This window comes from Coregonus clupeaformis, chromosome 8, assembly GCF_020615455.1.
Source record: "Coregonus clupeaformis isolate EN_2021a chromosome 8, ASM2061545v1, whole genome shotgun sequence".
Lineage (NCBI taxonomy): Eukaryota > Metazoa > Chordata > Actinopteri > Salmoniformes > Salmonidae > Coregonus > Coregonus clupeaformis.
The window spans coordinates 9,386,162-9,458,250 of NC_059199.1; the positions used below are offsets into that span (position 1 = coordinate 9,386,162).

The following is a 72,089-nucleotide window of genomic DNA, read 5'->3' on the forward strand; positions in this document are numbered from 1 at the left end:
GGACTGTGTGAGTCAGGCCTTCATGGTCGAATTGCTGCAAGGAAACCACTACTAAAGGACACCAATAAGAAGAAGAGACCTGCTTGGGCCATGAAACACGAGCAATGGACATAAGTTTGAAGTGTCGTGTGTGTCTCTTAGGAAGAGGTCACCCCTCAAAGGGGTTATATCTGGAGTCTCGTGGGAAGTAGATGTTGAAGAAATTAAAAATATTCCTGGAGTGATTGATGCACGTCGGATTAATCATGTGGTGAATGAAGAAAAAGTCTGTGTTCTTTAGTTTTTTTATATGGAGTCTCTCCCCACTCAAGTGCAGTTTGGGTATATTAACTACAGAGTCAGAGCATCTATCCCAAGACCAATGCAGTGTGATCACTGGAAAGCTTTTGGTCATGTTTCAAGTGTTTGCAGAAGGGAGAAGCAGAGATGTCCAAGTTGTGGAAAAGATCATATTATGTGTTATAAAAGTGATGAAAATGTGACATGTTGCAATTGTGGTGGGAACCATGAAGCCACATCTTTCGAATGCCCCACAAGGGTGAAAGAGAATGAGGTGGCCAAAGTCAGGGCTGTCCAGAGCATTTCTTATGCAGCAGCTGTTAAAAGGGTTGAGGGTTTAAATGGTGCTCCTGAAGAGTCCATGGTGGTGGATAGGCCTTCACTGCAGGCTGCAGGGGTTGCCTTTCACCAGCAGGATCCTGACATTTTAAAAGTTAAGAAGGTGGACTTTGTGGCCTTTATAGCTATGGTGATAAATGGCACTGCCAAGGTGGAGAGAAGGTCCAGGAAGATAGAAATCATTGTGGAAGCGGCGGAGCGGTTCCTGGGGCTGAAAGATTTATCTGCGAAGGAGTTACATGGAATATTGTCACAAGCCGTACCACCCCCTCAGGCCATAGAGCCTGAGAAGGGAGATATGGAGAATTGAAGGAAGAAGTGGGAGTTTTTGTTTTGTCAATGTAATATTTTTATTTGGGTGGATTAAGTTAGTTTCCCAATCAGGTATGGATTTTATTTTAACCTTGTTTTGGTTTCAACCCGTCCAGTTGGTGGCGGCATTACACCCTTTTGGGTTGTAGTCCGCCATTAAACACACAGAAGAAGAAGAATCTTTGGTCAAGCGTCCGGGAGCCGCCGGAAGAGAGGAAAGTTCAGTAAACAACGAGATATCTACATAGAAAACAAACGAAAATAACGGAAGGTATGTCACAAAAATCTATTTCACAGGACAGAAGAGATGAAAAGTTGTTCATATCTTTGATTTAAAACGGACAATACCGTTGTCTGGAAGTAGAAATTGTCGGTTTGGTCTCTGTAGAATACGGCGCTAATGCCAACACGATACAGGAAATCCAAAATGGCGGACTGATGTTTGCGGAAAGTTGAAGACGCAAGGCCAAGTAGCTAGCTAGCTAACTAAGCTATCACAGACTAGCCAACAACCAATGTTGTGGTTTCTGGATGATACATTACATATATTTGGATGAGGGCCGGATGTATCGCGTACACATGATTGTTTGGCTAGCAATACTAGTTGGCTAACTGTTTGGCAGCCTGTAGAAAACGTGGCTACTACTAGCACTAGTTACTACGTTTCTGTTAAGTTTTCATGTTGGCAGAGTTTTCAGATATTTATGAATTTGGATGGATATCGACTCGGAATTTTTGTGGACTTAAAAGGCATTTTGCAAGTTGTATAGCTAGTTGGTCAGTCCCCTAGCTTAGGCCAAACGAGGAGCCCAGCAGGCTGGCTAGGTAACGTCTCTGACCTGGCACTGTATCTTCGTCTGTCGGCTAGGACGACCAAGTCCACCCGCTGTTTTCCCCAAGAAACAAATGGCGTTCTCAAAGGAGACACTACTTTTAGTTCCAGGTTTTTTATTTATTTCTTTTTATCGATTTTTGTGGAGAGAATAAAATCTCCAGCCAACGTTTTAGCTTCCAGGTGAACATGACATTTTAGCAGGTAAGCGATGGCTGTAGCCTGCTTGTTTTAACAAACGCAGCCATTACATTAGCTAAGGATTTCTCTATATATTTTCCACCATTTAATGCGATGCTGTTATAGAAATCGTCAGTTGTATCGCTTCATGTAGCCCTTGATCATGACTGTTCATGTGGTCCTCTGTAGCTCAGTTGGTAGAGCATGGCGCTTGTAACGCCAGGGTAGTGGGTTCGATCCCCGGGACCACCCATACACAAAAAATGTATGCACGCATGACTGTAAGTCGCTTTGGATAAAAGCGTCTGCTAAATGGCATATTATTATTATTGTTCCATTACATTACACATGTTCTCTCTGCTCTGGCATGGCAAGCAGAACAGATGCACCAAGTCAAGGACCAAAAGGCTCCTGAACAGCTTCTACCACCAAGCCATAAGACAGCTAAACAGTTAATCAAATGTCTACCTGGACTATTTACATTGACCCCCTTATTTTCTGATTATTATTTTTTTACTGACTCTCTTGCACAGGCTCGATGAACACTCACTGGACTCCAACCACACGCTACACTGACACTCCAAAACACACGCATATTGAAGCCACACATACCAGCATACATTCACATTCCTTTACTCATCACATACGCTGCTGCTACTCTCTGTTTATTATCTATGCATAGTCACTTTACCCCTACCTAAGGTGAACTTTACCCATACCTGTTGTATTCGGCGCATGTGACAAATAACATTTGATTTGATGTCATTGGAGGAAGGCTACTTCTGTATGGGGGAGTTTTTTTTTCTTTTCTTCTTAAGAGCCCCGACACTGTCTGACCATTAGGCCTTGACCAGACTGACATCAATGCTGCATAATACATTCTGCAGTCAAACTTTTTTTCATTATGCAATCCAACATTCAACATTGACCTTTTTTACTACTGTTTCTTTAAGTCTACGCATGCATACGATGGGTAAATCCAACGTATGCACCACACAGAACGCACCGCAACTGCCTCTGCAACGCAATGCTGCTAATTGGTAGAGCATGGCGCTCGTAACGCCAGGGTAGTGGGTTCGATCCCCGGGACCACCCATACGTTAAAAAAAATGTATGCACACATGACTGTAAGTCGCTTTGGATAAAAGCGTCTGCTAAATGGCATATTATTATTTATTATAAGTTCCATTGGAAATGAATGTACTTGAATGTACTTCTGGTGTACCGTGACACCTTGTGCCACACCGGTTGCTTAAAACCGTATGCGTACCGGGCAGAAGTTCATTTCATTGGGAGGCAAACCGCACCGCTTCGGCTCATCTGCTGGAATAGGTGGCAGTGTGTGTTGCATGCGTGTATATATATATATTTTTTTTTTTCAACTTGTGAGTTGGTTTTGCTGTGCGTACCAATAGTAAACAACCGAAGATGTTGCTAATGTGTAGCGGGATTCATTTTGTTGTGGATTGTGCAGTAATCACCTGTAACACGCATCGCTTGCGGTACGGTTTGGGAACTATATAAGGACCTTTTCATATCAGCAAGATTAATTTTCTTCTAAAAATAAAAGGTTAAATTGATACACACCTTTTTTTATAGGGTTAGGGTTAAGGTACCCACATGGCCATATGTCCATGTTACGGCGCATGTTTACGGAAAACAGATAAATAAATAAATTAGTCATTTAGCAGACGCTCTTATCCAGAGCGACTTACAGGAGCAATTAGGGTTAAGTGCCTTGCTCAAGGGCACATCAACAGATTTTTCACCTAGTCGGCTCTGGGATTAGAACCAGCGACCTTTCGGTTACTGGCACAATGCTCTTAACCACTAAGCTACCTGCCGCCCCAGATGGCAGACAGAGTGGACTACCTGTGCAAACTAGCTATCTGCGTCTCCGAACACCTGTGTAAACGTGTTGTCACTGAAAAATACTGTCGTCTACAACTGTGATAAAGCCGGTTAAAACAGTGTACAGCAAGTGTGTATTTTTGCATTAGTGAAATTTATTTTTGATGTGATATGAAAAGGAGAGTGATTTATGTTTCTAGAACCGTACTGCAATTGAGAATCAATTCACTTTTAGATGGTGTATTTGGCTCTTTTTGGCTTCCAGAGCCAATTCACCTCTAAACAGAACATGCACGGTCCTTGGACTATAAGGAGTAACGTTAGTCCAGTATTGGGACGGTAGGTAGCTTAGTGGTTAAGAGCGTTGTGCCAGTAACCGAAGGTCGCTGGTTCTAATCCCCGAGCGAACTAGGTGAAAAATCTGTCGATGTGCCCTTGAGCAAGGCACTTAACCCTTAACCTGTCTGCTAAATGACGTAAATGTAATGTATTGTGCTACGCTTAATATTAATAATACAATGTTTGTTGCTGAAAGATGTTGCTTTTTAAAATCATGCCTCGTTCCACTCACGATCACTGCAACATTGTAGAATAATGTATTGACATATAGTATTGTGTAACTGCCTAAATGTATTTATATAAACCTTTTACATTGCTATGCCAGTATTGGACTTGTTTTTGTTTTGTCAAATGCAGTAGTTTGGGGCATGCCATGTGGTCAGGTCTTTTATCATCAATGCATCTCTCTGCGTAAAAAAATTAAATAAAAATACTTCCTGAAAACTCTACAGCCTACCTATCAATATAGAATACCCTGATACGAAGCTTGATGAACATTATGATTTATATTCTAAGCCAACCACAGTAGTTGACTGCTTAAAATGCAAGCTCGGGTATGTTTTTTTGGGCGGCAGGTAGCTTAGTGGTTAAGAGCGTTGTGCCAGTAACCGAAAGGTCGCTGGTTCTAATCCCCGAGCCGACTAGGTGAAAAATCTGCCGATGTGCCCTTGAGCAAGGCACTTAACCCTAATTGCTCCTGTAAGTCGCTCTGGATAAGAGTGTCTGCTAAATGACTCAAATGTAAATGTTTCTCCTTGCACCTACTTGGCTCCTGGCCAGTGGCCACTATTCTATCCACTATCTTTCTCTGCGGGTGATGGGTTCTCTCAAACAGTTTATTTTTATTAAGCAGGTTTGAAGTTCAGCTTTCATGTCTCAAAGCTTTGCACCGTGACTTTAACTAAAATTATGTAGCTGGAAATAACATTTTAAGGTTATAATCTTGTCAATATTGTCAGTAGGGTATTAGTGTGGTTTGGAGTCGTGGATTGGTTTAGCTACTCCCAAGTGACTATACGACGTTCGAATCATTGTCTTGGGAAGTCCCATGAGATGTTATAAATAACCGACACCGTTGATTGATTATGCATCCACATAACCTTTCAAATGTGATTCCATCTTCATTCAATAATCAATAGCATACACCTAACCCTCTTAAAACTGATCCTTAACTGTTAATTTAAGTAAACTAGTATGTGATACAAGCCCTGTTTCATTTCTGAATCAACCGTTTGTCTTAGGATATCCTTTCCTTTTGGTGGATGCCACTATTATAGTCTATTATAGTATATTATAGTATATTAAGTATGACTCAATATCAGTTAATGTCTACCTTTGTTAAAAAGCTGCTCGCCATCTTGCAAATGTCACTAAAGCTGTGCATTAAGTTTGTAAGATTGTATGTTTTTACGATGACCACCTCTCCCCCTCCTGTCTGTCCCCTGTTTGCTTGCATATATATATTTTTTTCAGTGAAGACGAAGGAACAATCTTCTGCTCTGCTATGTCTAGACCTAACCAACAGAAGCCAGATGCTGTTCTAGAACAGTTTGACCTGGATCGGAACTGATTTGAAAGTGTTTGTGTGAAACAGACTGGAAAGACTGGAAACTGACCAAACCGATCAATCCCAGAAATCCAGTCTGCTTTCCAGTTTGATTACTACTGTCTATAGCCCTGTCCCAGGGCGAGCCAGAGAGAAGACCAACCAGTAACCCTCCTCTTTGTGTCTTTCTCCTCTCCAACTCTTTCAGCTTTGCGTTGCTATTGGAGCGTTGTGCCGCTCCCCTTTCGAGCCCGCTGAGTCTGATTAGAGGGCTGGGAGTTGGGATCCCGCCCCCGCAGCTCCTCTTAGGCCACACCTCCCTGCTTCTGGCCCAGTTCAAAGCACAGCTCGCTATCAATCAGCTCGTTGCTGCGAGAAACGTTGCCACCGCCACCAACCCCCCACTACCCTCCCCTCACCCCCATCCTCCTCTTGCTCTCCTCATCAACCTCCTCAAAGCGGCAGCCACCATCAATAACATGTACCGTCCCCTATATAACCCCTTAGGGGGTCAGTACTCTTCACAAGCCCAGAGAACGGCAGCCCAGATGGGGCCTTATGGACTCACACAAGCCCAGTCCGGAATGGACCCTCTGGTGGCCTCCCGCCTGGGTCTGGGCCCTGGGTCTGGTGGTTCCTCTGGTTCTTCCAGCCAGTGGGGCATGATGTCCTCAATGGTGTCCCAGCAGATGGGGTACAACCTGGGGCAGAGATCGGCCGGGATGACCCCGGAGATGGAGACCTCCATAGACCACCACATCCGCTGGGCCAGAGAGGATGTGAGGCTGCTCAGCCAGATGGTGCAGCAGAAACAGAACCAGCAGATCCAACTGGATGCCCGGATTCCTCGCCTGAGTCGTGACCCCAGGGACGAGCTCTTGTCTAGGGGAGGGATGGGTAGCTACACCCCTAGCCGGTCCTCCAACGGCCAGCAGAGCTCCATGGACTCCTGGCCTGGCTACTTGACCCAGTCTGCTTCCTCTAAACTCTTCTCCTCCCCCCTCCCTCAGTCCTCCCCTTCCCCCTCCCAGATGTACCAAAGCCAAACTTCTGGGTTTGGGGGTGCGGGAGAGCTGGGACCCACCTCAAGGGGTTCTGAGGCGTTCATGAGCGTCTCTGCCTCGTCTGCCGCCCCTTGTCCAGCCCGGTACACGTCAGAGTCCGCCAGCAGCATCCTGGCGAGTTTCGGCTTGTCCAACGAGGACCTGAAGCTCCTGAGCCACTACCCAGATGATCAGCTGACCCCAGACAACCTGCCCTTCATCCTCAGAGACATCCGCATCCGTAAGGCCAATAGAACCATGGATGTGGACCATCGGCCCCAGGCTAGCGGCAGACCCAGCCCAGGGTTGGACCACTTAGGTGGAGGACAGAGCAAAGTGATCGATTATGGACATATTGGTGCTACTAAATACGTTGGTTATGATAATGGTGATATCCGATCCGATAGTTACGGCGGGCGAGATCCGCTCACGAAAGAGGCGCTGAAATATGGCGTAGTCAGAGACTCGCCAAGCGGGAACACCGGGACGCCGTACAGCAGTGTTGGAGGTTCCGTGACCTCAGTCCTTTCCAAGCAACGTACCCAACAGCAGCAGACTCACGGCCCTGCCGTCCAGAGTCCCATCTCTCTCCCCGAGAAAGACACAGATGCTCGTGTCGGCCTTCCTCCGCCTTCCAGACTACCCCAAAAGACCCTCAAAACCCACGACTCATTTAAAGCAACACCCAAACCTATGAACATCCCTGTCCACGGCGGAGACCAAGGACTCGACCGACTCCTCGCATCACAGAATCGAGGCACTGCTCGGGGCCAGGCTCAGCCCCGGTCCGACCTGGTGGTTCTCAGTGGTGGAGTTGGAGGAGTAGTAGGAGTTGGTGTCGGGGTTCCAGGACTCAGGGTTGGAGGTGACCTAGTCGGGGTTCCTCCTCCCACCCCACCCCCCATGTGGCCTCCCTTATTCCCCATCATGAATCCATCGGTTCCCCCTCCCGGTCACGTTCCGGTGACTGGTCCGCCGCCCCGGATGGGTCCACCGCCGTCTATGTTCCAGCAGATGAATGTCCCGCCGCCGATGATGATGATGATGATGCCGAAGAGGTTGCCGACCCCGACCATGATGAGTGATTACTCCGCAGCTTCTCCCAGAATCTTTCCTCATACCTGTTCTCTCTGTAACGTAGAATGTGCCCAGCTAAAGGTGAGTTTTCGCCATACCATAACCTGTCTTGACCAGACCTGGGTTCAAATACTATTTGAAGTCGTTCAAATACTTTGAGCATTTTCTCTAGCCCAGGGCTGTTCAATTCTGGTCCCCGAAGGCAAAAACACTACAGTTTTTTGCTTCTACCTGGTATCCCAGGTCTTAAATCAGTCCCAGATAATGAACTGGGTGTTTTGGCCCTCCAAGAACAGCCCTGCTCCAGCCTGCCTTGATTGCAGTTTCAGGAGTTCAATCAAGTACATATAAAGTATTTGCAATGTCAAATAGTATGTGAACCCAGGTCTGAACCTCCCCATACTGACAATTAGTTGTATCTTTTCAACCTCATGTATCTCAAGACTTCTCTTGTCGAAATGTGTTCCATTTGTTCATTCAAAAACACACGTCTAGCTATGCGATTATAACGTGTTGCCCCACAATGCACGGTGAGTTGAGATGTACTAAAATGGATGAAAAAAATAAGGAAATAAAGTGGGAAAATGCTTTTTAGAGTAAGATATTTGCAAATGACTTGAGTGTGCTCGAAATATGACGATATCGAATCCTGGATGCATTCAACATTATTCTATTGTCATTATTGAATACTAATATCATGTCATGAGATTTTTTTGTAGATGTATTTTTTTTTCTCTCCAAACCTCATTGAAATATTGTCATTTTTATTTGTTTTGTAAAGACCTTGTGTTGACCCTCCTTTTATAAGACATTCAGTTATAATTGCAGTTTTATTTGTGACTTTCGATGACCATGATTTGCCTGAGGCAGACTGTTTTGACGACGAGACAACCAACAAGAAGAGGAGAAGCTGCCGGTGGGCCTCCATTTCCGACTCTGTATAAACAACTACCCTTGTTCTTTCAGTAGACCCTTTTACCATGGTCAAATTAATGGATGTTTTAGCCGACTACGCCACTAGAATACATTCTTATTTTAAAAACTCAAACCCCTGGATAATACATATCCCCTAATGTCATTACACTGTGTAAACCAATGACCATAACTTACCACACACTCCACTACTAACTAACTTTTCATACAATTTATTTAGTCACTTTGGGAAGTTACTTGTTTTTGGGAAGAAGATGGCTGCCGTGAGAGTGACGAGAGAATCCGTTCCAGAGAATCTACAGAGAAGACCCCAGAAGATTCCAGATGCTGCTTTTCCCATCATTTTTTTGCCATACCTACCTAGTGTTTTTCTTGGTAGAACAGGCAGAGAGAGCGTAACTAGCCTATTTTTACCATTACATTTTTTTTTCTGACATTGAACTAACTCCTGCTATGAAAGCAGAGAAATGGACTTTGTGTTAAAAACACACTTTGCACTAGTTGCAAGGTGCAAAAAATTAGGGAAACCAAACGAATATTGAAAGGACTTGATGTAGAGGGGTTTGGGGAAAGTGGTGGTGATTTTGAAGACCCAGACTGACTGTCGTCTATGTCTTTTGCTGTTTTGATCAACAGAACTGGATCGAGCATCAAAACACCGGCCTCCACATCGAGAACTGCCGTCAGCTCAGGAAATCGTGAGTTATTTATCCTCTTTAACATCATTTCTGCCTGGCTCTTTCTCAATTTGTATTTTCCTCAATTCCTTGTGTCCTCTCATCTCCTCCTCAAAGCCCATTGGAGGAGAAAGTCATGGTGGAGGGACTTGATATCGTCTCCTCCAATACAGTTGAGAGGGAGGAGATGGGATGCGAGGAAAGACGAATTGAAATCTAGGTCCCAGTGATCACCATCACATTGTAGCTTGTGCTAATCACCGTTTCCTCCTTCCAGGTATCCCGACTGGAACGTGGAAACTGTCTCTGTATCAGGGTGAGTCCCCTACCTGTCACTAACTGTCTCTGTATCAGGGTGAGTCCCCTACCTGTCACTAACTGTCTCTGTATCAGGGTGAGTCCCCTACCTGTACTACCTGTACTGTGTTCGAAAGTAGAAGATGAGAGAACTTTATCCCTCTGATGAAGGTCATCGCCTGACTCAATGCTTAGCAGGTTAAGTCTTTAAAATGAGATCTAATTTATAGTTCAGAATCATCCAGAATAACTTAATCCTTTCTCTCCCTCTCCTCCCCCCTTCTCTCCCCCTCTCTCCCCCCTTCTCTTCCCCCCTTCTCTCCCCCCCTTCTCTCCCTTTTCTTTCTCCCTCTTCCCCTCGCTCACCCCCTTTCCTCCCCCTTTCTTTCTCCCCCTCACTTTCTCCCCCTCACTCTCCCTCTCTCCCCCTCTCTCCTTCTCTCCCTCTCTCCCGCCATGCTCCCAGTAGTAATGACATCAGCCAGTCGTCCTCCAAACGCCGTAAAACACGCTCCACCTCCCGTTCTCCATCCTGGTCTCGCTCTCCTTCTCCTCACCTCTCCTCTTACCACACCACTTCCTCCTCCGCTACTCGCCGCCCTCGATCCAGGGAACGATCCCGCTCCCGGGAACGTAGACACAACGCCACCACACGCCGTTCCCGGTCTCCTGGTTCACGCCGGGAGCGTGACCCTCCGGCGTCTTCTTCACACTGGGATCGAGAACGTCGGCGTTCCCGCTCGCCCCGGACAACCTCTTCATCCCGGAGGTAAGATAACAACAGAACAAGTCAAGACTGTTGTAGTGCTTTTTACATGTATTTTACATTAAAAAAGGATCTAAAATAAATGTGTTGTGTTCAGATGAATGAGGCTACTCTATGGATTTTAAATGTCTATATTTTATATCTGAATATTTGAATGTCTAATAAAATTCATTCAAGTAATCTAATGAATGAATTCATCCAGGTTGCGTTGTAGGAGCTATGAGCGGGAGACCAGGAGGAGCAGCCCTTCAGGAGGAGGTGGGAGGAGCAGACAGCAGAAGTCTAACAGTGCTGAGAGACTGGCCAAGAAACTACTGGAGTCATCTGGTGAGAGCGACACACACACACACACACACACACATACACACACACTGGTAAGACCGAGAGAGAGGGAAACAATTATCGTGCTCACACTGCGCTTAGCCCGGGGCTAAGCGAGTGTTCACACTTGCACATTCTAAAGTGGGCTAGCACCGACCTTCGCCCAGGGCTAGCTGGCCCTGCTCTGGAGCAAGGTAAGCACACGACTTTTCGGGGGTTAGCCAATCAGAGTTCCATTGTCACCTAATTGAATATTCTACTCCAGAAAAGTGAACCCAGGGCCAGTCTTAGCCTGAAGGGGCTGATAATGCAGTGTGAAAAGGTCCAATGAATCTCAATGGTATTTCCTTGATTCCTCTCACCTTCCAAAGCTCATTGGAGGAAAAGGTCAGAGGGGAGGAACCTCAGCTGGACTTTCTTTGACCACACCCTGACCCATGCCCATGTCTCCCCCTCTCCTTCTAACTGGCCTCTCTTTGACCACACCCTGACCCATGCCCATGTCTCCCCCTCTCCTTCCAACTGGCCTCTCTTTGACCACACCCTGACCCATGCCCATGTCTCCCCCTCTCCTTCCAACTGGCCTCTCTTTGACCACACCCTGACCCATGCCCATGTCTCCCCCTCTCCTTCCAACTGGCCTCTCTTTGACCACACCCTGACCCATGCCCATGTCTCCCCCTCTCCTTCTAACTGGCCTCTCTTTGACCACACCCTGACCCATGCCCATGTCTCCCTCTCCTTCCAACTGGCCTCTCTTTGACCACACCCTGACCCATGTCTCCCCCTCTCCTTCCAACTGGCCTCTCTTTGACCACACCCTGACCCATGCCCATGTCTCCCCCTCTCCTTCCAACTGGCCTCTCTTTGACCACACCCTGACCCATGCCCATGTCTCCCCCTCTCCTTCCAACTGGCCTCTTTGACCATGCCCATTTCTCCCCCTCTCCTTCCAACTGGCCTCTCTTTGACCACACCCTGACCCATGTCTCCCCCTCTCCTTCCAACTGGCCTCTCTTTGACCACACCCTGACCCATGCCCATGTCTCCCCCTCTCCTTCCAACTGGCCTCTCTTTGACCACACCCTGACCCATGTCTCCCCCCTCTCCTTCTAACTGGCCTCTCTTTGACCACACCCTGACCCATGTCCCCCTCTCCTTCTAACTGGCCTCTCTTTGACCACACCCTGACCCATGTCTCCCCTCTCCTTCTAACTGGCCTCTCTTTGACCACACCCTGACCCATGTCTCCCCTCTCCTTCTAACTGGCCTCTCTTTGACCACACCCTGACCCATGTCTCCCCCTCTCCTTCCAACTGGCCTCTCTTTGACCACACCCTGACCCATGCCCATGTCTCCCCCTCTCCTTCTAACTGGCCTCTCTTTGACCACACCTTGACCCATGCCCATGTCTCCCCCTCTCCTTCCAACTGGCCTCTCTTTGACCACACCCTGACCCATGCCCATGTCTCCCCCTCTCCTTCCAACTGGCCTCTCTTTGACCACACCCTGACCCATGCCCATGTCTCCCCCTCTCCTTCTAACTGGACTCTCTTTGACCACACCCTGACCCATGCCCATGTCTCCCCCTCTCCTTCCAACTGGACTCTCTTTGACCACACCCTGACCCATGCCCATGTCTCCCCTCTCCTTCCAACTGGCCTCTCTTTGACCACACCCTGACCCATGCCCATGTCTCCCCCTCTCCTTCTAACTGGCCTCTTTGACCACACCTTGACCCATGTCTCCCCCTCTCCTTCCAACTGGCCTCTCTTTGACCACACCTTGACCCATGTCTCCCCCTCTCCTTCCAACTGGCCTCTCTTTGACCACACCCTGACCCATGCCCATGTCTCCCCCTCTCCTTCCAACTGGCCTCTCTTTGACCACACCCTGACCCATGCCCATGTCTCCCCTCTCCTTCCAACTGGCCTCTCTTTGACCACACCCTGACCCATGTCTCCCCTCTCTCCTTCTAACTGGCCTCTCTTTGACCACACCCTGACCCATGTCTCCCCCCTCCTTCCAACTGGCCTCTCTTTGACCACACCCTGACCCATGCCCATGTCTCCCCCTCTCCTTCCAACTGGCCTCTCTTTGACCACACCCTGACCCATGCCCATGTCTCCCCCTCTCCTTCCAACTGGCCTCTCTTTGACCACACCTTGACCCATGTCTCCCCCTCTCCTTCCAACTGGCCTCTCTTTGACCACACCCTGACCCATGCCCATGTCTCCCCCTCTCCTTCCAACTGGCCTCTCTTTGACCACACCCTGACCCATGCCCATGTCTCCCCCTCTCCTTCTAACTGGCATCTCTTTGACCACACCCTGACCCATGCCCATGTCTCCCCCTCTCCTTCCAACTGGCCTCTCTTTGACCACACCCTGACCCATGCCCATGTCTCCCCCTCTCCTTCCAACTGGCCTCTCTTTGACCACACCCTGACCCATGCCCATGTCTCCCCCTCTCCTTCCAACTGGCCTCTCTTTGACCACACCCTGACCCATGCCCATGTCTCCCCCTCTCCTTCCAACTGGCCTCTTTGACCACACCCATGCCCATGTCTCCCCCTCTCCTTCCAACTGGCCTCTCTTTGACCACACCCTGACCCATGTCTCCCCCTCTCCTTCCAACTGGCCTCTCTTTGACCACACCCTGACCCATGTCTCCCCCTCTCCTTCCAACTGGCCTCTCTTTGACCACACCCTGACCCATGTCTCCCCCTCTCCTTCCAACTGGCCTCTCTTTGACCACACCCTGACCCATGCCCATGTCTCCCCCTCTCCTTCCAACTGGCCTCTCTTTGACCACACCCTGACCCATGTCTCCCCCTCTCCTTCCAACTGGCCTCTCTTTGACCACACCCTGACCCATGCCCATGTCTCCCCTCTCCTTCCAACTGGCCTCTCTTTGACCACACCCTGACCCATGCCCATGTCTCCCCCTCTCCTTCCAACTGGCCTCTCTTTGACCACACCCTGACCCATGTCTCCCTCTCTCCTTCTAACTGGCCTCTCTTTGACCACACCCTGACCCATGCCCATGTCTCCCCCTCTCCTTCCAACTGGACTCTCTTTGACCACACCTTGACCCACCCATGCCTTCATGTCTCCCCTCTCCTTCTAACTGGCCTCTCTTTGACCACACCCTGACCCATGCCCATGTCTCCCCCTCTCCTTCTAACTGGCCTCTCTTTGACCACACCCTGACCCATGTCTCCCCCTCTCCTTCCAACTGGACTCTCTTTGACCACACCCTGACCCATGCCCATGTCTCCCTCTCTTCTAGCTGGCCTCTCTTTGACACACCCTGACCCATGCCCAGTCTCCCCCTCTCCTTCCAACTGGCCTCTCTGACCACACCCTGACCCATGCCCATGTCTCCGTCTCTTCCAACTGGCCTCTCTTTGACCACACTGACCCATGCCCATGTCTCCCCCTCTCTCTAACTGGCATCTCTTTGACCACCCTGCCCATGCCTGGTCTCTCCTTCCGACTGGACTCTCGACTCACACTAACCCATCCCTTGGTATTTCCAGCTGGTCTCTCCCTGACTGAGAACACCAGTCACACTAACCCATCCCTTCGTATTTCCAGCTGGTCTCTCCCTGACTGAGAACACCAGTCACACTAACCCATCCCTTCGTATTTCCAGCTGGTCTCTCCCTGACTGAGAACACCAGTCTAGAAGTTATGATGCAGTCCCTCGCCCCTGCGCTCCTGGCAGAGCTCGCCAAGAAGAAGGGAGCCACGTCCTCCAAGGGAGGTGTCAGCAGGAGGGGCCGCCCCTCCTCTCGGAAGACTGAAACGGGAACGTCTAAGGGAAGCAAGGCAGGCACAGGATCTGGAAGGTCATCAACCAGGAAGTCCTCCTCGCCGTCCAAATCCTCCAGCTCCGCTTCTTCCAAGGTATGTGTTTGTGTGATTTATAATTATTTTTTCTTCTGATTTTAAATAACTCTAGGACCCTCCACATAGTGAAGACATAAGAGATGTCATGATGTTGTCTTTGTGGTGGATGTTCTGAAGGGCTTACATTCACTCCCCTATTATTGAATGTTTAATATTAGCATCGCTGGGGGCGGCAGCTCTGTGCCTAAACATGACAATCTACTAACATAACTTAAGCACACCCGTCGTAGTAAAGGTCTAACTATGGTACGGACTACTCTGCGGCACAGCTGCGTCCCCGACGTAGCGTTTTCACCCCCTCTCCCGCCGCACACCTCCTCCCTTGTGCTTCTCTGCCTGTGTGTGTCACCGTTGCTGTGACTTCCGTTGACAGACAGCTTCTCCCGCTCTCGTTTGTGGCAGAATTGATTGGGAATAGTCGATTTAAAATGCTATCAACACAATATAAACCTTTTGTCAACTCCCCAAAGGCAGCCTGAAAAATAGCTGAATTTGTCGCTCAAATTTGTTACCAATAAAAGTCACTGGAGAGGTCTGAGTACTCTAAACGGCAACACTGGATGATGTGCATGTGACCTTGGCTGAGTTGGCGCAAATTCACATTCGATCAGAAAACCGGGCCGGACCATCTTGGTAGGGGGGCGGCGGCCGTTGCCCATTGGTCAGCCAAATGCTCAATATAGATTATGACAACAGAGAAATGGCGCAAAAGTCATTAAAAAAAATCAGGCCCATGGGCCCCTGGCTGTGTCCTTAAAAAAGTGTGTGTATACAGTGCATTTGGAAAGTATTCAGACCCCTTGAGTTTTCCCACATTTTGTCACGTTACAGCCTTATTCTAAAATGTACTTATGTTTTTTTTCTCATTAATCTACACACAATACCCCATAATGACAAAGAAAAAAAAGGTTTTTAGAAATGTTTGCCAATTTCTTTTTTTTAAACCCGGAAATATCACAGTATTCAGTCCCTTTACTCAGTACTTTGTTGAAGCGCCGTTGGCAGCGATTACAGCCTCAAGTCTTCTTGGGTATGACGCTACAAGCTTGGCATACCTGTATGTGCGGAGCTTCTCCCATTCTTCTCTGCAGATCCTCTCACACGCTGTCAGATTGGATGGGGAGCGTCGCTGCCCAGCTATTTTCAGGTCTCTCCAGAGATGTTTGATCGGGTTCAAGTCCGGGCTCTGGCTGGGCCACGCAAGGACATTGAGACTTGTCCCGAAGTCACTCCTGCGTTGTCTTGGCTGTGTGCTTAGGGTCGTTGTCCTGTTGCAAGGTGAACCTTCTCCCCAGTCTGAGATCCTGAGCGCTCTGGAGCAGGTTTTCATCAAGGATCTCTCTGTACTTTGCTCTATTCATCTTTCCCTCGATCCTGACTCCCAGTCCCTGCCTGAAAAACATCTCAACAGCATTGACGCTGCCACCTCCATGCTTCACCGTAGTGATGGTGCCAGGTTTCCTCTGGACGTAACACTTCAAGTTCGAGTTCAATCTCGGTTTCATCAGACCAGAAATTCTTGTTTCTAGGAAGAGTCTTGGTGGTTCCAAACTTCTTCCTTTTAAGAATGATGGAGGCCACTGTGTTCTTGGGGACCTTCAATGCTGCAGACATTTTTTGGTACCCTTCCCCAGATCTGTGCCTCGACACAGTCCTGTCTCGGAGCTCTACGGACAATTCCTTCAACCTCATGGCTTGGTTTTTGCTCTGACGTGCACTGTCAACTGCATAGACAGGTGTGTGCCTTTCCAAATCATATCCAATCAATTGAATTTACCACAGGTGGACGCCAATCAAGTTGTAGAAACATCTCAAGGATGATCAATGGAAACAGGATGTACCTGAGATCAATATTGAGTTCCACAGACATGTGACTAACAAATGGAATGATGTGTACCTGAACAAAGGGGGGGAGGTCAAAATCAAAGTAACAGTCAGTATCTGGCCACCAGCTGCATTAAGTACTGCAGTGCATCTCCTCCTCATGGACTGCACCAGATTTGCCAGTTCTTGCTGTGAGATGTTACCCCACTCTTCCACCAAGGCACCTGCAAGTTCCCGGACATTTCTGGGGGGAATGGCCCTAGCCCTCACCCTCCGATCCAACAGGTCCCAGACGCGCTCAATGGGATTGAGATCCGGGCTCTTTGCTGGCCATGGCTGAACACTGACATTCCTGTCTTGCAGGAAATCACGCACAGAACGAGCAGTATGGCTGGTGGCATTGTCATGCTGGAGGGTCATGTCAGGATGAGCCTGCAGGAAGGGTGCCACATGAGGGAGGAGGATGTCTTCCCTGTAACGCACAGCGTTGAGATTGCCTGCAATGACAACAAGCTCAGTCCGATGATGCTGTGACACACCGCCCCAGACCATGACGGACCCTCCACCTCCAAATCGATCCCGCTCCAGAGTACAGGCCTCGGTGTAACGCTCATTCCTTCGACGATAAACGCGAATCCGACCATCACCCCTGGTGAGACAAAACCGCGACTTGTCAGTGAATAGCACTTTTTGCCAGTCCTGTCTGGTCCAGTGACAGTGGGTTTGTGTCCATAGGCGATGTTGTTGCCGGTGATGTCTGGTGAGGACCAGTCTTACAACAGGCCTACAAGCCTTCAGTCCAGCCTCTCAGCCTATTGCGGACAGTCTGAGCACTGATGGAGGGATTGTGCGTTCCTGGTGTAACTCGGGCAGTTGTTGTTGCCATCCTGTACCTGTCCCGCAGGTGTGATATTCGGATGTACATGGAAGCCTTTAGCCTAGTGTATTTACTTTTTTACATTTTACATTTTAGTCATTTAGCAGACGCTCTTATCCGGAGCGACTTACAGGAGCAATTAGGGTTAAGTGCCTTGCTCAAGGGCACGTCGGCTCGGGGATTAGAACCGGCGACCTTTCGGTTACTGGCACAACGCTCTTAACCACTAAGCTACCTGCCGCCCACACCTACTTCACACAGTTGACAAAATTTAAAAGCACATGCATAATTGACATTGCTGACCTGCCCGAATGCGGTTAAGCCTAAAATAACGTGTGTCTCTTTGAGCAGTCACAAATTTTGCATAGGCATGTCTGTCACAGACGAAGTCTGTTAGCATTTCCCCTCATGCCTCTGAATGATGTAGACTCGAGGCTGTAATCACTGCCAAAGGTGCTTCAACAAAGTACTGAGTAAAGGGTCTGAATACTTACGTAAATGTGATATTTCAGTTTTATTTTAAATAAAATGTCTAACCTGTTATTGCTTTGTCATTATGGGGTGTTGTGTGTAGATTGATTAGGGGAACCCCCCTCCCTATGACTTGAAATGTTGAATAAGGCTGTAATGTAACAAAAATCTGGAAAAAGTGAAGGGGTCTGAATACTTTGCGACTGCTCTGTATTGGACCATGAATGTAGCCTATGCATGGTTCATAGTATCACCTATGCTGTTAGCAATGAGCATTATCACCTGTAGCCCCACTGGTGCAGCATAGTGGTTATAGATAAATGGGATGAAGCAGAGGGTTGGCGATCTGCATGTACCCTGTTGGGCCAATCATTAGTAGAGTCCTGCATCGGGTCGTACACCCACGTTAATCCTACTACGTACACCCACGGTTCCCCACAGGTGGAATTATTTTTATATATTTTTTTTTTCTTCTCTCGAACCCTTTTCAAGATAATAGACTATTGAAAAAAACCTTATGTTCCCTCTCCAACACGTTGCCAAGTTGACTTTCCCAGGATAGCTGATGCAGAGACCAGAGAAATAAAAAAGATTACGATAAGGGAATAGACGACAACATCACCGTGGAAACCGGTGCTGCGCGGGTCAGATCCCCAGTTTGGAAGGACAACGCGGTAGATGGATACACAGCCTGCACAAAGGGCAGGTAGGCCTGATTGTTTTCGATAATTCAGTGAATTATCAGTGAGTTATTACTTTAATTCAGGCTTCCGTTCATACGCAGGCCATACACAGTGTAAACCAGTGCAGCTGGTAATAGTTAGAGTAGTCTACTAAATAAATGTAGCCTCTTTTTGCGGCCTGTATTCCGTCATGGGAATTTCCTCCCTATGGCACTCGTGACTTGAATGCCGCCTCGGAATATTTCTCTCCCATAAAAACGTTACAACAACAACCCGACGAGGTAAATAGATCAACTATTCTACTATGGAGTTGTCCGATTGTTACTCGTTTTGTTTGCAGAGGAAGTCATGTGGAATGTTCCAGCTTCTTCAAAGTGCACCTCTGCAGATATTTGTGAAAAATAAAAATATAAAAAATATGTAAAATGTTATTTTGCCGTGGTGGCACAGCTAACTGATTGCAGCAGAAACACTGATGGACATTTGGAGCCTTGACAGACCGAGACTACTCAAGGACAATATAAAAACACTAACAACAAACAACTTCCTCATCGTCTCCCCTCTTTCTCTTTTGGCTTCAACCATTTGGAGATCATATAAAAGCTAACAATTCAAAATGTCTATTTTCCCAGACTAATAAGGGAGCCCCAGGGACATCGGCTCACTAACGAGACTATAGAATATCCCCCCAACACACAGCTCACTAACGAGACTATAGAATATCCCCCACACACAGCTCACTAACGAGACTATAGAATATCCCCCCACACACAGCTCACTAACGAGACTATAGAATATCCCCCCACACACAGCTCACTAACGAGACTATAGAATATCCCCCCACACACAGCTCACTAACGAGACTATAGAATATCCCCCCCACACACAGCTCACTAACGAGACTATAGAATACCCCCCACACACAGCTCACTAACGAGACTATAGAATATCCCCCCAACACACAGCTCACTAACGAGACTATAGAATATCCCCCCCACACACAGCTCACTAACGAGACTATAGAATAGCCCCCCGACACACAGATCACTAACGAGACTATAGAATATCCCCCACACACAGCTCACTAACGAGACTATAGAATATCCCCCCACACACAGCTCACTAACGAGACTATAGAATATCCCCCCACACACAGCTCACTAACGAGACTATAGAATATCCCCCCACACACAGCTCACTAACGAGACTATAGAATATCCCCCCCGACACACAGCTCACTATTATTATTATTATTATTATTATTATTATTATTTAACGAGACTATAGAATATCCCCCCGACACACAGCTCACTAACGAGACTATAGAATATCCCCCCGACACACAGCTCACTATTATTATTATTATTATTATTATTTAACGAGACTATAGAATATCCCCCCCACACACAGCTCACTAACGAGACTATAGAATATCCCCCCGACACACAGCTCACTAACGAGACTATAGAATATCCCCCGACACACAGCTCACTAACGAGACTATAGAATATCCCCCGACACACAGCTCACTAACGAGACTATAGAATATCCCCCGACACACAGCTCACTAACGAGACTATAGAATATCCCCCCCACACAGCTCACTAACGAGACTATAGAATATCCCCCCGACACACAGCTCACTAACGAGACTATAGAATATCCCCCCACACACAGCTCACTAACGAGACTATAGAATATCCCCCCACACACAGCTCACTAACGAGACTATAGAATATCCCCCCGACACAGCTCACTAACGAGACTATAGAATATCCCCCGACACACAGCTCACTAACGAGACTATAGAATATCCCCCCACACAGCTCACTAACGAGACTATAGAATATCCCCCCACACACAGCTCACTAACGAGACTATAGAATATCCCCCACACACAGCTCACTAACGAGACTATAGAATATCCCCCCACACACAGCTCACTAACGAGACTATAGAATATCCCCCCGACACACAGCTCACTAACGAGACTATAGAATATCCCCCCACACACAGCTCACTAACGAGACTATAGAATATCCCCCCGACACACAGCTCACTAACGAGACTATAGAATATCCCCCCCCACACAGCTCACTAACGAGACTATAGAATATCCCACCGACACACAGCTCACTAACGAGACTATAGAATATCCCCCCCACACACAGCTCACTAACGAGACTATAGAATAGCCCCCCACACACAGCTCACTAACGGGACTATAGAATATCCCCCGACACACAGCTCACTAACGAGACTATAGAATATCCCCCCACACAGCTCACTAACGAGACTATAGAATATCCCCCCGACACACAGCTCACTAACGAGACTATAGAATATCCCCCCACACACAGCTCACTAACGAGACTATAGAATACCCCCCCACACACAGCTCACTAACGAGACTATAGAATATCCCCCCCACACAGCTCACTAACGAGACTATAGAATATCCCCCTACACACAGCTCACTAACGAGACTATAGAATACCCCCCCACACAGCTCACTAACGAGACTATAGAATATCCCCCCCACACAGCTCACTAACGAGACTATAGAATATCCCCCTACACACAGCTCACTAACGAGACTATAGAATATCCCCCGACACACAGCTCACTAACGAGACTATAGAATATCCCCCCCACACAGCTCACTAACGAGACTATAGAATATCCCCCCACACACAGCTCACTAACGAGACTATAGAATATCCCCCCACACACATTTCACTAACGAGACTATAGAATATCCCCCGACACACAGCTCACTAACGAGACTATAGAATATCCCCCCCACACAGCTCACTAACGAGACTATAGAATATCCCCCCGACACACAGCTCACTAACGAGACTATAGAATATCCCCCCACACACAGCTCACTAACGAGACTATAGAATATCCCCCCACACACAGCTCACTAACGAGACTATAGAATATCCCCCCGACACACAGCTCACTAACGAGACTATAGAATATCCCCCAAACACAGCTCACTAATGAGACTATAGAATATCCCCCCCCACACAGCTCACTAACGAGACTATAGAATATCCCCCCGACACACAGCTCACTAACGAGACTATAGAATATCCCCCCGACACACAGCTCACTAACGAGACTATAGAATATCCCCCCACACACAGCTCACTAACGAGACTATAGAATATCCCCCCCACACACAGCTCACTAACGAGACTATAGAATATCCCCCCCCACACACAGCTCACTAACGAGACTATAGAATATCCCCCCACACACAGCTCACTAACGAGACTATAGAATATCCCCCCCACACAGCTCACTAACGAGACTATAGAATATCCCCCTACACACAGCTCACTAACGAGACTATAGAATATCCCCCCCACACAGCTCACTAACGAGACTATAGAATATCCCCCCCACACAGCTCACTAACGAGACTATAGAATATCCCCCTACACACAGCTCACTAACGAGACTATAGAATATCCCCCGACACACAGCTCACTAACGAGACTATAGAATATCCCCCCCACACACAGCTCACTAACGAGACTATAGAATATCCCCCCCACACACAGCTCACTAACGAGACTATAGAATATCCCCCCACACACATTTCACTAACGAGACTATAGAATATCCCCCCGACACACAGCTCACTAACGAGACTATAGAATATCCCCCCCACACAGCTCACTAACGAGACTATAGAATATCCCCCCGACACACAGCTCACTAACGAGACTATAGAATATCCCCCCACACACAGCTCACTAACGAGACTATAGAATATCCCCCCCACACACAGCTCACTAACGAGACTATAGAATATCCCCCCGACACACAGCTCACTAACGAGACTATAGAATATCCCCCCAAACACAGCTCACTAATGAGACTATAGAATATCCCCCCCACACAGCTCACTAACGAGACTATAGAATATCCCCCCGACACACAGCTCACTAACGAGACTATAGAATATCCCCCGACACACAGCTCACTAACGAGACTATAGAATATCCCCCCACACACAGCTCACTAACGAGACTATAGAATATCCCCCACACACAGCTCACTAACGAGACTATAGAATATCACCCCACACACAGCTCACTAACGAAACTATAGAATATCCCCCCGACACACAGCTCACTAACGAGACTATAGAATATCCCCCCGACACACAGCTCACTAACGAGACTATAGAATATCCCCCCACACACAGCTCACTAACGAGACTATAGAATATCCCCCCGACACACAGCTCACTAACGAGACTATAGAATATCCCCCCCACACACAGCTCACTAACGAGACTATAGAATATCCCCCACACACAGCTCACTAACGACTATAGAATATCCCCCCGACACACAGCTCACTAACGAGACTATAGAATATCCCCCCACACACAGCTCACTAACGAGACTATAGAATATCCCCCCGACACACAGCTCACTAACGAGACTATAGAATATCCCCCCACACACAGCTCACTAACGAGACTATAGAATATCCCCCCCACACACAGCTCACTAACGAGACTATAGAATATCCCCCCGACACACAGCTCACTAACGAGACTATAGAATATCCCCCCACACACAGCTCGCTAACAATAACTGTCTCCTCTTGCTCTTTTCTCGCTCTCTCTAGACTAAGAGGAAGGGAGCACCAGGGACCTCCGCACTGTTAAGACTGAAGAATATTCCCCAACACACAGCTCATGATGAGGTGGTCAAGGCCGTAGAACCCTTCGGAAAGATCAACAACGTCATCCAGCTCAAGCCCATACAGCAGGTATTCCATATAACCAGCCGTTAGATGTTATGTTCCTTACCCAAAACCTGAGTCCCCCCCGAAACCCCCATCTTTCTTATAGTTCAATGTCCTGATTTTTTCATTTTACTCAAGGCCATACACCAGGTATTTACAAACACCAGTCTTTCCCCTTGTTGATGATCCCCAGTAGCTGTGCCCCGTCATCTCTAAATGCATAGACATTTAAGTCATTTAGCAGACGCTGTTATCCAGAGCGACTTACAAATTGGTGCATTCAACTTACACACAACTAATCATCCACAAATACATCTCTAAATGCATAGACGCCACAAATACATCTCTAAATGCATAGACGCCACAAATACATCTCTAAATGCATAGACGCCACAAATACATCTCTAAATGCATAGACGCCACAAATACATCTCTAAATGCCTAGACGCCACAAATACATCTCTAAATACATAGACGCCACAAATACATCTCTAAATGCCTAGACGCCACAAATACATCTAAATGCCTAGACGCCACAAATACATCTCTAAATACATAGACGCCACAAATACATCTCTAAATACATAGACGCCACAAATACATCTCTAAATGCCTAGATGCCACAAATACATCTCTAAATGCCTAGACGCCACAAATACATCTCTAAATACATAGACGCCACAAATACATCTCTAAATACATAGACGCCACAAATACATCTATTTTCCTTTCTCCCCCCCACTCCTTCTCTTCATCGCACTTCATTCTTTTTTGTCTTAATAAATGTAACTCTCTCTCCGTTTGTCCTCCCTCCATCCCCCTCTCTCCAGGCGTCAGTGTTGTTTGAGAGGGAGGAGGATGCTAAGAAGCTGGCTAGCTGTACGAGCCTGACCATCAAAGGCCAGCCCATCACCATACTGATGGAGAAAGATGCTCTGCTGGAGGACTCAAAGGAACTGAACCAAACCAAGAAGTCTACTGCTGAAAAGTAAGAACATCAGCAACTCATTTCTTTATTTAATTAACTCTATATTACAGCATGATATAATTAGTTAAAAGTTGCACTGTGCAGAAATCACTCCACCATTTTCCTGGTTGCTAAAATTCATAGTTGGCCTAATTTTCAGTTTGTGACAGAAATAAGCCAGTGTAGGTGTAGAGAATCATTGTACCATCTAAACCGCTGTGAGATATATTTTCATTAAACAAAAATGTTGTTTCAGCTGTTTTCAAGCTGGTGTACAAAACCAAAAGTAAAAGACGCAAAAACAAAACTTAAGAACGGGAAGCACAGAAATAGAACACACAGAAATAGAACACACAGAAATAGAACACACAGAAATAGAACACACAGAAATAGAACACACAGAAATAGAACACATCTACCGCTTCTTAAACTTTGAAATTACATATTGCCACTAACTATATACAGTAGGATATAATTAGTTAGCTCAAGTATATACAGTAGGATATAATTAGTTAGCTCTAGTATTTACAGTAGCATATAATTAGTTAGCTCTAGTATATACAGTAGCATATAATTAGTTAGCTCTAGTATATACAGTAGGATATAATTAGTTAGCTCTAGTATTTACAGTAGCATATAATTAGTTAGCTCTAGTATATACAGTAGGATATAATTAGTTAGCTCTAGTATTTACAGTAGCATATAATTAGTTAGCTCTAGTATATACAGTAGGATATAATTAGTTAGCTCTAGTATTTACAGTAGCATATAATTAGTTAGCTCTAGTATATACAGTAGGATATAATTAGTTAGCTCTAGTATATACAGTAGGATATAATTAGTTAGCTCTAGTATTTACAGTAGAATATAATTAGTTAGCTCAAGTATATACAGTAGGATAATATTAGTTAGCTCTAGTATTTACAGTAGGATATAATTAGTTAGCTCTAGTATTTACAGTAGAATATAATTAGTTAGCTCAAGTATATACAGTAGAATATAATTAGTTAGCTCTAGTATTTACAGTAGGATATAATTAGTTAGCTCTAGTATTTACAGTAGAATATAATTAGTTAGCTCAAGTATATACAGTAGGATATAATTAGTTAGCTCTAGTATTTACAGTAGGATATAATTAGTTAGCTCTAGTATTTACAGTAGGATATAATTAGTTAGCTCAAGTATATACAGTAGGATATAATTAGTTAGCGCAATTATTTACAGTAGGATATAATTAGTTAGCTCTAGTATATACAGTAGGATATAATTAGTTAGCTCTAGTATTTACAGTAGAATATAATTAGTTAGCTCAAGTATATACAGTAGGATATAATTAGTTAGCTCTAGTATTTACAGTAGAATATAATTAGTTAGCTCAAGTATATACAGTAGGATATAATTAGTTAGCTCAAGTATTTACAGTAGAATATAATTAGTTAGCTCAAGTATATACAGTAGGATATAATTAGTTAGCTCAAGTATTTACAGTAGGATATAATTAGTTAGCTCTAGTATTTACAGTAGGATATAATTAGTTAGCTCAAGTATATACAGTAGGATATAATTAGTTAGCGCAATTATTTACAGTAGGATATAATTAGTTAGCTCTAGTATTTACAGTAGCATATAATTAGTTAGCTCAAGTATATACAGTAGGATATAATTAGTTAGCTCTAGTATATACAGTAGGATATAATTAGTTAGCTCTAGTATTTACAGTAGGATATAATTAGTTAGCTCTAGTATTTACAGTAGCATATAATTAGTTAGCTCTAGTATATACAGTAGGATATAATTAGTTGACATATAATATAATATGCCATTTAGCAGACGCTAAACATATACAGTATGATATAATTAGTTAACTCATACAGTGTATAATTAGTTAACTAGTATATTTTTGTGTCAAGAACTGCAACGCTGCTGGGTTTTTCACGCGTGTATCAAGAATGGTCCACCACCCAAAGGACATCCAACCACCTTGACACAACTGTGGGAAGCATCGGAGTCAACATGGGCCAGCATCCCATGTTTAGGAAGGTGTTCCTAATGTTTGGTATACTCAGTGTATATACAGTATGATATAACTAGTTAAAGTGCAATTTCACCCTGGGGGAATCTGGGCTTGTTTTCATCATGTCTCGAGGCATTTCTAGGACAGTGAGATGTGTTTCACATGTAATTGCCCAGGAGGAAGTCAGGTCTGGGATTCGCACGCTGAAGGATACACCCTATGACGGCTTCCGGTGTATTGATGGGGGGAGAGAAAGCTCTAAAAATAAATGTAGTCCTGCTTTTGTGGCATTTCGCAAAGGCTTTGTGATACTGATCACACTAAACATTTTTGTGGGTGTAGATATGGTTGTCCTTGTTCGATTTAGCCATTGTGCGTCTTCCAGCGATGTTCCTATCTGCGGATTCATTGCTAAATATACAAGCAGACAAAACATTTTCCAGTGTCTGAAAGACTACAGCTTGTGTTGGCCGGTGCTTTGTGCTCTGGCCACCGTCCCTCCGCCAAGGCGGGCTTTTTTTTAATGAAAAGGAGGTGGACTCTAACAACATAATCCTTTGGGGAAAAACTGAAAGAACTGACCAGACCACAATGGCTTCAAGTGATTCCACTCATCAACACAAATTCGACCATGGAGCATTTAAAAAAAAAAAATGTTCTATTAGCTACACGGTGACATTCAACCATACATGTTTCAACCGGGAATATAGCGAAGAGGATTCGAAAAACAAAGAGTTGGATTTAGCTAACGTTAGAAGATCAGCTACAGCCGATGCACCAAGAGGGCAGATGACAAATACGGTGCCTAGCTAAGTAAGTTATTTTTCCTGCAAGCCACCTAGCTAGCTAGCTAACTTTAGTTTATCTACTGAAAACCATATTGTGTATTGCTGGCTAACGTACTACTGTGTTACGGTGGGGGGAAATGTAATTGTTTGTTTGCTAACGTAGGTAGCGAAGTTAGCTAAACAACTACCGGTAGCCATATCTATGACTAAAAATAGAAAAGGTTTTACAATCAGATCTTTTGTATCGTAGATATGGCTACTAAACACCAAGCTACAACATTACAACAAGCCAACTAAAGCTAGGTTAACCAGCAAACATTAGCACGACTGGAATTGGGTAGCTAGTTAGCCTGGCGCCTGCTAAATGTGTTATGCGCCAAGCCTCGCGTTTGTAACATCGGCAACTTAATAATTTTACTAGCTAGCTATGTAACGTAATTGACGAGTTGACATTGAAATGCATCCACGGTAATAATCATTACCAATCGCACAAAATGATAGGATTCCAAACAGTATTGTATATCCAGTAAGCTAGCTAAGTTTACTAGCAAACAGTGAGGAGAAACAATAATACCATTTATTGTTGTGAATATCTTTAAACTGAAGCTGGCTTTACTATAAAAAAAATATTTGCCTAAGCATGCCAGCCATGTCTGTCTGCCTATCTAGGTACATTTGTACGGTCTGGTCACTGCAAAAGATGAGTTATGCCACATTTTATTTTTATTAGGCCAGATATTGGTGATAAATGTAATCTCTGTGCCTGCACATGCATGGTCAAGTAGTCTACCCTAATATTGATGTTATGCTGGCACATTAAACTGTCATTCAAACTACAACAGTAATGTTTTTTATTTATTTGTGTCTTACAGACAATACCATGGTGCCTGGCCTTCCTCTTGGAGTGGATTCTAGATGCAGAAACAGAATTCCTTTGCCTGCGCGTCATTGTAGCAGAACTGTATCCCATGAACTGTATATCTTCTCGCGGGATTAGACATTATGCTGGATTTCAAGCAGATGAGGAGCTGAATGGCAGTTTGATCATGACAACACTACCATAGCTTTACAAGTATTCCCTGAACTTTACTCACACTGATCAATACTGTATGTTTCTTTGTGAATGGCAATTTCATCATGACCACCAGTTTTTTTTCTTAGTTACAGATTGTTACATTTGTTAATGTGATTTAACCAAATAATGTTGGTATCCCATTGCTGGAAGTTACAGGATAGGTACTGTTTGGTGTAGCACGGAGAATTTTCGACCAACCTTAGTCCTCGATTCGGGGAAACAGGAGTCTCATAAGGGGATCAGTTTGAATTTAGAAAATGCTCCATTATTAAAAATATAAAAAAATTGCGCCATGAAGTAATCCAACAATGTTTACACTGCCATCTTGTCTATATCAAGATAGGTCTCTGTCATCATGACGTGGACACCCACCTGTCTCCATCAACGAGAGAAGAATTGAAATAGACAAGATGTCGGCAAATCTCATCTGGTGTAACAACCTGTAGCTACAGTTCTCTGCACCGGAGATGCACTCAGACACACTGAACTGTACATAAATGTTGTGTTACTTTCACCATAACGTTCTTGGTTGAATACCCAGTTCTCTTGAGTTAGCGTTAAATATTGTACAAACATTATTTTAATATCTAGCATATGTTTGATGCTACAGCTTATGTAAATATATTCTGAGTCCATAAAGGCAAGACATTTTGAAGATGGAAAATATCCATATTTATTTTATCTATGGTCGTTCTACATCAGGGCTCTCCAACCTTGTTCCTGAAGAGCTACCATCAGGATTTCACTACAACCTTTTTATTTTTTTATTTTTTTTATTTCACCTTTATTTAACCAGGTAAGCCAGTTGAGAACAGGTTCTCATTTACAACTGCGACCTGGCCAAGATAAAGCAAAGTAGTGCAATAAAAACAACACAGAGTTACATATGGGGTAAAAAAAACATAAAGTCAGAAATACAACAGAAAATATATATACAGTGTGTGCAAATGTAGCAAGTTATGGAGGTAAGGCAATAAATAGGCTATAGTGCAGAATAATTACAATAGTATTAACACTGGAATGCTAGATGTGCAAGAGATGATGTGCAAATAGAGATACTGGGGTGCAAAAGAGCAAAATAAATAACAATATAGGGATGAGGTAGTTGGGTGGGCTAATTTCAGATGGGCTGTGTACAGGTGCAGTGATCGGTAAGGTGCTCTGACAACTGATGCTTAAAGTTATTGAGGGAGATAAGAGTCTCCAGCTTCAGAGATTTTTGCAATTCGCTCCAGTCATTGGCAGCAGAGAACTGGAAGGAATGGCGGCCAAAGGAGGTGTTGGCTTTGGGAATGACCAGTGAGATATACCTGCTGGAGCGCAGACTACGGGTGGGTGCTGCTATGGTGACCAATGAGCTAAGATAAGGCGGGGATTTGCCTAGCAGTGATTTATAGATGGCCTGGAGCCAGTGGGTTTGGCGACGAATATGTAGTGAGGACCAGCCAACAAGAGCGTACAGGTCACAGTGGTGGGTAGTATATGGGGCTTTGGAGACAAAACGGATGGCACTGTGATAGACTACATCCAATTTGCTGAGTAGAGTGTTGGAGGCTATTTTGTAAATGACATCGCCGAAGTCAAGGATCGGTAGGATAGTCAGTTTTACGAGGGCATGTTTGGCAGCATGAGTGAAGGAGGCTTTGTTGCGAAATAGGAAGCCGATTCTAGATTTAACTTTGGATTGGAGATTCTTTATGTGAGTCTGGAAGTTGAGTTTACAGTCTAACCAGACACCTAGATATTTGTAGTTGTCCACATACTCTAGGTCCGACCCGTCGAGAGTGGTGATTCTAGTCGGGTGGGCGGGTGCTAGCAGCGTTCGATTGAAAAGCATGCATTTAGTTTTACTAGTGTTTAAGAGCAGTTGAAGGCTACTGAAGGATTGTTGTATGGCATTGAAGCTCGTTTGGAGGTTTGTTAACACAGTGTCCAATGAAGGGCCAGATGTATACAAAATGGTGTCGTCTGCGTAGAGGTGGATCTGAGAGTCACCAGCAGCAAGAGCGACATCATTGATATACACGGAGAAAAGTGTCGGCCCAAGAATTGAACCCTGTGGCACCCCCATAGAGACTGCCATAGGTCCAGACAACAGGCCCTCCGATTTGACACACTGAACTCTATCTGAGAAGTAGTTGGTGAACCAGGCGAGGCAGTCATTTGAGAAACCAAGGCTATTTAGTCTGCCAATAAGAATGCGGTGGTTGACAGAGTCGAAAGCCTTGGCCAGGTCGATGAAGACGGCTGCACAGTACTGTCCATTATCAATCGCGGTTATAATATCGTTTAGGACCTTGAGCGTGGCTGAAGTGCACCCGTGACCAGCTCGAAACCGGATTGCATAGCGGAGAAGGTACGGTGGTATTCGAAATGGTCGATGATCTGTTTGTTAACTTGGCTTTCGAAAACTTTCGAAAGGCAGGGCAGGATGGATATAGGTCTGTAGCAGTTTGGATCTAGAGTGTCACCCCCTTTGAAGAGGGGGATGACCGCGGCAGCTTTCCAATCTCTGGGGATCTCAGACGTTATGAAAGAGAGGTTGAACAGACTAGTAATAGGGGTTGCGACAATTTTGGCGGCTAGTTTTAGACAGAAAGGGTCCAGATTGTCTAGCCCAGCTGATTTGTAGGGGTCCAGATTTTGCAGCGCTTTCAAAACATCAGCTGTCTGGATTTGTGTGAAGGAGAAGCGGGGGGCATGGGCAAGTTGCAGCAGAGGGTGCAGAGTTGGTGGCCGGGTTAGTGGTAGCCAGATGGAAAGCATGGCCAGCTGTAGCAAAATGCTTGTTGAAATTCTCGATTATTGTAGATTTATCGGTGGTGATAGTGTTTCCTAGCCTCAGTGCAGTGGGCAGCTGGGAGGAAGTGCTCTTATTCTCCATGGACTTTACAGTGTCCCAAAACTTTTTGGAGTTAGTGCTACAGGAAGCAAATTTCTGTTTGAAAAAGTTAGCCTTTGCTTTCCTGACTGCTTGTGTATATTGGTTCCTAACTTCCCTGAAAAGTTGCATATCGCGGGGGCTATTTGATGCTAATGCTGTACGCCACAGGATGTTTTTGTGCTGGTCAAGGGCAGTCAAGTCTGAGGAGAACCAGGGGCTATATCGGTTCTTAGTTCTGTATTTTTGAATGGGGCATGTTTATTTAAGATTGAGAGGAAATTACTTTTAAGGAACAACCAGGCATCCTCTACTGACGGAATGAGATCTATATCCATCCAGGATACCTGGGCCAGGTCAATTAGGGAAGGCCTCCTCGCTAAAGTGTTTTAGGGAGCGTTTGACAGTGATGAGGGGTGGTCGTTTGACCGCGGACCCGTTACGGACGCAGGCAATAAGGCAGTGATCGCTGAGATCCTGGTTGAAGACAGCTGAGGTGTATTTAGAGGGTGTGTTAGTCAGGATGATATCTATGAGGGTACCCATGTTTACGGATTTAGGGTTGTACCTGGTAGGTTCGTTGATAATTTGCGTGAGGTTGAGGGCATCTAGCTTGGATTGTAGGATGGCTGGGGTATTAAGCATATCCCAATTTAGGGTCACCAAGCAGTACAAACTCTGAGGATAAATGGGGGCAATCAATTCACATATGGTGTCCAGGGCACAGCTGGGGGGCTGAGGGGGTCTGTAGCAAGCGGCAACAGTGAGAGACTTATTTCTGGAAAGGTGGATTTTTAGAAGTAGAAGCTCAAACTGTTTGGGCACAGACCTGGATAGTATGATAGAGCTCTGCAGGCTCTCTCTACAGTAGATTGCAACTCCACCCCCTTTGGCAGTTCTATCTAGACGGAAAATGTTATAGTTGGGGATGGAAATTTCAGAATTTTTGGTGGCCTTCCTGAGCCAGGATTCAGACACTGCTAGAACATCAGGGTTGGCAGAGTGTGCTAACGCAGTGAATAACTCAAACTTAGGAAGTAGACTTCTGATATTTATGTGCAAGAAACCAAGACTTTTGCGATTACAGAAGTCATCAAATGATAGCGCCTGGGGAGTAGGAGTGATACTGAGGGCTGCAGGGCCTGGGTTAGCCTCTACATCACCAGAGGAACAGAGGAGGACTAGAATAAGGATACGGCTAAAGGCTTTAAGAACTGGTCTTCTAGTGCGTTGGGTACATAGAATAAAGGGGGCAGATTTCCGGGTGTTATAGAAAAGATTCAGGGCATTATGTACAGATAAGGATATGGAAGGATATGAGTAAAGTGGAGGTAAACCTGAGCGTTGGGTAACAATGAAAGAGATAGTATCTCTAGAGGCATAAATTGAGTCGGTCTCTGAGTGTATGGGGGGGGAGGGACAACATAGCTATCTAAGGCAGGTTTAGCTAGGCTGGGGGGGTCTACAGTGATATAGTACAATTAGAAATAACCGAAACAACAAACTAACCATGTTTGGGCTGAGGCTAAACATAAACAGGATGTAGTACCGTAAAAAGGAACAGTCCAGCAGATATCAGCTGTATAGCTGAGTTATCATAAGGTCCGGTGGTGAAGCACTAGTGAGTAAGAGGGTTAGCAGGGGCTAGTAAGGGCTAGCAGATGGATGGAATCTTCGTGGTTAACGTCGTAACCACATCAGACGATTTCGTCGGCAGACCAGTCGTGTAGGATCGGCGGGGCTTCGTGTCAACACTAGGTGGTCCCGTCCGGTTGACAGAGAGGTAGATAGCCGGGAGATGGGCCTAGCTCAGGATGCTTAGCCAGACCACAGCGTCCGTTTTGTTGTAGCCAGCTGGTAGCGATGAATCCGGAGTCAAAGGTCCAGTGATTCAGTGATTCCGGCGGAAAAACTGATATGTTCTGGGTCGATAACGCGCTGTGCAGACTGGCTGAATATCCGGTGATCAATGTCCAGTGATTAAAATTAATCCCGCGGAAAAAAATCCAATGTTCTGAGTGAAACACCGCTAGCTGTGGCTAATAGCAAGTAGCTAGTTAGCTGAAACTGGCTAGCTAGTTTCAACTGGAGATTCTAGATTCTAGACAAAGGTAAGTCAACAATAGAATCCGTTCCACATTGAGTGAGGCGGGTTGCAGGAAAGTATATTTTCTAGAAGGATGAAAAGTCTGATAGGGAAACATGTACGAAAAATACAAAAAAACAGGGTATTTACAGGCTATTTACAGACACACGACAGAAACAGGACTGCACTACTTCGCCATCTTGGAAAAGTCAACCTTGATCTAGCACACCTGATTCCAATAATTAGCTGGTTGATAAGCTGAACCAGGTTAGAGTTGGAGTTAACCTACAGGAGGGTATCTCTCCAGGAACAGGGTTGGAGTTAAAACCTACAGGAGGGTATCTCTCCAGGAACAGGGTCGGAGTTAAAACCTACAGGAGGGTATCTCTCCAGGAACATGGTCGGAGTTAAAACCTACAGGAGGGTATCTCTCCAGGAACAGGGTCGGAGACCCCTGTTCTACATGGTCTTATGCTGAGCCATACTGGCTGCGTTTACACAGGCAGCCCAATTCTGATCTTTTCCCCCCACTAATTGGTCTTAATCACATCAGCTCTTATTGGTCAAAAGACCAATTTAGTAGGGGGGAAAGAATTGGGATGCCTGTGTTAAAGCAGCCATAGTCCTTTATCTGGCTTCAGGACACTGGTGTTGGCGTGGTGGGCAGGGGAAGCGGAGACTCTTTGTGCTTATGGCCTTGTCCTGTCTGCGGTGAACGGCCAGCTGGATCCGGAAGTGGTGTGGGGCGTCAACCACCAACTGTTTGGTCCTCTTGCAGAAGATTTGCTGGTACTGCACGTCTCCTGGAAATACATGGTTGTGGTGTTACCAATTATGGAAGGGAGTAGGGGCAACACGCCTTTGTTGAAGGCAGTTCTTACACAGTATGAATTGTTGTGTGGGAAATTGAGAAATGGCACCTCAATCGCTCTTTCACATTTTTTTTTTTTTTTTTTTTTTTACATTTGAGTCATTTAGCGGACGCTCTTATCCAGAGCGACTTAGTGAGTGCCTACATTTAAATACCGGAAAAGGGAGCCGCTCAACTCAATCGTAAATCGTGGCTAAAATACCAGTAGACCTTTTTAAAGGGCTGAAGAGGTGCAGTTACCACAAGTAAGCAGTAGGCTAGCAGAACAGAGAAAGGCTATGGCCGAGCTAGGCTAACGTTACATATGGGCGTTCAACCTGGACATTTAATTTGATTAATTAATCTTTTTTTTTCTTCTTTTTTTAAAAGTAGCCTAATAACGTTATGCATCGACAGTTGCACATTAACATTAATTTGTCGACGTACATTACAATGCCAATATTTTAGTCATGGTTTAGAACAAGTTAATATTTTTAAATCGCCAAAATAAAAACAATTGAAGCTAAAACCATTCATGCATGCGGTCATCTCGTTTGAAATATAGCTATTTTTAAAACATCTGGTAGCGAGCTAGTTAGACAAGCCACAACAAAAAAATCCTGGTAAACTACCGGCATTTGAAACAAAAAACATGTGAAATAAACTGTGACCCCATTCAGCTCTTCAGGAGTTATCTGCTTGAAGCATAATGTCTAATCCCGCCAAAACCGAAACGTGCACACCTTTGAGTTTGGGAAACACTGGTTTAGACAGTACATGTATTACCTTCACCTTTGAGTTTGGGAAACACTGGTTTAGACAGTACATGTATTACCTTCACCTTAGAGTTTGGGAAACACTGGTTTAGACAGTACATGTATTACCTTCACCTTAGAGTTTGGGAAACACTGGTTTAGACAGTACATGTATTACCTTCACCTTTGAGTTTGGGAAACACTGGTTTAGACAGTACATGTATTACCTTCACCTTTGAGTTTGGGAAACACTGGTTTAGACAGTACATGTATTACCTTCACCTTTGAGTTTGGGAAACACTGGTTTAGACAGTACATGTATTACCTTCACCTTTTGCAGAGCTAGGGATTAGAAGAGCATGTTGGTGGAATCAGATTCTGTACAACAAAATACACAATTTACCCACCCCACTAATTCTATAGATCTCTATTAGACTGGTTAGTTTACCATACATGGACATTTCAATATTGTCAGCTAGCGTCACTAAATTGGCAGTAAGATTACTATCCAGCTGAGAACCAACTCACCAACCATAGACGATTTATGCACATTCATCATTGCTAATGTTACCAACACAGAGTGAGTTAGCTATATTGACAATTTTATTTTTAGTCACGGAGTGTTTTCCAAACAAGGGTGGAGTAGCGGTAGGTAGTTTTGTGGTTAAGAGCGTTGTGCCAGTAACCGAAAGGTCGCTGGTTCTAATCCCCGAGCCGACTAGGTTGAAAAATCTGTCGATGTGCCCTTGAGCAAGGCACTTAAATAATAATAATAATAATAATAATAATAAGCCATTTAGCAGACGCTTTTATCCAAAGCGACTTAGTCATGCGTGCATACATTTTTGTGTATGGGTGGTCCCGGGGATCGAACCCACTACCTTGGCGTTACAAGCGCCGTGCTCTACCAGCTGAGCTACAGAGGACCACTTAACCCTAATTTCTCCTAATTGCTCCTGTAAATCGCTCTGGATAAGAGCGTCTGCTAAATGACTAAAAACGTAAAAATGAGTAGATTGCTAGCCGATTTGCACTACACTTATTTGCTAACATTAGCTAGCTTACGTTAGCTAAAGTCAATCAAAGATAGAACGAACAAACATGTTTACCCTGCTGAAGGTAGTTACCAATCTAGCAGTGACTCATGTGATGGCATGCATTGATTGACAGTGTGTATACCAAAAAAAAGATAGCTATATGATTTGTCTCGGATCGGATCACTTCTCAGCTGTCGTCGAAATGGATTCCCCATCAGCCCAGCCTGAAAATCTGATAGTCTTTGGTCACCATAAAGCGCATCATTCTTGATGGGGTAAATCTCTGGTAGGTAAAACGGTTAAAGATAACTAATTTTCGCACTTGTTTGTAATTAGCACAGGCATGATGACAAACGTAAGTGGAAAAACATTGTCCCCCCCCAAAAAAGTATTGCTTACAGAACTTGTTAGAATGCTGTGTGGTGTTCGTTCGAAGTACACAATGCCATCGTCCAAGTTGTGAGCATGCCCCATCTACAATGTATCCCGACCCCTTCAAGAATGATCAATGGAAACTGGATGCACCTTCTTCTTCGATGATGTTTAACGGCGGGATGGCATCCAATTTTGTTGCATTACCGCCACCTACTGGACTGGAGTACAACTCCTTTATATATTCGCTTGAAAAAATAAAATAAATACCCTACCATCTAACACTACACTCACAAATTCAAAAAATATTATTAATAATTAACAACACACTACTCCGCTATTTAAATATATTCATTCCTACCTCATGCCCTCAACCTGAAATGATGGGACATCACCACTTAACACTCCCTGTAACTCTTCTGATGTCAAGTCTCGCACACCCAAATACCTCTCTGCAGCTGCCACCGCAACCTCAATTTTCTTCGACTTACGTTCTATCCCTGCAGTACAATTAATAACCATTGCTATAAACGCTAAAAACCCAATCTCCTACTCTCACCACTCCTCCTCCTTGACCCCTCTTCCTCTACTTTCTTCACTGCCTCAGCATATGACAACTTCTGCACTACTCTAACCCTGTAAACCTCAACCTGCCTCTCTCGCACGGGACATTTCGGATCCCCAGCACCATGGGCACCCCTACAATTAGCACATACCACTACTTACTCCAATGCTACACATTCCTTTGTCTCATGCCCTTCTGTACACTTCTCACACCTTGCTGCCACATGCCCATAAGTTTGACACCTGTAACATCGTAATGTTTTTGGCACATAAGCTCGTACAGGATAACTTATTACATTTACATTTTAGTCATTTAGCAGACGCTCTTATCCAGAGCGACTTACAGGAGCAATTAGGGTTAAGTGCCTTGCTCAAGGGCACATACTTATATCCCCGTGTAGCTCATGGCGCATGCAACGCCAGGATTGTGGGTTGCCACGGGGGCCATTATGAAAATGTATGCACTCACTAACTGTAAGTCGCTCTGGATAAGAGCGTCTGCTAAATGACTAAAATGTAAATATCCTAACTTCACTTTGTCAGGCAAAGACTCAACTTCAAAAACTCAAAAGAACAGACAATGACTCTTCTGTTTCCCCGCTCTCGCCCCCCTGTTTGCATCGCGCCAAACGACGAGCATCACACACACTGGGAATCTTCCCCTTCAGTTGGTCCACTTTTACATTTACTGCTACCCCAGTAATCACTCCTTTCAATGGCTCCCCTTTCTTGAGACAGGATGCACTTGAGCTCATTTTCGAGTCTCATAGCAAAGGGTCTAAATACTTATGTAAATAAGGTAACTTTTTTTTTGAAAATGTGCTAGATTGTGGTTTGGATAATTCATGTTTATGAAAAAAAATGTAATGTTTATATGTATATATATATATATATATATATATATATATATATATATATATATACTGAATAAAAATATAAACAACATGTAAAGTGTTGGCCCCATGTTTCATGAGCTGAAAGAAAATATCCCAGAAATGTTCTTTACGCCCAAAATATGATTTCTCACAAATGTTGTGCACAATTTTGTGTACATCCCTGTTAGAGCATTTCTCTTTTTCCAAGATAGGTGGATGGATTGACAGGTGTGGCATATCAAGAAGCTGATAAAACAGCATGATCATTACACAGGTGCACCTTGTGCTGGGGACAATTAAAAGGCCACTTTTTTTTTTTTATGTGCAGTTTTGTCACACAACACAATGCCACAGATGTTTTGAGGGAGCGTGCAATTGGCATGCTGACTGCAGGAATGACCACCAGCGCTGTTGCCAGTCATAGAGCCTCAGTTAGGGCATATCTAATCAATGGAAGATGGAGTTAAAAGTTAAAGGAGAGGGATAGGTTACCATGACCAAAAGCCAACAGGTAGGCTGCTACGTTATATTCTGAATGGAGTTGTTGTTTGTAACTGTGTAGGACGAGAAAGAAAGCCCATGCAGCCTCAATTAGCCTAGCTAGATAGCTTATTTAGCTTCTCCCGGTTTGATGCTGTCAAGACTGGTTCTGCGTAATCATATTAGATAATAAATAACCTAGCTATGGCAGCTATTAGTCTACTATAGCGCGAGTCTGCTTGGTTGGTTGCGTCTCTCCCTCCCTGTTCCCTGTGTCACTCGCTCACACTCAGTAGCTACACACACAGCACGGCCCCTTGATAGAGTGTTACATCTCTCTCTCTCCCTCCTCTCTTCTCCTCACCTCCTCTCTCTCCTCTCTCTCTACCTCCTCTCCCTCCTCTCTCTCCTCTCTCCCTCCCTCCCTCCCTCCTCTCCTCTCTCTCCTCCTCTCTTCTCCCTCCTCTCCTCCTCTCTCTCCTCTCTCTCTACCTCCTCTCCCTCCTCCCCTCCTCTCTCTCCTCTCTCTCTCCCTCCTCTCTCTCCTCCCCTCCTCTCTCACCTCTCTCTCTCCCTCCTCCCCTCCTCTCTCTCCTCTCTCTCCTCTCTCTCCTCTCTCTCTACCTCCTCTCCCTCCTCCCCTCCTCTCTCACCTCTCTCTCTCCCTCCTCTCCCTCCTCTCTCTCCTCTCTCTCTCCCTCCTCTCCCTCCTCTCCCTTCTCTCTCACCTCTCTCTCCCTCTCCCTCCTCTCTCTCCTCTCTCTCTCCCTCCTCTCCTCTCTCTCTCCCTCCTCTCCCTCCTCTCCCTTCTCTCTCACCTCTCTCTCTCCCTCCTCTCCTCTCTCTCTCCCTCCTCTCCCTCCTCTCCCTTCTCTCTCTCCTCTCTCTCTCCCTCCTCTCCCTTCTCTCTCACCTCTCTCTCTCCCTCCTCTCCCTCCTCTCCCTCCTCTCTCTCTACCTCCTCTCCCTCGTGCTTTATCAGCTCCGGTTCATAAAGTAGATTAAAAATGGACTTTTCTGCTGTTTCCCTCACTGGGATTGGATCAGACTGGGTCTGGATCCCATCAGGTCTATATGGAGCGTGTCTAGTTGTCCTCGGGTCCGTTCAGAACGGGACTTTATATATATTTTTTCATGATACCCCAGGTCCTGATGGGAAAGCCCCAGGTCCTGATGGGAAAGCCCCAGGTCCTGATGGGAAAGCCCCAGGTCCTGATGGGAAAGCCCCAGGTCCTTTTTGGACCCGTGAAGCCCTCTACTAGCCGTCTACATATGTCCCTGTTGGATACAACTAGGGCCCCGAGTTTTTCCTGTTCAGGGAACAACTCCTGGCCATTATGTTGTACTCCTACATTTAGACTGATAGACTTGGTGTGCATGTCAACGTCACTTACTTTAATTTATGCCTATTTGTGTCATTTCAGCACCAAAGCCAAGAAGAAGGCGGTCGAAGGCAAGAAGCCTGTAGCTAAAGGTGCGAACGAAAACAAGGAACCTACGGTTACCATGTCCGCTCCCGAGGAAGAGGTCGCCATGGAAACCCAGAGCAGCGACGGCGTCGTCTCGACCAACGAGATCACAGCTGAACCCAAACCAGTTCTAACTGAGGTCACACAACAGGGTAGTGGTGTCATTACAGCGGTCAATGAAACCATGATGACCGTGACCGCAACAGAACCAAGTCAAGTCAACATGGAACCTGTTGACCCGATGACAACCGACAACGGCCAAAGCCAAAACGTTGCTGTCATAGCCGCTAAACGGGATTGCAAGAATGGAGAAACCATAGCAACCGCTACCAATCACGCTGTTACCAACAATGTTGACGTTAATGATGTCATCAATCCCGTCGACTCTGACAGCGTTGCTGACTCTGTACCAGCACAAACACCTGTAACTTCAGCCTCTGTCCCCGTAGCTCTCCCGGTGTCGGTAAAAGGTGAAGACAAACCGTTAGACTTCCCAACGGTAACTCAGGAGATCCTCAAGGCCCTGGAGGCAGCAGTGCACCAACACCGCATGGAGAGACTAGCTGAGGAACAAGGACAGAACCAGACACAGGACCAGGGAGAGGGGTGCCAGGCCAAGCCTCTATCCGACAAGAAGAGCCCCGTAGCTGGGGAGAAGGGGGAGACCAAGACCCCGGCTGGAGAACTGAACCAGGCCCCAGCTCAACCAGAGAAGAAGACCGTGACGCCAACGCAGACTCAAAAAGAGGAGAAAAATAGACCTGCGGTTTTCGACAAGAAAAAAAAGCCACAACCTGAGAAGTCACAGACAGATAAAAAGCCTCCAACCACACCAGCTAAGAAGACCACAACACAGACAGAAGGAGCAAAGAAACCACCTTCAGGCTCTGGACAACCAGAGAAGAACCAGGGGAAGTCCGAAGGCTATGGAGGAAGAGGCCGGCGCGGGGACCATTCTTCCCCAGAAAGGATAGACTCTTCCAGGCATAGAAGCAGGCGGGCGGCCTCCGAGGAGGAGCAGGGTCCTCCGACGTCGAGACACGGCAACTCCTCTAGCTCCTCTTCTGGCTCCCTCAGGAGCAGCAGGCGGGACGGCAGCCCTGCCAAAAAGAAGGGGAGGAGAGGGGAGGAGGAGAGGAACAAAGTAAGAGAAGGAGGGTAGGGGGAGGAGCAGAGAGGAACAACGTAGGAGAAGGAGGGTAGGGGGAGGAGCAGAGAGGAACAAAGTAGGAGAAGGAGGGTAGGGGGAGGAGCAGAGAGGAACAAAGTAGGAGAAGGAGGGTAGGGGGAGGAGCAGAGAGGAACAAAGTAGGAGAAGGAGGGTAGGGGGAGGAGCAGAGAGGAACAAAGTAGGAGAAGGAGGGTAGGGGGAGGAGGAGAGGAGCAAAGTAGGAGAAGGAGGGTAGGGGGAGGAGCAGAGAGGAACAAAGTAAGAGAAGGAGGGTAGGGGGAGGAGCAGAGAGGAACAAAGTAGGAGAAGGAGGGTAGGGGGAGGAGCAGAGAGGAACAAAGTAGGAGAAGGAGGGTAGGGGGAGGAGCAGAGAGGAACAAAGTAGGAGAAGGAGGGTAGGGGGAGGAGCAGAGAGGAACAAAGTAGAAGAAGGAGGGTAGGGGGAGGAGCAGAGAGGAACAAAGTAGGAGAAGGAGGGTAGGGGGAGGAGCAGAGAGGAACAAAGTAGGAGAAGGAGGGTAGGGGGAGGAGCAGAGAGGAACAACGTAAGAGAAGGAGGGTAGGAGGAGGAGCAGAGAGGAACAAAGTAAGAGGAGGAGGGTAGGGGGAGGAGCAGAGAGGAACAACGTAAGAGAAGGAGGGTAGGGGGAGGAGGAGAGAGGAACAAAGTAGGAGAAGGAGGGTAGGGGGAGGAGGAGAGAGGAACAAAGTAGGAGAAGGAGGGTAGGGGGAGGAGGAGAGAGGAACAAAGTAGGAGAAGGAGGGGAGGAGGAGAGAGGAACAAAGTAGGAGAAGGAGGGTAGGGGGGAGGAGGAGAGAGGAACAAAGTAGGAGAAGGAGGGTAGGGGGGAGGAGCAGAGAGGAACAAAGTAGGAGAAGGAGGGTAGGGGGGAGGAGCAGAGAGGAACAAAGTAGGAGAAGGAGGGTAGGGGGGAGGAGGAGAGAGGAACAAAGTAGGAGAAGGAGGGTAGGGGGGAGGAGGAGAGAGGAACAAAGTAGGAGAAGGAGGGTAGGGGGAGGAGGAGAGAGGAACAAAGTAGGAGAAGGAGGGTAGGGGGAGGAGCAGAGAGGAACAAAGTAGGAGAAGGAGGGTAGGGGGAGGAGCAGAGAGGAACAACGTAAGAGAAGGAGGGTAGGGGGAGGAGCAGAGAGGAACAACGTAAGAGAAGGAGGGTAGGGGGAGGAGCAGAGAGGAACAACGTAAGAGAAGGAGGGTAGGGGGAGGAGCAGAGAGGAACAATGTAAGAGAAGGAGGGTAGGGGGAGGAGCAGAGAGGAACAACGTAAGAGAAGGAGGGTAGGGGGAGGAGCAGAGAGGAACAAAGTAAGAGAAGGAGGGTAGGGGGAGGAGGAGAGGAGCAAAGTAAGAGAAGGAGGGTAGGGGGAGGAGCAGAGAGGAACAAAGTAAGAGAAGGAGGGTAGGGGGAGGAGCAGAGAGGAACAAAGTAGAAGAAGGAGAAATCAGGAGTGATGGTGGATGTATTTTTTATATTCAGATTATATCCTTAAGTGCAGGTATTGTTAAAAGTCTAAATGAGGTGTTGACATGATTTCTTTCTATTGCTGAGATGTAATGTTTCTGTTTGTCCCACAGAGCCACAGCAGTAAAACGAACCAGTCCTCTAGGAGTGAGTCTAGATATAAGGACGCTCCAGAGAGAAAGGTGAGCATAAGATTTATAAAAATACACCATTCAAATAGTAATGTACAGAATCCAAACTACTGCAATCTGTTGTAGCAAGCTGTTGGATTTGGTTTTCATTTACGCATTGCTCTCTTACATACATCTGATTCAAACTACAGCACTTCTGTTGAACTTGGCGGAATAACGATCGATTGATTAATTCAATGGATTCACCATCCTCTCATACCACAGGGTACCGGCTACGTGGCGGATGAGTTCACATCTGACGTCGTCCCAGGTGAAGCCAACCCCTTCGACCTGGACCAGTTCAACACGGATGAGTTTGTCACCGTGGACGAGGTGGAAGGGGACGAGGCTGACAACACCATCCCACCAGAGCCATCATCTCCATCACACAAGACCCAAGGTAGGGCCTCGGAAAGGTCGGAACGATCGTCCAAACGCAAGAGGGGTACCCCAGATACCCCAACTTCTACTAGGAAATGTAGCCGGGAGCAGGAGAAAGAGACACCTCCATCCAAAAGCACTCCCACCCCCTCCTCTTCTACCTCTACCCCCCTTGGCCAGAAGACTCCACGAAAAGACGCAGCAGCCGCCAAAATAACGCATGCGGCGAAACCTCAACCAACTGCCACCTCTGGACGCAAGACCAGGTCATCAGCCGCTTCTGCTGTTGTAGCAACCGAAGCCGCAGAAACCCAGGAAACTGTCGGCAACGATGACGCCACAGTCCAGGTGGAGGCGGAGCCTGTTCCCGTGGAGCTTCTGTCTCAGCCAATGGCCGAAGCAGCCGCTGCTCAGTCGGTAGAGAAAGTAGTGGTCACAAAGGGAAGTGACACAGAGGGTGCATTACCGTCATCTGGCCACAAGGTGTCAGTGTTGGAAATTGCAGTGCCAGCGAACAAGGAAGGGGACAGTGCTGGGTCAGAGAGCGATATGGAGACTACAGCTGAAAAACCTCCAGAGGTAGACGGGAGCGAGGAGAAGGCCCAGGCTGAAAAAGGTGCCTCAATTCTGGGTACCGAGGCTCAGAATGGAGCCTGTCCACTGGAGCTTGTTCGGACTGCTCCGTCTGCCCCAGCTAAGGAGCAAGACCTTCATAAGACCCTAGAACTACAAGAGGGGGAGACAGTGTCCGGTCACCAGGTGCCCCAATCACTTGTTGACAAAGTACCCGAAGAAGAAAATGGCGGTTTCCAGATACTCGACGAAACCGTGGATGACAGAGAAGAGTACAGCCAAGACACTCAAGAACAGTCTGGATCTCTATCTCTGGGTTACCAGGCGACTGCAGCCTCCGAATCTACGGGTTCCCAGGAGCTCCAAACTACTCTAGAGGAACGCCAAGACATATCCGAAGACGAAGAAGAATCTGCTTTCCACATACTGGACTCTGTAGAAGACACTGAAGACCGAAGAGATTCTCTACCCAGAGAGATGGATACGAAGGAAGCTCTGGACAACCATACTACTGAATCTAAGGGTACCTCAAAACCCCAAAAAGAGGGTTACAAAACGGGTAAGGGTAATATGACACTTCAAAAGAAGGATGGTAAGAAGATACCCCAAACCCATGAAAAGGTACAGACCCCCACAGTGGAGACAGAGTGGGCTACCCACAAAAAGACTAACCTTGTCACCTTGGATGAGGTGAGTGAGGAAGAGGAGAATTACCCTGACGACGCTGCCGAAGAGGAAGAGCTGATGAAGAAACAGAAACTAGTGAAGGAGAAACAGCGAGAGAGGGAACGGGAGAAGGAGAGAGGGAAGGAGAGGAGGAGGAGTAGAGAGCGGGAGAGGAGCAAGGAGAGGTGGAGGGAGAGGGGGAGGGAGAGGGAGAGGGAGAGGGTCGGTGCGGATACGGAAGGGTTGGTGACTCTGGACGAGATTGGAGGAGAGGGGGATGAGGGAGGAGAGGAGGGAGCGAGGGATCGGGAGAACGGAATAACTGAGGCAGACCTTCAAGCATTGGTCACTCTGGATGAGATCGTTGGCGAGGAAGGAGGGGAGGGGCCTAGCCCGGAGGCACACCCCTTCAGCCAGGAGGACGAATCAGGAAACTCCTTCAACCCAGAGGTCAGGAAACATCTACTGCTTTCTTTTTGTCTGCTTGGATCTCGATCTATCTATCTCTCTCTCTCTCTCTCTCTCTGTCTCTGTCTCTGTCTCTGTCTCTGTCTCTCTCTCTCTCTCTCTCTCTCTCTCTCTCTCTCTCTCTCTCTCTCTCTCTCTCTCTCTCTCTCTCTCTCACCCAATCATGCACACTACATCCCCATCCTTTGACCTCTCTCCTATCAGACTCTGGTCATCCTGGATGAGGCTGGAGGTGATGATGAGATGGAGGAAGAGCAGCCCCAGACGTTTCCTGAACCAGCACAGACCCAGCACACTGACAACACAGGTACAGGTGTCTGTTAGAACAGAGTGACTGTGTGTCTGTTAGAACAGAGTGACGGTGTGTCTGTTAGAACAGAGTGACTGTGTGTCTGTTAGAACAGAGTGACTGTGTTACTGTTAGAACAGAGTGACTATGTGTGTCTGTTAGAACAGAGTGACTGTGTGTCTGTTAGAACAGAGTGACTGTGTCTGTTAGAACAGAGTGACTGTGTATGTTAGAACAGAGTGACTGTGTGTCTGTTAGAACAGAGTGACTGTATGTCTGTTAGAACAGAGTGACTGTGTGTCTGTTAGAACAGAGTGACTGTGTGTCTGTTAGAACAGAGTGACTGTGTGTGTCTTAGAACAGAGTGACTGTGTGTGTCTGTTAGAACAGAGTGAATGTGTGTCTGTTAGAACAGAGTGACTGTGTGTCTGTTAGAACAGAGTGACTGTGTGTCTGTTAGAACAGAGTGACTGTGTCTGTTAGAACAGAGTGACTGTGTGTCTGTTAGAACAGAGTGACTGTATGTCTGTTAGAACAGAGTGACTGTGTGTGTCGGAACAGAGTGACTGTGTGTCGGAACAGAGTGACTGTGATGGTCTGTTAGAATAGAGTGACTGTGTGTGTCTGTTAGAATAGAGTGACTTTGTGTGTCTGTTAGAACAAAGTGAGTGTGTGTTAGAAAAGAGTGACTGTGTGTCTGTTAGAACATTGTGACTTTATGTATGTTAGAACAGAGTGACTGTGTGTCTGTTAGAACAGAGTGACTGTGTGTCTGTTAGAACAGAGTTACTGTGTGTGTCGGAACAGAGTGACTGTGTGTGTCGGAACAGAGTGACTGTGATGGTCTGTTAGAATAGAGTGACTGTGTGTGTCTGTTAGAATAGAGTGACTTTGTGTGTATGTTAGAACAAAGTGAGTGTGTGTTAGAAAAGAGTGACTGTGTGTCTGTTAGAACAGAGTGACTGTGTGTCTGTTAGAAAAGAGTGACTGTGTGTCTGTTAGAACAGAGTCACCGTGTGTCTGTTAGAACAGAGTGACTGTGTGTCTGTTAGAACAGAGTGACTGTGTGTCTGTTAGAACAAAGTGAGTGTGTCTGTTAGAGCAGAGTGACTGTGTGTCTGTTAGAACAGAGTGACTGTGTGTCTGTTAGAACAGAGTGACTATGTGTGTCTGTTAGAACAGAGTGACTGTGTCTGTTAGAACAGAGTGACTGTCTCTGTTAGAACAGAGTGACTGTGTGTCTGTTAGAACAGAGTGACTATGTGTGTCTGTTAGAACAGAGTGACTGTGTGTCTGTTAGAACAGAGTGACTGTGTCTGTAAGAACTGCTCCTGTGTGTGTCTGCTCCTGTGTGTGTGTGTGTGTGTCTGCTCCTGTGTGTGTGTGTCTGCTCCTGTGTGTGTGTCTGCTCCTGTGTGTGTGTGTGTGTCTGCTCCTGTGTGTGTGTGTCTGCTCCTGTGTGTGTGTGTGTCTGCTCCTGTGTGTGTGTGTGTGTCTGCTCCTGTGTGTGTGTGTCTGCTCCTGTGTGTGTGTGTCTGCTCCTGTGTGTGTGTGTGTGTCTGCTCCTGTGTGTGTGTGTCTGCTCCTGTGTGTGTGTGTGTCTGCTCCTGTGTGTGTGTGTGTGTGTCTGCTCCTGTGTGTGTGTGTCTGCTCCTGTGTGTGTCTGTCTGCTCCTGTGTGTGTGTGTGTCTGCTCCTGTGTGTGTGTGTGTGTCTGCTCCTGTGTGTGTGTGTGTGTGTGTCTGCTCCTGTGTGTGTGTGTGTCTGCTCCTGTGTGTGTGTGTCTGCTCCTGTGTGTGTGTGTCTGCTCCTGTCTGTGTGTGTGTGTCTGCTCCTGTGTGTGTCTGTCTGCTCCTGTGTGTGTGTGTGTGTCTGCTCCTGTGTGTGTCTGTCTGCTCCTGTGTGTGTGTGTGTGTCTGCTCCTGTGTGTGTGTGTCTGCTCCTGTGTGTGTGTGTGTGTCTGCTCCTGTGTGTGTGTGTCTGCTCCTGTGTGTGTGTGTGTGTCTGCTCCTGTGTGTGTGTGTGTGTCTGCTCCTGTGTGTGTGTGTCTGCTCCTGTGTGTGTGTGTGTGTCTGCTCCTGTGTGTGTGTGTGTGTCTGCTCCTGTGTGTGTGTGTGTGTGTGTGTGTGTGTCTGCTCCTGTGTGTGTCTGCTCCTGTGTGTGTGTGTCTGCTCCTGTGTGTGTGTGTGTGTCTGCTCCTGTGTGTGTGTGTGTGTGTGTCTGCTCCTGTGTGTGTGTGTGTGTGTGTGTCTGCTCCTGTGTGTGTGTGTCTGCTCCTGTGTGTGTGTGTGTGTGTGTGTCTGCTCCTGTGTGTGTGTCTGCTCCTGTGTGTGTCTGCTCCTGTGTGTGTGTGTGTCTGCTCCTGTGTGTGTGTGTGTGTGTCTGCTCCTGTGTGTGTGTCTGCTCCTGTGTGTGTCTGCTCCTGTGTGTGTGTGTCTGCTCCTGTGTGTGTGTGTGTCTGCTCCTGTGTGTGTGTGTGTGTGTCTGCTCCTGTGTGTGTGTGTCTGCTCCTGTGTGTGTGTGTGTGTGTGTCTGCTCCTGTGTGTGTGTGTGTCTGCTCCTGTGTGTGTGTGTGTGTCTGCTCCTGTGTGTGTGTCTGCTCCTGTGTGTGTCTGCTCCTGTGTGTGTGTGTGTCTGCTCCTGTGTGTGTGTGTGTGTCTGCTCCTGTGTGTGTGTGTGTGTGTCTGCTCCTGTGTGTGTGTGTGTGTGTGTCTGCTCCTGTGTGTGTGTGTGTGTGTCTGGTCCTGTGTGTGTGTGTCTGCTCCTGTGTGTGTGTGTGTGTCTGCTCATGTGTGTGTGTGTCTGCTCCTGTGTGTGTGTGTCTGCTCCTCTAACCCCGTCTCTCCTCTAGTGGAAGCTACAGGGTCTCCCAGGGTGGAGGAGGACGGCAGGGGCATGGAGGAAATCTGGAGAATGAACTTTGTGACCGTGGACGAGGTGGGAGAGGAGGAGGAGGAGAAGGAGGAGGAGGAGGAGGAGGAGGAGGAGGAAGCTGGTACTCCCTGGAGAGGAGGAGGGTGGAGGAAGAGAGGACAACAGACCCCTGGTGAGAGGAAGACACCCACACACCAATTATAGCATTGAAATGTATTCCTTCATTTTCTCATTCATTCTTTCCTTTTCCCTCGTCTCATTTCACAGCGAGGAAATCAACGAGAGGAACGAGGGGGAGGACCAAAGAGGAGCCTACTGCAGCCCCTGAAGCATCAGCCCCGCCCACTTCACTTGACACTCCCTCCTCATTGGTCCAAGATGATGTGACCTCAGAGGTGGACAGCCAACCAGCTGCCTCTGCCTCAGTTCCATACCTCCAAGAGAAAGAGGCTGAAGCCCCAGCAGACCAACCCAGCCTGGAGGCCTCCTCGGCTGGGCAGGAGACGCAGCCTGACCCCACTGAGAATCAGAGTCTGGAGGGGAAACAGGAGACGGCAGATATCACTGATGGCAAGACTGATTCCAGAACAACAGCACTCAAAGGTAACACACACACACACACACACACACACACACACACACACACACACACACAGGGGGAAAGGAAGTCATGTCTGCGGGTAACATTTCCAGACGGGAACATGTATAATAATAAGGGGCCAAGCACAGAACCTTGTGGAACGCCAAATTCTACTTTGCGATCTTCAGATGAGCCGTGATCAATTTGTCTCCGTCTTGGCCATAATAATTATTTTCTAATTCACACTGTGACTAGATTGTAACTTTTGTTTAAGATTTGGTGCCAACAGCTGCCAGTGAAGAGAATATCCTAAATATCACTTAATTTTTTTTATTTAACTAGGCAAGTCAGTTAAGAACAAATTCTTATTTACAATGACGGCCTACACCGGGCCAAACCCGGACGACGCTGGGCCAATTGTGCGCCGCCCTATGGGACTCCCAATCACGGCCGGTTGTGATACAGCCTGGAATCGAACCAGGGGGTCTGTAGTGACGCCTCAAGCACGGAGATGCAGTGCCTTAGACCGCTGCGCCACTCGGGAGCCCCTAAATGACATCAGTATTTTATTCCAGTAGAAAAGGGAATATCAGTTTATTAGTGTCATATTTAGCTGATGTGATAGAGATGATTGCTGGCCACGGAAACTGCAAGTCAGTTCTAGTCGTTTTCAATGGCTGGCATCAGCTGTCTCTAAATGGTATCTGGCCTCTAATAGCTGTCTCTAAATGGTATCTGGCCTCAAACAGCTGTCTCTAAATGGTATCTGGCCTCAAACAGCTGTCTCTAAATGGTATCTGCTCTCTAATAGCTGACCACTTGGTGATGAAGGCTTTGGTGATTGTTGTGTGTTGATAGCAACGGCAACATACAGTGCATTCGGAAAGGATTCAGACCCCTTGACTTTTTGCACATTTTGTTACGTTACAGCCTTATTCTAAAATGGATTAAATCATTTTTGCCCCCTCATCAATCTACACACAATACCCCATAATGACAAAGGAGAAAACAGGTTTTTAGAATGTTTAGCTACCGTATTTTCCGCACTATAAGGCGCACCTTCAATGAATGGCCTATTTTAGAAGAGTTTTCATATATAGGGCGCACCGGATTATAAGGCGCATAGAATAGAAGAGACTGCAGTCTGGGGTTGCGTTATGCATCCACTAGATGGAGCTGTGCTAAAGGGAATGTCAACAAAACAGTCAGATAAAGTCAAACTTTATTAAGCGTTCTGACAACAATTTTGGGGGTCTTTATACACACACAAGTGGTGTGGGACTGTGAGTAAGCACAGTACCGGTGTTTACTGACTACGGTAGCCGTAATGCTGCAAGCGGTGCGGCTTTGTAGTTTACCAGTCGTACTGAAACATTTCATTATTATTAAATTGTTTTTATTGGTTTTTCATACTGAAACATTTTGACAGAGCGCCTTGAGCGCCGTGTACAACCAGTATGGATCAACCAATTAACCAATTGATCCATATATAAGGCGCTCCGGATTATAAGGCGCACTGTCGTTTTTTGAGAAAATTAAAGGCTTTTAAGTGCGCCTTATAGTGCGGAAAATACAGTAATTTATAAAAATAAAAAAAACAGACAGACCTTAGTATTCAGACACTTTGCTATGAGACTCAAAATTGATCTCAGGTGCATCCTGTTTCCATTGATCATCCTTGAGATGTTTCTACAACTTGACTGGAGTCCACCTGTGATGATGTGATGTTGAAGGAGTCAGGCGCAGGAGGGTAAATCACAGAATAGCATGCTTTATTCCGCAAATACAGAGTTACGCAGTAATGCGTCAAAAACACTCCAGTGGGCAAAACAGGCGCACTGGAAAATACAAGACACACGGGGAAATATCCCGGCGATACAAAATACACGGAGCTCCACCGAGCTTCACTGTCCTCCACAATAAACAATCCCCCACAATGACAAGGGGGCAGAGGGAACACTTATACAGGTACTGATGAGGGGATAGGAACCAGGACAAGGGGGCAGAGGGAACACTTATACCGGTACTGATGAGGGGATATGAACCAGGTGTGTGTAATAAACAAGACAAAACAAATGGAATGATGAGATGAGGAGCGGCAGTGGCTAGAAGGCCGGTGACGACGAACGCCGAAGCCTGCCCGAACAAGGAGAGGAGGCAGCTTCGGAGGAAGTCGTGACACCACCTGTGGTAAATTTAATTGATTGGACGTGATTTGGAATGGCACACACCTGTCTATATAAGGTCCCACAGTTGACAGTGCATGTCAGAACAAAAACCAAGTCATGAGGTTGAAGGAATTGTCCGTAGAGCTCCGAGACAGGATTGTGTCGAGGTACAGATCTGGGGAACGGTACCACAACATTTCTGCAGCATTGAAGGTCCCCAAGAACACAGTGGCCTCCATCATTCTTAAATGGAAGAAGTTTGGAACCACTGTCATGTAATCGCTGCCAAAGGTGCTTCAACAAAGTACTGAGTAAAGGGTCTGAATACTTATGTAAATGTGATATTTCAGTGTTTTATTTGTAATACATTTGAAAAAATTTACAATACACTGTTTTTGCTTTGTCATTATGGGGTATTGTGTGTAGATTGAGGGGGAAAAAAAACTATTTAATCCATTTTAGAATAAGGCTGTAACGTAACAAAATGTGGAAAAAGTCAAGGGGTCTGAATACTTTCCGAATGCACTGTATAACTACATTTACACACTGGTGTTATTTAATTTTATTATAATTAACTATGGTGTTATGATCTGAGTAATGATTCTAAATAAAATCATTTCTCCCCCTCTCTCTACCCCTCCCTCGCTCTCCCGGTCTCCCTTCCCCTCCCTCCATCTCTCTAGAAGACCGTAAACAGAGAAGAGAGGAAGAGGAGTCTGAATCAAAGCGTTGTCGTTCTGAGTCTCCTCTGATCACAGACTTCAAACTGCCTCCCTTCACCCCTGACAACCCTATAGGTGATATAGCTGGTACACACCCACCCACTCTGTAATTATCCGCCACTTACAAGGTATCAGGTTTGGCTGACACTCACTCACTCCCTCATCTCTCTCTCCCCTCCTCTCCCTCCCTCTCTCTCTCTCTCTCTCTTTCTCTCTCTCTTTCTCTCACTCTTTCTCTCTGTCTCTCTCTCTCTCTCTCTCTCTCTCTCTCTCTCTCTCTCTCTCTCTCTCTCTCTCTCTCTCTCTCACTCTTCATCTCTCTCTCTCTCTCTCTCTCTCTCTCTCTCTCTCTCTCTCTCTCTCTCTCTCTCTCTCTCTCTCTCTCTCTCTCTCTCTCTCTCTCTCTCTCTCTCTCTCTCTCTCTCTACATACAGGTATAAACGTGATTAGTTAGTTAGTTAAGGTTATTCAACTAGCGGTCTGTGGAGGTACTGCAGGGGGTCCTGCAGTACCTCCACTTTATTTCTAAACTTTATTTCTAAACTTCTAATATCGGAGCACATTACACTCACTGGAGCCAATTAGACTCACTGGAGCCAATTACACTCACTGGAGCCAATTAGACTCACTGGAGCCAATTACACTCACTGGAGCCAATTACACTCACTGGAGCCAATTAGACTCACTGTAACCAATTACACTCACTGGAGCCAATTAGACTCACTGGAGCCAATTAGACTCACTGGAGCCAATTAGACTCACTGGAGCCAATTAGACTCACTGGAGCCAATTAGACTCACTGGAGCCAATTACACTCACTGGAGCCAATTACACTCACTGGAGCCAATTAGACTCACTGGAGCCAATTACACTCACTGGAGCCAATTAGACTCACTGGAGCCAATTACACTCACTGGAGCCAATTAGACTCACTGTAACCAATTACACTCACTGGAGCCAATTACACTCACTGGAGCCAATTAGACTCACTGGAGCCAATTACACTCACTGGAGCCAATTAGACTCACTGGAGCCAATTAGACTCACTGGAGCCAATTACACTCACTGGAGCCAATTACACTCACAGGAGCCAATTAGACTCACTGGAGCCAATTACACTCACTGGAGCCAATTACACTCACTGGAGCCAATTAGACTCACTGTAACCAATTACACTCACTGGAGCCAATTAGACTCACTGGAGCCAATTAGACTCACTGGAGCCAATTAGACTCACTGGAGCCAATTAGACTCACTGGAGCCAATTAGACTCACTGGAGCCAATTAGACTCACTGGAGCCAATTACACTCACTGGAGCCAATTACACTCACTGGAGCCAATTAGACTCACTGGAGCCAATTACACTCACTGGAGCCAATTAGACTCACTGGAGCCAATTACACTCACTGGAGCCAATTAGACTCACTGTAACCAATTACACTCACTGGAGCCAATTACACTCACTGGAGCCAATTAGACTCACTGGAGCCAATTACACTCACTGGAGCCAATTAGACTCACTGGAGCCAATTAGACTCACTGGAGCCAATTACACTCACTGGAGCCAATTACACTCACAGGAGCCAATTAGACTCACTGGAGCCAATTACACTCACTGGAGCCAATTACACTCACAGGAGCCAATTACACTCACTGGAGCCAATTACACTCACTGGAGCCAATTAGACTCACTGGAGCCAATTACACTCACTGGAGCCAATTAGACTCACTGGAGCCAATTACACTCACTGGAGCCAATTAGACTCACTGGAGCCAATTACACTCACTGGAGCCAATTACACTCACTGGAGCCAATTAGACTCACTGGAGCCAATTACACTCACTGGAGCCAATTACACTCACTGGAGCCAATTAGACTCACTGGAGCCAATTACACTCACTGGAGCCAATTACACTCACTGGAGCCAATTACACTCACTGGAGCCAATTAGACTCACTGGAGCCAATTACACTCACTGTAACCAATTAGACTCACTGGAGCCAATTACACTCACTGGAGCCAATTACACTCACTGGAGCCAATTAGACTCACTGGAGCCAATTAGACTCACTGGAGCCAATTACACTCACTGGAGCCAATTAGACTCACTGGAGCCAATTACACTCACTGGAGCCAATTACACTCACTGGAGCCAATTACACTCACTGGAGCCAATTACACTCACTGGAGCCAATTAGACTCACTGGAGCCAATTACACTCACTGGAGCCAATTACACTCACTGGAGCCAATTACACTCACTGGAGCCAATTACACTCACTGGAGCCAATTACACTCACTGGAGCCAATTAGACTCACTGGAGCCAATTACACTCACTGGAGCCAATTAGACTCACTGGAGCCAATTACACTCACTGGAGCCAATTAGACTCACTGGAGCCAATTACACTCACTGGAGCCAATTACACTCACTGGAGCCAATTAGACTCACTGGAGCCAATTACACTCACTGGAGCCAATTAGACTCACTGGAGCCAATTACACTCACTGGAGCCAATTAGACTCACTGGAGCCAATTAGACTCACTGGAGCCAATTAGACTCACTAGAGCCAATTACACTCACTGGAGTATCTGACATAGGCTTTGAAAATAGGCTGCTGTTAGTTTCTGTGTCTAGTATTCTGTGGATCATTTCACTAAAGCTCATTGAAAAATTACTTCCCTTATGTCTTTACATCTCCCCCTCTCCCTCTCCCCCCTCCCCCTTCCGTCTCCCTCTCTCCCCCCTCCCTCCCTCCCTCTCTCTCCCTCCCTCCATCTCTGTCCAGAAATATTACCTGAAGCGTCAGAAGCAACAAGCAGGAGGTTCTAGCCAAGGCTCCGCCTCCAAATGACCCCTGACCTCACCCTGGATCTGTCTCAAATGTGACCATTTTCCCAACATAGTGCACTACTTTGGACCAGACTCCATAGTGCTCCGGTTGAAATGGAATAAGGGGCCATTTGGGACACAGGCCACACACCATATAATATGACAGAGATTTTAGTTTAATGGATTTGTTTATTTGCTTTTTGGATTTGAATATCATTAAACTTCTGTTTAATTTAACCAGAGAAACTCAGTCAGCAGAGACAAGACATAATGTATGTATAAGGAGAAAATAATAAATTTGTTTTATTAAAAACACTATGTTGTCTGGTGGTCGGTCTTAAGAAGGGTATCTGTTGGGGTGAATGGCTTGATGCAGGTTGTAGATTGGTGTCTGTTGGGGTGAATGGCCTGCTAAGCGTTATAAATGTAACGAGTACTTTTGGGTGTCAGGGAAATGTATGGTGTAAAAAATACATACTTTTCTTTAGGAATGTAGTAAAGTAAAAGTAAAAGTTGTCTAAAATATAAATAGTAAAGTACAGATACCCCCCAAAAAACTACTTAAGTATTACTTTAAAGTATTTTTACTTAAGTACTTTACACCACTGGTGCACATCATAGCAAAATGTTTTGCGACGGCAAACAAATCATGATCCTCCATCACTGAAGAGGAAATCAATGAGGGGAGGAAACTATACAGAGGAGCTTTTAGAGACATCAATAACTGTTACTAGGACTGAGCACTGATGATATAGCCGCTATGATGTAACATATCTGAGCATATCAGATGTAGGGGCTGAGGTCAAATGTAGCATTCCATTGTTAATACCTATCCAATCCTCTCAGATTCACCGTAGCCTGGTGTCTACACCAGGGTTCTTCAATTCCGGTCCTGGAGGGCCGAAACACCTCTGTTTTTCATCCTCTCCTTCTAATCAGTGGCTAATTCAGACCTGGGACACCAGGTGAGTGCAATTAACTACCAGGTAGAAATAAAAAAAACAGAAGTGTTTCGGCCCTCCAGGACCGGAATTGAAGAACCCTGGTCTAAAGGGGTAAGGGGCCAGAGGTGGGTTAGGAGTAGACGGGCATGCCTTCCAGTACACTGGGTCAATCTATTAATAGCTGGAGGATTGACAACCGGCACACACATTCACGCGTACAAACTCCATGTCTGATGCCTCCATGAATGTTTTTTCTCCCATTTGCACTTTAAGAGTTCACTTCCTTAATTAGGGCCTGTTGCCTAGGCTACAGTAAACAGTTACGGTTGTCTGGGAAACGGCTAGCTAAACCTGATCACCGCTTCCTCAGATGGTTCTGAAATTCTCCTATAATGGGCTCCAGAACTCCTGCATGAGTTCTCTACGTTCGTCCCCCCTGGTCCCCCCCTGTGATACAGTGGGGAGAACAAGTATTTGATACACTGCCGATTTTGCAGGTTTTCCTACTTACAAAGCATGTAGAGGTCTGTCATTTTTATCATAGGTACACTTCAACCGTGAGAGACGGAATCTAAAACAAAAATCCAGAAAATCACATTGTATGATTTTTAAGTAATTAATTTGCATTTTATTGCATGACATTAGTATTTGATCACCTACCAACCAGTAAGAATTCCGGCTCTCACAGACCTGTTAGTTTTTCTTTAAGAAGCCCTCCTGTTCCCCACTCAACAACTGTTGGCGCAATTATTAGGAAGATGGAAGAAGTTCAAGATGTCGGTCAATCACCCTCGGTCATGGCCCCATCCATTCTCCCCTCAATACGGTGCAGCCGTCCTGTCCCCTTTGCAGAAAAGCATCCCCAAAGAATGATGGTTCCACCTCCATGCTTCACGGTTGGGATGGTGTTCTTGGGGTTGTACTCATCCTTCTTCTTCCTCCAAACACGGCGAGTGGAGTTTAGACCAAAAAGCTCTATTTTTGTCTCATCAGACCACATGACCTTCTCCCATTCCTCCTCTGGATCATCCAGATGGTCATTGGCAAACTTCAGACGGGCCTGGACATGCGCTGGCTTGAGCAGGGGGACCTTGCGTGCGCTGCAGGATTTTAATCCATGATGGCGTAGTGTGTTACTAATGGTTTTCTTTGAGACTGTGGTCCCAGCTCTCTTCAGGTCATTGACCAGGTCCTGCCGTGTAGTTCTGGGCTGATCCCTCACCTTCCTTATGATCATTGATGCCCCACGAGGTGAGATCTTGCATGGAGCCCCAGACCGAGGGTGATTGACCGTCATCTTGAACTTCTTCCATTTTCTAATAATTGCGCCAACAGTTGTTGCCTTCTCACCATGCTGCTTGCCTATTGTCCTGTAGCCCATCCCAGCCTTGTGCATATCCATATAGGATTTCTATTTGCCATATATATTTCAACTGTACTGTGATGTTTTCCAAAGTTCTGAACCTTTCTATTCTCATTGTTTCTACAGTTTGTGAATTGAAAATAAACATCTTTGCTAAAAGTATTATTATATTATTGATCGATTGACTATGACTTTTCAGATCACCCAGTAGTGCTATCTGCAGTAGTGTTAAACACTACTGCAGCTTATTATGTGACTTGTTAAGCCAAATTTACTCCTGAACTTATTTAGGCTTGCCATAACAAAAGGTTGAATACGTATTGACTTAAGACCTTTCAGCTTTTCATTTTTCATTAATTTGTAAAAATGTTGAAAACGTAATTCCACTATGACATTATGGGGTATTGTGTGTGTGTGTAGGCCAGTGACACAACATGTCAATTTAATCATATTTTTAATTCAGGCTCTAACACAACGAAATGTGGAAAAAGTCAATGGGTGTGAATCCTTTCTGAAGGCACTGTATATCAGAAAATATTCAAACATTCCATTGAAACAATGCAGTCAATCCACAGTCATACACTGGCTGAAATCAGTTGATGATAGGACTAAGTTGTAAATGCAACAAGCACTGATAATGTATCATATGACAGCACTCACAGCTTTCCAAGAAAAACAAACACGTTGACATTTATGGTCTGTTTACACTGAGTGTATAAAACATACCTGCTCTTTCCATGATATAGACTGACCAGGTGAAAGCTATGATCCCTTATGGATGTCACCTGTTAAATCCACTTCAATCAGTGTAGATGGAGGGGAGGAGACGGGTTAAAGAAGGATTTTAAAGCCTTGAGACATGGATTGTGTATGTGTCCAATTCAGAGGGTGAATGGGCAAGACAAAATATTTCAGTGCCTTTGAACGGGGTATGGTAGTAGGTGCCAGGCGCACCGGTTTGAGTTTGGAAGGAACTGCAACTCTGCTGGGTTTTTCACTCGCAACAGTTTCCCGTGTGTATCAAGAATGGTCCACCACCCAAAGGACATCCAGCCAACTTGACACAACTGTGGGAAGCATTTTAGTCAACATGGGCCAGCATCCCTATGGAATGCTTTCAGCACCTTGTAGAGTCCATGCCCTGACGAATTGAGGCTGTTCCGAGGGCAAGGGGGGTACAACCCAAACATTAGGAAGGTGTATATTATTACATATAAATGGTATAGAACCCATATAAATGGTATTTATAATTATATGACAATATTTTAGATTCTATTACACAATTTCTGATATATGACATGCCTTTTATTTTCCTGCGTTAGTAAAATCATTAATTCCAATTAGACTGGTTTGGATTTCTACCTGACCAATATGGCTGCCATTTTCACCCCCCAATTCTGGAACTTTGAGGGTTGATGACATTTCCCCTCTAGTGTTTAACAGGATATCTATGGTTTTAGCTAGCCACCGTCGCCATGACATCACCTACAAGCGTGATGGGGGATTTCTATTGGAGAATCTGTTTCTGCATATCTTCACACTGTACTGTTATGACATGCTCTTGTTGTGGTTATTCTGACCAAACATAATAGCTTAGCCTTTAGCATTAGACACGTCTCATGGAAAAGCTGGCCAGGGATAAGATAGTTTGTTTTAGTTTGCTGTTGCAGTTTTTAGGCAGCTAGGTGGCGTCTACTGCTTGACTGAGGCTATGGAAGAGCAAGAGGAAGAGAGAGAGGAAGAGGGAGGAAATGTAGAGATTTCCTTTGGGCCCGCAGGGTGTGACCCTGGAGCTGGGGGGTAGTCCTAAGATAATGTGTGTGTGTGAGAGAGGGAGAAGGAGATATCTTGACTCCGACTAGGGAAGCCAGAGAAAAACTCAACTTACATTTTACGTCATTTAGCAGACACTCTTATCCAGAGCGATTTACTGGAGCAATTAGGGTTAAGTGCCTTGCTCAAGGGCACATCGACAGATTTGTCACCTAGTCGGCTCAGGGATTAGAACCAGCGACCTTTCGGTTACTGGCACAACGCTCTTAACCACTAAGCTACCTGCCGCTTCCAACTTCAACTTATCTTGGACTTTACTTATTAGCTACAACACTTTGGACTATAGCTCATCATTTGGTCTATAGCTTATCATTTGGACTATAGCTCATCATTTGGTCTATAGCTTATCATTTGGACCAAAGCTTATCATTTGGACTATAGCTTATCATTTGGACTATAGCTTATCAATTGGACTATAGCTTATCATTTGGACTATAGCTTATCATTTGGACTATAGCTTATCATTTGGACTATAGCTCATCATTTGGACTATAGCTTATCATTTGGTCTATAGCTTATCATTTGGACTATAGCTTATCATTTGGACTATAGCTCATCATTTGGACTATAGCTCATCATTTGGTCTATAGCTTATCATTTGGACTATAGCTTATCATTTGGTCTATAGCTTATCATTTGGACTATAGCTTATCATTTGGACTATAGCTTATCATTTGGACTATAGCTTATCATTTGGACTATAGCTTATCATTTGGTCTATAGCTCATCATTTGGTCTATAGCTCATCATTTGGACCAAAGCTTATCATTTGGACTATAGTTCATCATTTGGACCAAAGCTTATCATTTGGACTATAGCTCATCATTTGGACTATAGCTTATCATTTGGACTATAGCTCATAATTTGGTCTATAGCTCATAATTTGGTCTATAGCTTATCATTTGGACTATAGCTTATCATTTGGACTATAGCTTATCATTTGGACTATAGCTTATTATTTGGACTATAGCTTATCATTTGGACTATAGCTTATCATTTGGACTATAGCTTATCATTTGGACTATAGCTTATAATTTGGACTATAGCTTATCATTTGGACTTTAGCTCATCATTTGGACTATAGCTCATCATTTGGACTATAGCTCATCATTTGGACTATAGCTCATCATTTGGTCTATAGCTTATCATTTGGACTATAGCTTATCATTTGGACTATAGCTTATCATTTGGACTATAGCTTATCATTTGGACTTTAGCTCATCATTTGGACTATAGCTCATCATTTGGACTATAGCTCATCATTTGGACTACAGCTCATAATTTGGTCTATAGCTTATCATTTGGACTATAGCTTATCATTTGGACTATAGCTTATCATTTGGACTATAGCTCATCATTTGGACCAAAGCTTATCATTTGGACTATAGCTCATCATTTGGACTATAGCTTATCATTTGGACTATAGCTCATAATTTGGTCTATAGCTCATAATTTGGTCTATAGCTTATAATTTGGACTATAGCTTATCATTTGGACTATAGCTTATCATTTGGACTATAGCTCATCATTTGGACTATAGCTCATCATTTGGTCTATAGCTTATCATTTGGACTATAGCTTATCATTTGGTCTATAGCTTATCATTTGGACTATAGCTTATCATTTGGACTATAGCTTATCATTTGGACTATAGCTTATCATTTGGACTATAGCTTATCATTTGGTCTATAGCTCATCATTTGGTCTATAGCTCATCATTTGGACCAAAGCTTATCATTTGGACTATAGCTCATCATTTGGACCAAAGCTTATCATTTGGACTATAGCTCATCATTTGGACTATAGCTTATCATTTGGACTATAGCTCATAATTTGGTCTATAGCTCATAATTTGGTCTATAGCTTATCATTTGGACCATAGCTTATCATTTGGACTATAGCTTATCATTTGGACTATAGCTTATTATTTGGACTATAGCTTATCATTTGGACTATAGCTTATCATTTGGACTATAGCTTATCATTTGGACTATAGCTTATCATTTGGACTATAGCTTATCATTTGGACTATAGCTTATCATTTGGACTTTAGCTCATCATTTGGACTATAGCTCATCATTTGGACTATAGCTCATCATTTGGACTATAGCTCATCATTTGGTCTATAGCTTATCATTTGGACTATAGCTTATCATTTGGACTATAGCTTATCATTTGGAATATAGCTTATCATTTGGACTATAGCTTATCATTTGGACTATAGCTTATCATTTGGACTATAGCTTATCATTTGGACTTTAGCTCATCATTTGGACTATAGCTCATCATTTGGACTATAGCTCATCATTTGGACTATAGCTCATAATTTGGTCTATAGCTTATCATTTGGACTATAGCTTATCATTTGGACTATAGCTTATCATTTGGACTATAGCTCATCATTTGGACTATAGCTCATCATTTGGTCTATAGCTTATCATTTGGACTATAGCTTATCATTTGGTCTATAGCTTATCATTTGGACTATAGCTTATCATTTGGACTATAGCTTATCATTTGGACTATAGCTTATCATTTGGACTATAGCTCATCATTTGGACTATAGCTTATCATTTGGACTATAGCTTATCATTTGGACTATAGCTTATCATTTGGACTATATCTTACCATTTGGACTTTAGCTCATCATTTGGACTTGGTGCCCAAAACAACTTCACACACCTACACACACGTTCACACACACACTCTGGAGAAGTTGTGTGAGATGTTCAGACAATCTTCTTGTCTGTGGGAGCAGTACTAGTTTCATTTCCTGGGTTTCAATCATTACTAGGATCGTTGCTCGGGCCGTCGCCGGGTGTGTTGTTGGGCGCGTTGCCAGGGTAACACCATGTTGAGGTGTGTTGTCGAACGGGCTGACAACCTGAGGGAAAAGGATGGACGGCTTAGCGACCCTCTGTGCGGTGTGATCTTCAGAGGTAAAGGGTCAGGGGTTAGCAGTGAAAGGGCATGATGGGGCTCATATCTAGCTGAGCCTTGGGACCTGTCGTACTTCTTGTATTTTCTACCTGCTAGTTAATTCATTCATTGATTTAATATCACTGATTGGTCAGAGACTCCGCCAGGTCATTCCCTGTCTAGATGGGAAAGATGGAGTCCACCAACACCCAGAGTGGGTGAAAACGCGCTTTGGTGATGAAATGTAACTTCCTTATGTTCAATTTTTTTTTTTTACCAAGACAAATATGATTCTTCATATTCTGAATCATTCAGTGGGGTGTTTCTCTAACATCATTAACATTACATCCAAAAAAAATCGGATTTCGAAACCTAAATCCGATAATAATCACCGAGCTCTGTTGACAGAGCATTGCTGCTTCGCGGGTCGCAAAAAAGCAAAATTAGCATGACATGAGCTGAATTAAATGTAAAAGGCGTTGAAAATAAAAAGGTTGTGGCACATACAATTATCTGTAAGGTCCCTCGGTCGATCAGTGAATTTCAAACACAGATTCAACCACAAAGACCAGGGAGGTTTTCCAATGCCTCACAAAGAAGGGCACCTATTGGTAGATGGGTAAAAATTAAAACGCAGACATTGAATATCCCTTTGAGCATGTTGAAGTTATTAATTAGGCTTTGGATGGTGTATCAACACACCCAGTCACTACAAAGATACAGGCGTCCTTCCTAACTCAGTTGCTGGAGAGGAAGGAAACCGCTCAGAGATTTTCAAAATGAGGCCAATGGTGACTTTAAAACAGTTACAGAGTTTAATGGCTGTGATAGGAGAAAACTGAGGATGGATCAACAACCTTGTAGTTACTCCACAAAACTAGCCTAAATGACAGAGTGAAAAGAAGGAAGCCTGTGCAGAATACAAATATTCCAAAGCATGCATCCTGTTTGCAACAAGGCACTAAAGTAAAACTGCAAAAAATGTGGCAAAGCAATTCACTTTTTGTCCGGAATACAAAGTGTAATGTTTGGGACAAATCCAATACAACAAATTACTGAGTACCACTCTCCATTTTTGCAAGCATAGTGGTGGCTGCATCATGTTATGGGGTATGCTTGTAATCGTTAAGGACTGGGGAGTTTTTCAGATTAAAAAAGAAACGGAATGGAGCTAAGCACAGTCAAAATGCTAGAGGAAAACCTGGTTCAGTTTGCTTTCCACCAGACACTGGGAGATGAATTCACCTTTCAGCAGGACAGTAACCTAAAACACAAGGCAAAATCTACACTGGAGTTGCTACCAAGAAGACAGTGAATGTTCCGGAGTGGCCGAGTTACAGTTTTGACTTGAATCTACTGGAAAATCTATGGCAAGACCTGAAATGGTTGTCTAGCAATGATCAACAACCAATTTGACAGAGATGGAAGAATCTTGAAAAGAACAGTGGGTAAATGTTGCACAATCCAGGTGTGGAACGTTCTAGAGACTTACTCAGAAACACTGCAATCGCTGCCAAACGTGATTCAACAAAGTACTGACTCAGTGTTGTGAATTCTTATTGAAAATTTAATTTAAAAACATTATTTATATTTATTATATTATTATTAATATTTAAAAAGTTCTAGGAACATGTTTTCACTTTGTCATTATGGGGTATTTTGTTGGGTGAGATATTTTTTTATATTTAATCCATTTTTGATTCAGGTTGTAACACAACAAAATGTGGATTAAGTCAAGAGGTATGAATACTTTCTGAGGCTCTGTAGGAATGGAAATAGTGAGAATGGTTTGCAAACCCAATGTTACTAGATATTTCCTTTCTCTCTCTCTCAATTCAATTCAATTTCAATTTAAGGGCTTTATTGGCATGGGAAATGTATGTTAACATTGCCAAAGCAAGTGAAGTAGATAATAAACAAAAGTGAAATAAACAATAAATATTAACAGTAAACATTACACTCAGAAGTTTCAAAAGAATAAAGACATTTCAAATGTCATATTATGTCTATATACAGTGTTGTAACAATGTGCAAATAGTTAAAGTACAAATGGGAAAATAAATAAACATAAATATGCGTTGTATTTACAATGGTGTTTGTTCTTCACTGGTTGCCCTTTTCTTGTGGCAACAGGTCACAAATCTTGCAGCTGTGATGGCACACTGTGGTTTTTCACCCAGTAGATAAGGGAGTTTATCAAAATTGGATTTGTTTTCGAATTCTTTGTGGATCGCTGTAATCTGAGGGAAATATGTGTCTCTAATATGGTCATACATTTGGCAGGAGGTTAGGAAGTGCAGCTCAGTTTCCACCTCATTTTGTGGGCAGTGTGCACATAGCCTGTCTTCTCTTGAGAGCCAGGTCTGCCTACGGCGGCCTTTCTCAATAGCAAGGCTATGCTCACTGAGTCTGTACATAGTCAAAGCTTTCCTTAAGTTTGGGTCAGTCACAGTGGTCAGGTATTCTGCCACTGTGTACTCTCTGTTTAGGGCCAAATAGCATTCTAGTTTGCTCTGTTTTTTTGTTTGTTCTTTCCAATGTGTCAAGTAATTCTCTTTTTGTTTTCTCATGATTTGGTTGGGTCTAATTGTGTTGTTGTTGTTGTCCTGGGGCTGTGTGGGGTCTGTTTGTGTTTGTGAACAGAGCCCCAGGACAAGCTTACTTAGGGGACTCTTCTCCAAGTTCATCTCTCTGTAGGTGATGGCTTTGTTATGGAAGGTTTGGGAATCGCTTCCTTTTAAGTGGTTATAGAATTTAACGGCTCTTTTCTGGATTTTGATAATTAGCGGGTATTGGCCTAATTCTGCTCTGCATGCATTATTTGGTGTTTTACGTTGTACACGGAGGATGTTTTTGCAGAATTCTGCATGCAGAGTCTCATTTTGGTGTTTGTCCCATTTTGTGAATTCTTGGTTGGTGAGCGGACCCCAGACCTCAGAACCATAAAGGGCAATGGGTTCTATAACTGATTCAAGTATTTTTAGCCAGATCCTAATTGGTATGGCAAATTTTATGTTCCTTTTGATGGCATAGAAGGCCCTTCTTGCCTTGTCTCTCAGATCGTTCACAGCTTTGTGGAAGTTACCTGTGGCGCTGATGTTTAGGCCGAGGTATGTATAGTTTTTTGTGTGCTCTAGGGCAACGGTGTCTAGATGGAATTTGTATTTGTGGTCCTGGCAACTGGACCTTTTTGGAACACCATTATTTTTGTCTTACTGAGATTTACTGTCAGGGCCCAGGCCTGACAGAATCTGTGCAGAAGATCTAGGTGCTGCTGTAGGCCCTCCTTGGTTGGTGACAGAAGCACCAGATCGTCAGCAAACAGAAGACATTTGACTTCAGATTCTAGTAGGGTGAGGCCGGGTGCTGCAGACTGTTCTAGTGCCTCGCCAATTCGTTGATATATATGTTGAAGAGGGTGGGGCTTAAACTGCATCCCTGTCTTACCCCACGGCCCTGTGGAAAGAAATGTGTGTGTTTTTGCCAATTTTAACCGCACACTTGTTGTTTGTGTACATGGATTTTATAATGTCGTATGTTTTTCCCCCAACCCCACTTTCCATCAATTTGTATAGCAGACCCTCATGCCAAATTGAGTCAAAAATCTTTTTTGAAATCAACAAAGCATGAGAAGACTTTGCCTTTGTTTTGGTTTGTTTGTTTGTCAATTAGGGTGTGCAGGGTGAATACGTGGTCTGTCGTACGGTAATTTGGTAAAAAGCCAATTTGACATTTGCTCAGTACATTGTTTTCACTGAGGAAATGAACTAGTCTGCTGTTAATGATAATGCAGAGGATTTTCCCAAGGTTGCTGTTGACGCATATCCCACGGTAGTTATTGGGGTCAAATTTGTCTCCCACTTTTGTGGATTGGGGTGATCAGTCCTTGGTTCCAGATATTGGGGAAGATGCCAGAGCTAAGGATGATGTTAAAGAGTTTAAGTATAGCTAATTGAAATTTGTGGTCTGTGTATTTTATCATTTCATTGAGGATACCATCAACACCACAGGACTTTTTGGGTTGGAGGGTTTGTATTTTGTCCTGTAGTTCATTCAATGTAATTGGAGAATCCAGTGGGTTCTGGTAGTCTTTAATAGTTGATTCTAAGATTTGCATTTGATCATGTATATATTTTTGCTGTTTGTTCTCTGTTATAGGGCCAAAAGATTGAGAAGTGGTTTACCCATACATCTCCGTTTTGGATAGATAGCTCTTCGTGTTGTTGTTTGTTTAGTGTTTTCCAATTTTCCCAGAAGTGGTTAGAGTCTATGGATTCTTCAATTACATTGAGCTGATTTCTGACATGCTGTTCCTTCTTTTCCGTAGTGTATTTCTTTTTTGTTTTTAGTGTCTCTCTCTCTCTCTCTCTCTCTCTCTCTCTCTCTCTCTCTCTCTCTCTCTCGTCTCTCTCTCTCTCTCTCTCTCTCTCTCTCTCTCTCTCTCTCTCTGACAGAGTGTTCCTGTTAGACATCAGCAGAACATTAACTGTCCCTGTTCTCTCATTTGATTGTATATCTATTTTCCCTCCTCAGATTTGATTGGATAATGATGTGCAACTGTCTAAACAGAACATCAGTACGCTCAGAACAGGAACACATAGTCACAAGTCTAAGAGAGAAATGTGTAAGACTGGCAATGTTGTTTACAGACACACCCTTTACATGAAAAGCATCCCGATTCTCCATCGCTGACCTTTCAGAGGGAGATGTTTTGGGTCAACTGAGAGAGAAAGAAGAAGAGCCAGAGTAGATTTTTGAGATGGCGTTTAAAATAAGGTTAGGTCAAGCCGAAATCTTGTATCTACAGTAACCGTATGGTGAGGCGAGTTCATTAAGATCAACGTCTGAATGAAACCACATCATAGAGGACCTCGTTAGAGACAGAGCTGGAGGAATGAGTTACAGTTATGGACTCTATTCTCTCTCTCTCTCTCTCTCTCTCTCTCTCTCTCTCTCTCTCTCTCTCTCTCTCTCTCTCTCTCTCTCTCTCTCTCTCTCTCTCTCTCTCTGTCTCTCTGTCTCTCTGTCTCTCTGTCTGTGTATGTGAATGTGTATTCATTAAATAGTACCCGCAAAACACCAGTCTCAACGTCAACAGTGAAGAGGCGACTCTGGGATGCTGACCTAGGCAGAGTTGCAAAGAAAAAGCCATATCTCAGACTGGCCAATAAAAATAAAAGATTATGATGGGCAAAAGAACACAGACACTGGACTTTTTCTTTGCAACTCTGCCTAGGTCAGCATCCCGAGTCGCCTCTTCACTGTTGATGTTGAGACTGGTGTTTTGTTGGGTACTATTTAATGAAGCTGCCAGTTGAGGACCTGTGAGGCGTCTGTTTCTCAAACTAGACACTCTAATGTATTTGTCCTCTTGCTCAGTTGTGCACCGGGGCCTCCCACTCCTCTTTCTATTCTGGTTATAGCCAGTTTGCGCTATTCTGTGAAGGGAGTAGTACACAGCGTTGTACGAGATCTCCTCTCCATCCCTCTCTCCTCTCCATCCCTCTCTCCTCTCTCCTCTCCATCCCTCTCTCCTCCTCTCTCCTCTCATCCCTCTCTCCTCTCCTCCTCTCTCTTCTCCTCCTCTCTCCTCTCATCCCTCTCTCCTCTCCTCCTCTCTCCTCTCCATCTCTCTCTCCTCTCCTCCTGTCTCCTCCCCATCCCTCTCTCCTCCTCTCTCCTCTCCATCCCTCTCTCCTCTCCATCCCTCTCTCCACTCCTCCTCTCTCCTTCCCATCACTCTCCCCTCCTATCTACTTTCCATCCCTCTCTCCTCCTTTCTCCTCTCAATCCCTATCTCCTCTCCTCCTCTATCCTCCCATCCCTCTCTCCTCTCCTCCTCTCTCCTCCCCATCACTCTCTCCTCCTCTCTCCCCTACATCCCTCTCTCCTCTCCTCCTCTCTCCTCCCCATTTCTCTCTCCTCCTCTCTCCTCTCCATCCCTCTCACCTCTCCTCCTCTCTCCCCCATCTCTCTCTCCTCTCCATCCCTCTCTAATCTCCTCCTCTCTCCTCTCCATCCCTCTCTCCTCTCCATCCTTCTCTCCTCTACTCCTCTTTCCTCTCCATCCCCTCTCTTTTCCATCCCTCTCTCCTCTCCTCCTCTCTCCTCTCCATCCCTCTCTCCTCTCCTCCTCTCTCCTCTCCTCCTCTCTCATCTCCATCCCTCTCTACTCTCCATCCTTCTCTCCTCTCCTTCCCTCTCTCCTCTCCTCCTCTCTCCTCTCCTCTCCATCCCTCTCTCCTCTCCTCCTCTCTCCTCTCCATCCCTCTCTCCTCTCCTCCTCTCTCCTCTCCATCCTTCTCTCCTCTCCTCCTCTCTACTCTCCTACTCTCTCCTCTCCATCCCTCTCTCCTCTCCTCCTCTCTACTCTCCTCCTCTCTCCTCTCATCCTTCTCTCCTCTCCTCCTCTCTCCTCTCCTCCTCTCTCCTCTCCATCCCTCTCTCCTCTCTCCTCTCCATCCCTCTCTCCTCCTCTCTCCTCTCATCCCTCTCTCCTCTCCTCCTCTCTCTTCTCCTCCTCTCTCCTCTCATCCCTCTCTCCTCTCCTCCTCTCTCCTCCCCATCCCTCTCTCCTCCTCTCTCCTCTCCATCCCTCTCTCCACTCCTCCTCTCTCCTTCCCATCCCTCTCCCCTCCTATCTACTTTCCATCCCTCTCTCCTCCTTTCTCCTCTCAATCCCTATCTCCTCTCCTCCTCTCTCCTCCCATCCCTCTCTCCTCTCCTCCTCTCTCCTCCCCATCACTCTCTCCTCCTCTCTCCTCTACATCCCTCTCTCCTCTCCTCCTCTCTCCTCCCCATTTCTCTCTCCTCCTCTCTCCTCTCCATCCCTCTCACCTCTCCTCCTCTCTCCCCCATCTCTCTCTCCTCTCCATCCCTCTCTAATCTCCTCCTCTCTCCTCTCCATCCCTCTCTCCTCTCCATCCTTCTCTCCTCTACTCCTCTTTCCTCTCCATCCCCCTCTCTTTTCCATCCCTCTCTCCTCTCCTCCTCTCTCCTCTCCATCCCTCTCTCCTCTCCATCCCTCTCTCATCTCCATCCCTCTCTACTCTCCATCCCTCTCTCCTCTCCTTCCCTCTCTCCTCTCCTCCTCTCTCCTCTCCTCTCCATCCCTCTCTCCTCTCCTCCTCTCTCCTCTCCATCCCTCTCTCCTCTCCTCTCCATCCTTCTCTCCTCTCCTCCTCTCTCCTCTCCTCCTCTCTCATCTCATCCCTCTCTACTCTCCATCCCTCTCTCCTCTCCTTCCCTCTCTACTCTCCTCCTCTCTCCTCTCCTCTCCATCCCTCTCTCCTCTCCATCCCTCTCTCCTCTCCTCCTTTCTCCTCTCCTCCTCTCTCCTCTACAACCCTCTCTCCTCTCCTCCTGTCTCCTCCCTATCCCTCTCTCCTCCTCTCTTCTCTCCATCCCTCTCTCCTCCCCTCCTCTCTCCTTCCCATCCCTCTCTCCTCCTTTCTCCTTCCCATCCCTCTCTCCTCCTCTTTCCTCTCCATCCCTATCTCCTCTCCTTCCCTCTCTACACTCCTCCTCTCTCCTCTCCATCCCTCTCTCCTCTCCATACCTCTCTCCTCTCCATCCCACTCTCCTCTCTTCCTCTCTCCTCTACTCTTCTCTCCTCTCCATCCCTCTCTCCTCTCCATCCCTCTCTACTCTCCTCCTCTCTCCTCCTCTCTCCTCTCCATCTCTCTCTCCTCTCCATCCCTCTCTACTCTCCATCCCTCTCTCCTCTCCTTCCCTCTCTACTCTCCTCCTCTCTCCTCTCCTCTCCATCCCTCTCTCCTCTCCTCCTCTCTCCTCTCCATCCCTCTGTCCTCTCCTCCTCTCTCCTCTCCTCCTCTCTCCTCTCCTCCTGTCTCCTCCCCATCCCTCTCTCCTCTCCTCCTCTCTCCTCTCCATCCCTCTCTCCTCTCCATCCCTCTCTCCTCTCCATTCCGGTCTCCTCTCCTCCTGTCTCCTCTCCTCCTGTCTCCTCTCCTCCTCTCTCCTCTCTCGTCTCCATCCAGCTCTCCTCTCCTCATCTCTCCTCTCCTCCTCTCTCCTCTCCATCCCTCTCTACTCTCCATCCCTCTCTCCTCTCCATTCCGGTCTCCTCTCCTCCTGTCTCCTCTCCTCCTGTCTCCTCTCCTCCTCTCTCCTCTCTCGTCTCCATCCATCTCTCCTCTCCTCCTCTTTCCTCTCCTCCTCTCTCCTCTCCTCCTCTCTCCTCTCCATCCATCTCTACTCTCCTCCTCTCTCCTCTCCATCCCTCTCTCCTCTCCATCCCTCTCTTCTCTCCATCCTGCTCTCCTTTCCTCCTCTCTCTTCTCCTCTTCTCTCATCTCCATCCCTCTCTCCTCTCCATCCCGCTCTCCTCTCCTGCTCTCTCCTCTCCATCCCTCTCTCCTCTCCATCCCCCACTCATTTCCATCCCTCTCTCCTCTCCTCCTCTCTCCTCTCCATCCCTCTCTCCTCTCCTCCTCTCTCCTCTCCATCCCTCTCTACTCTCCTCCTCTCTCATCTCCTCCTCTCTTCTCCCCATCCATCTCTCCTCTCCTCTCCAACCCTCTCTCCTCTCCTCTCCAGCCCTCCCTCCTCTCCTCTCTCTCCTCTACATCCCTCTCTCCTCTCCATCCCTCTCTCCTCTCCATCCCCCTCTACTTTCCTTCTCTCTCCTCTCCTCCTCTCTCCTCTCCACCCCTCTTCTCTCTCCATCCGTCTCTACTCTCCTACTCTCTCCTCTCCTCCTCTCTCCTCTCATCCCTCTCTCCTCTCCATCCCTCTCTCCTCTCCTCCTCTCTCTTCTACATCCATCTCTCTTCTCCTCCTCTCTCTTCCCCTTCTCTCTCCACCCCATCCCTCTCTCCTCTCCATCCCTCTCTCCTCTCCATCCCCCTCTACTCTCCTCCTCTCTCCTCACCTCTTCTCTCCTCTCCATCCCTCTCTCTCTCCACTCCCCTCTCTCCCTCCTCTCCTCTCCTCCTCTCTCTCCATCCCTCTCTTCTTTTCCTCTCTCCTCTCCTTCCCTCTCTACTCTCCTCCTCTCTCCTCTCCATCCCTTTCTCCTCTCATCCTCTCTCCTTCCCATCCCTCTCTCCTCCTCTCTCCTCTCCATCACTCTCTCCTCTCTCCTCTCATTCCTCTCTCCTCTCCATCCCTCTCTCCTGTCCATCCCTCTCTCCTCTACATCCCTCTCTCCTCTCCTCTCTCCTCTACATCCCTCTCTCCTCTCCTCCTGTCTCCTCCCCAACCCCTCTCTCCTCCTCTCTCCTCTCCATCCCTCTCTCCTCTCCTTCTCTCTCCTTCCCATCCCTCTCTCCTCCTCTTTCCTCTCCATCCCCCTCTCGTTTCCATCCCTCTCTCATCTCCTCCTCTCTCCTCTCCATCCCTCTCTAATCTCCTCCTCTCTCCTCTCCATCCCTCTCACTTCTCCATCCCTCTCTCCTCTCCTCTTATCTCCTCTCCATTCCTCTCTCCTCTCAATCCCTCTCTCCTCTCCATCCCTCTGTCCTCCTCTCTCCTCTCCTCCTCTCTCATCTCCTCCTCTCTCCTCTACATCCCTCTCTCCTCTCATCTCTCCTCTCCTCCTCTCTCTTCTGCATCCATCTCTCTTCTCCTCCTCTCTCCTCCCCTCTCTCTTCCTCTCTCCACCCCATCCCTCTCTCCTCTCCTCCTCTCTCCTCACCTCTTCTCTCCTCTCCATCCCTCTCTCCTCTCCATCCCTCTCTTCTCACCTCCTCTCTCCTCTCCTCCTCTCTCCTCTCCATCCCTCTCTCCTTTTCCTCTCTCCTCTCCTTCCCTCTCTACTCTCCTCCTCTCTCCTCTCCATCCCTTTCTCCTCTCATCCTCTCTCCTTCCCATCCCTCTCTCCTCCTCTCTCCTCTCCATCCCTATCTCCTCGCCTCCTCTCTCCTCTCCATCCCTCTCTCCTCTCCATCCCTATCTCCTCTCCTTCCTCTCTACTCTCCTCTCCCTCATCCCTCTCTCCTCTCACCCTCTCTCCTCACCCCTCATCCCTCTCTCCTCCTCTCTCCTCTCCATCCCTCTCTCCTCTCCATCCCTCTCTCCTTTCCCCTCCTTCCCCTCTACTCTCCTCCTCTCTCCTCTCCATCCCTTTCTCCTCTCCTCCTCTCTCCTCTCCATCCCTATCCTCTCCTTCCCTCTCTACTCTCCTCCTCTCTCCTCTCCATCTCTCTCTCCTCTCCTCCTCTCTCCTCCCCATCCCTCTCTCCTCCTCTCTCCTCTACATCCCTCTCTCCTCTCCTCCTCTCTCCTCTCCTCCTCTCTCTTCTCCATCTCTCTCTCCTCTCCATTCCTCTCTCCTCCCCATTTTTCTCTCCTCTCCATCCCCCTCTTTTTTCCATCCCTCTCTCCTCTCCTCCTCTCTACTCTCCTCCTCTCTCCTCTCCTCCTCTCTCCTCTCCATCCATCTCTCCTCTCCTCCTCTCTCCTCTCCTCCTCTCTCCTCTCCATCCATCTCTACTCTCCTCCTCTCTCCTCTCCATCTATCTCTCCTCTCCATCCCTCTCTCCTCTCCTCTTCTCCTCTCTCCTCTCCTCCTCTCTCCTCTCCATCCCTCTCTCATCTCCATCCGCTCTCCTCCCCCTCTCCTCTCCTCCTCTCTCCTCTCCTCCTCTCTCACTCATCCTCTCTCCTCTCCTCTTACCTCTCTCTTCTACATCCCTCTCTCCTCTCTCCTCTCCTCCTCTCTCCTCTCCTCCTCTCTCCTCTCCATCCCTCTCTCCTCTCCTCCTCTCTCCTCCCCATCCCTCTCCTCCTCTCTCCTCTACATCCCTCTCTCCTCTCCTCCTCTCTCTCCTCTCCATCCCTCTCTCCTCCCCATTTTTCTCTCCTCTCCATCCCCCTCTCTTTTCCATCCCTCTCTCCTCTCCTCCTCTCTACTCTCCTCCTCTCTCCTCTCCTCCTCTCTTCTCCCCATCCATCTCCCCTCTCCTCTCCACCCCTCTCTCCTCTCCTCTCCAGCCCCTCTCCTCCTCCTCTCCTCTCCATCCCTCTCTCCTCCACCCCACACTTCCTCTCCTCTTCCTCTCCATCCCTCTTCTTTCTCCATCCCTCTCTACTCTCCTCGTCTCTCCTCTCCATCCCTCTCTCCTCTCCATCCCTCTCTCCA

General features: G+C 46.1%; 1 protein-coding gene and 1 long non-coding RNA gene across 2 annotated transcripts; both read left to right on the forward strand.

Annotated features, from left to right (window-relative positions):
* Positions 1-39,587: 39,587 nt before the first annotated feature.
* LOC121571006 (nucleolar protein dao-5) lies at positions 39,588-44,783 on the forward strand. Its single transcript, XM_041882239.1, has 5 exons — positions 39,588-40,694; positions 42,315-42,383; positions 42,597-44,087; positions 44,253-44,441; positions 44,664-44,783. Exons 1-5 carry the CDS (start codon positions 39,588-39,590, stop codon positions 44,781-44,783), a joined length of 2,976 nt encoding a protein of 991 aa, XP_041738173.1.
* Positions 44,784-47,752: 2,969 nt separating this feature from the next.
* On the forward strand, positions 47,753-54,241 carry LOC121571073. Its single transcript, XR_006001642.1, has 4 exons — positions 47,753-47,793; positions 47,889-48,224; positions 51,053-51,166; positions 53,883-54,241. It is a non-coding gene; the product is annotated as an uncharacterized LOC121571073 (long non-coding RNA).
* The last annotated feature ends 17,848 nt before the right edge of the window (positions 54,242-72,089 follow it).

What these genes read in the sequence shown, in the direction of transcription:
- LOC121571006 (XM_041882239.1), top strand. Translation starts at nt 39,588, where the DNA reads ATGTCCGCTCCCGAGGAAGAGGTCGCCATGGAAACCCAGAGCAGCGAC. An exon ending in GGGAGGAGGAGAGGAACAAA is followed by an intron (nt 40,695 to 42,314) that starts GTAAGAGAAGGA and finishes TTTGTCCCACAG; the next exon opens with AGCCACAGCAGTAAAACGAA. An exon ending in TGATGAAGAAACAGAAACTA is followed by an intron (nt 44,088 to 44,252) that starts GTGAAGGAGAAA and finishes ACTCTGGACGAG; the next exon opens with ATTGGAGGAGAGGGGGATGA.